Source organism: Dasypus novemcinctus, chromosome 11 (genome assembly GCF_030445035.2).
Source record: "Dasypus novemcinctus isolate mDasNov1 chromosome 11, mDasNov1.1.hap2, whole genome shotgun sequence".
NCBI lineage: Eukaryota > Metazoa > Chordata > Mammalia > Cingulata > Dasypodidae > Dasypus > Dasypus novemcinctus.
Window position 1 is genome coordinate 5,933,659 of NC_080683.1, and position 64,715 is coordinate 5,998,373.

The 64,715-nt window shown below is 52.7% G+C and overlaps 2 protein-coding genes across 4 annotated transcripts; one reads left to right on the forward strand and one right to left on the reverse strand.

Moving 5' to 3' along the window:
- The first annotated feature begins 29,771 nt into the window (after positions 1-29,771).
- On the forward strand, positions 29,772-37,902 carry HMGA1 (high mobility group AT-hook 1). 2 transcript variants are annotated; one of them, XM_058306584.1, is made up of 5 exons: positions 29,772-29,977; positions 33,158-33,336; positions 34,962-35,045; positions 35,660-35,710; positions 36,628-37,902. In XM_058306584.1, exons 1-5 carry the CDS (start codon positions 29,787-29,789, stop codon positions 37,065-37,067), a joined length of 945 nt encoding a protein of 314 aa, XP_058162567.1. In that variant the 5' UTR covers positions 29,772-29,786; the 3' UTR covers positions 37,068-37,902. The 2 variants fall into 2 exon arrangements, with proteins under 2 accessions (XP_058162567.1, XP_058162568.1); XM_058306585.1 differs by lacking the exon at positions 29,772-29,977 and adding an exon at positions 30,752-31,038 and having other exon boundaries at positions 33,158-33,302.
- Positions 37,903-38,052: 150 nt separating this feature from the next.
- SMIM29 (small integral membrane protein 29) lies at positions 38,053-40,530 on the reverse strand. Of its 2 annotated transcripts, none has more exons than XM_058306587.2 (5): positions 40,440-40,530; positions 39,204-39,395; positions 38,982-39,007; positions 38,600-38,666; positions 38,053-38,483 (listed from the first exon to the last, which is right to left on the reverse strand). In XM_058306587.2, exons 2-5 carry the CDS (start codon positions 39,312-39,314, stop codon positions 38,418-38,420), a joined length of 270 nt encoding a protein of 89 aa, XP_058162570.1. In that variant the 5' UTR covers positions 39,315-39,395; positions 40,440-40,530; the 3' UTR covers positions 38,053-38,417. The 2 variants fall into 2 exon arrangements, with proteins under 2 accessions (XP_058162570.1, XP_058162569.1); XM_058306586.2 differs by having other exon boundaries at positions 38,600-38,705.
- Positions 40,531-64,715: the final 24,185 nt, after the last annotated feature.

The following is a 64,715-nucleotide window of genomic DNA, read 5'->3' on the forward strand; positions in this document are numbered from 1 at the left end:
ACACGTTGAGGCCCTGGGTGCCAGGGACCTTGGCAGGTGCAGGAACAGCCGAGAGCGGCAGCACCACCCACAGGGAGCGGACAGTCTAGCGGGAGGAGATACCCCCCACCTCCACGGGCAAGGCAGGGCGCGAGGAGAGGGCCCGGCGGGAGGCGGGGGCAGCCGGCCTGGGCGGGCCTGTCCCAGGAACAGACTACGAGAAACAAGGCGCCGACTAAAAGTCAGTTTGCTTTTTATCACCACCTCGTGCCTGCAATTCCAAACAATGTCTTCCCCCCAGAAGTCTTCTGTTCGTTTAAGTCCTCAACAATTGCTTCAGTGACTGTTGACTTTTTTTTTTAAGGTTTATTTCCTTATTTCTCCCCCACCCCCTGGTTATTTGCGCCCGCTGTCTGTTCGTTGTGTGCTCGGCTTCCTTTTAGGAGGCACTGGGAATCGAACCTGGGACCTCCCATGCGGTGGTGGGCTCAATTGCTCGAGCCACATCCGCTTCCCTGGCCGTTGACTTTTCATGATACAGATGTAAGCTTCCAATTAGCACGTTTTTACTACTTATCCTTTAATAAGCGTTGTAGTCTACTTGGAAGTTCATTCAGAGAATTCACACACGGCACCCACTACCCGTGATGGAGTGGCCTCAGGGTCGTTTGAGCTGTCTTTGGGGGCAGGTTGTGTTTCCAACCCCGTTGTACTATACTGTCCAGCTCTTAAACAGTGGGTGTGAAGTAACCATCGGTAGCATAGTTCTGTGTGACCACTTGCAGTTTTTTATTTATGTTTACAGTTTTTCAACCGAAGAGATATTTGCTAGAATCAATCCCAAAGAAACAAAGACAGGGACAGTACTGAACTTCTGGAATTTATTATCAAATAGAATTTTTCTGAATTTCTACCAAACCTGTCCTTGTATTTAAGACTTTTTCTAACTATTTGTATGGCTATTATTTCATCTGAAAAAAAACTTTTCTAAATAAATATTAATTTAAAATGTTCTTTGATTAACTATGAGTGAAAATAGATTGACAAATGTTTCTTGAACATGAATATGTGAAGATCATGTTTTCTTTTTTGGAGGTATTGGGGATTGAACCCAGGACCTTGTACATGGGAAGCAGGTGCTCAACCACTGAGCCACATCTGCTCCCCTGAAGATCTTTTTTTAATTTGTTTTTATTTATTTCTCTCCCCGTCCCCCCTCCACCCCCCCCCCCCCTGAAGTTGTCTGTTCTCTGTGTCCATTCGCTGTGCGCTCTTCTGTGTCCACTTGTATTCTTGTGAGCGGCACCAGGAATCTGTCTCCTTTTGTTGCGTCATCTTGCTGTGTCAGCTCTCCGTGTGTGCGGTGCCATTCCTGGGCAGGCTGCACTTTCTTCCGCGCTGGGCCGCTCTCCTTATGGGCGCACTCCTTGTGCGTGGGGCTCCCCTACGCGGGGGACACCCCTGCGTGGCAGGGCACTCCTTGCGTGCATCAGCACTGCGCATGGGCCAGCTCCACACGGGTCAGGGAGGCCCGGGGTTTGAACCGCGGACCTCCCATGTGGTAGAAGGACGCCCTATCAGTTCAGTCACATCCGCTTCCCTGAAGATCATCTTTGATGAAGTCATCAACAATTTGCAGAAGGTAAGACTGGAAAACAAAGTGTAATGTTACTATTCATTACTGCAATAGGTATAGATATACTTTTTTCCCACTTTTTTTCAAAAATGCATTACTGTAATTTAAAAATATGAATCCACTACTATTTTCCTTTATGTACTATAACACTTGCTTTAGTTTATTCTTACTGTGATGACTGTATATGCAAAATGTAACGAGAACATTTTTACTGCATTTTTTAGTGGCCATTATTATTATTCATGTCATATTGAAAATCATGTTGGCGAACAAAGGGTGTAAAATAAAACAACAGTCTGCTCTGGGTGTCCAGTGCTCCACGCTGCCGGCAGGCAAGGCTTCCCTGCGGGGCACCCTCCAGACAAGGCTCGAAGCTGGAGATGGCCAGGAGAAGAGGGTGGGGAGGGACTCCCGAGGAGAGAGCCCTGCTCTGTGGCAGAGGGTCAGTGTCATGGTGACCACAGCAGGATGAGCCAGGAGCCGGGCCCCAAGCTGAGAAAGCAGCAAGGGCAAACCCCTCGGGGCCTTTTAAACCGCGTGATTCAGCTGGAATTTGGTTGGATTGTAAGAAAACCCAAGATAACATTGGCTTGAAATAGACCACAGTTTATTTCTGTTTTCCATAACAAAAGCCCAGAGATCAGTAGCCCAAGACTAGTGTGTGTCATAGATCAGCAACCAGGCCAGTTCTCTCCTGTGGCTCCGCCAGCCTCCATGTGGCTTCGCCAGCCTCCATGTGGCTTCATCCTCATGGCCCAAGATGGCTGCTTGAGTGTCAGCCATCATGTCCGCACTCTCCTCATCAGGAAGGAAGGAAGGGCAGAGGGATCCCCACCCCTCTTAAGGAGAGCATACTGCAGACATCTAAGTGGCCAGGTCTTAGATACGTGGTCCCACCTAGCCAGGGAGGGAGGCTGGAAAAGGACCTCTTTATTTAAATGACCTTGTGCCCAGATACAAATAGAGGAGTCTCTACAGAAGGAAAGATGAATGGGTAATACAGGAGTGGCAACTCTCTCTGCCACACCAGGAAAAGAGTTTTGGTCTTTATCCCCAAAGCCATGGTGAGACACTGACGGTTTTAAGAACAAGAGTAGCGTGACTGGGAAGAGCATGTGCCTCAAGCAGCTGGGCGCCCGCCTACCACGTGGGAGGTCCCGGGTTCGGTTCCTGGTGCCTCCTAAAGAGGACGAGCAAGACAGCGAGCTGGTGCAACAAGCTGGCCTGGCGAGCTAACATGACAAGACGACGCAGCAAAACCACACAGCGAGATGACCCAACCAAGAGACAGCGAGGAAACACAAAGAAGACACAGCAGGCAGGGAGTGGAGGTGGCTGGAGTGGCTGGGTGCCTCCAGCCCACATGGGAGGTCCCAGGTTGGGTGTCCAGTGCCTCCTAAAAAAAGAAGACAAACAACGAGGCGGGGAGAAATCAATAAAAAATAAAAGTTTATGAGATTCTCAAAAAAAAAAAAAACCGCGTGATCAGGTGCACCTGAAGATGGGAAGGGATGGACGGGGCGCACAGAGGGGGCTTGCGGGAGGCCCCCGCGACCGGGGCGGGCGGCCTGGGGGCGGGGGCGTGGAGGGGGAGGAGATGTCCACACAGCCCCGACTGCCCCGCGAGGGGGGCCGGCGCCGAGGTCGCACGAGCCAAGGGGAGCCGGGGGTGCCGTCGTGAGTCCAGCTGCGGGCCTGCGGGGTCTGCGGCCCCTGGAAGACCCCCGAGTGGCGGCGTCCGGGGACTCGTGCCCGTCGGGCGCGGGAGGGCGCGCGGCGGGGGGCGGGGACCCACGCGGGGGGGCAGGGGGGCGCCTGGGGGAGGGTCTGCGGGGGCCCACGCCGCCTGTGCCCGCGGGGCAGGGCGCTGACGGGGCTGCAGCCGCCTCTGCGACCCCGGGCCCACCCGGGCGCGCCCTCCCGGGGCTGCGTCGCTCGTCTCCCCCGCGGGGGCGCGGCGGGCGGCGCCCGGGCCCGTGCAGCCCACTCCTCGACGTGGGGGAGCCGGATGTGCTGGGGGAGGGCCCCAGCGCCCCTCGGCCCTCTGTCGACAGGGAGCGCGCACGGCGGGTAGCTGGAGACTACACTTCCCAGCCTGCCTTGCAGCCAGGCACGGTCATGTGACTGCAGGGGCGGCAACCCTGAGCGCAGGGAATCCCCATCTTTTTTCTCTTAAAGATTTAATGTATTTATTTCTCTCCCCTCCCTCGTTGTTTGTGCTCACTCTTCGTTCGTTGTGTGTTCCTCTGCTTTTCAGGAGGCACAGGTAACTGAACCTGGGACCTCCTGTGGGGAGGGGGGTGCACATTTGCAGGCGCCACCTCCATTCCCTGCTCGTTGGGTCTCTCGTGTTTCCTCATTGTGTCTCCTCGTTGAGTCATCTTGTTGTGTCAGCTCGCTGTCTTGCTTGTCTTCTCTAGGAGGTACCAAGAACTGAAACCAGGACCTCCCATGTGGTAGGCGGGTGCCCAACTACTTGAACCATAGCCGCTTCCCCCAAATCTTTTTGTGGGAAGTAAACAAATTTGTTTTTCAATATGGAGGAAAACACTATCTCTGTCTTCTAAGGTTCTTTGCTGTATAAACATCCTTGAAAAGATAGACCGGGACCGAGGTCAGCCTGTGCTGCTGCTGACGCAATGTGCAGAAACGCAGGAGACCCGGAGAGCTTTGCCTCCCAACACTGCAGTAAGACTGGATCACACAGGAGTAGGTGGTGCAATTTGGGCCCCTGAGACATGCGGACAAGTCCCCAGCCTTTGTCATATCTAGCTGCGGTGCTCAGCACCAGGCAGCCTTCTTGCAACCACGAGGGAAAAGATGGCTGGCCCCTTGGCCATGGCAGAGCTCAAGGATGGAAACAACTTAGTCCTTGATGACGCTGTTGAGCCACTCAACCAACCAGCCCCCACCTCTGGCCACCCTGTTATAAGAGAGAATAAATTTCCTCATTGTTGCAGTCACTTGAGCCAGGGTGTTCAGTTACTGGCAGCCTGATCTTACCAGCCCAGTGCCCGCCCTCCCTCCTGGATGTGTTGGGAGACCACTGGGACAAAGGCCTCAAGTGGGAAGTGCTCCCCTGATGTGAGACAGAGCTTAATTATCCCGGGAGTAGGGCGAAATATTCCAGTTAGAGATTTCCTCCTCAAAAACCTGTGGGAGAGGGAAACGGACTTTGGCCCAGTGGTTGGGGCGTCCGTCTACCATATGGGAGGTCCGCGGTTCAAACCCCGGGCCTCCTTGACCCGTGTGGAGCTGGCCATGCGCAGTGCTGATGCGCGCAAGGAGTGCCCTGCCACGCAAGGGTGTCCCCCGCGTGGGGGAGCCCCACGCGCAAGGAATGCGCCCGTGAGGAAAGCCGCCCAGCGTGAAAAGAAAGAGCAGCCTGCCCAGGAATGGCGCCGCCCACACTTCCCGTGCCGCTGACGACAACAGAAGCGGACAAAGAAACAAGACGCAGCAAACAGACACCAAGAACAGACAACCAGGGGAGGGGGGGAGATTAAATAAAAATAAATAAATCTTTAAAAAAAAAAAAAAAAAAAAAAAAAAAACCTGTGGGAGTAGTACCTTGTCTGTCTGACAGCCGGACATGGGACCAATTGATTCTCCTTTTTTGTTAGGTTATTTATTTATTTATTCCCCACCTTGTTGTTTTACCCTCATTGTGTGCTCTGTGTCTGTTCGTTGCGTGCTCTTTGTCCGTTCATCTTCTCTTTAGGAGGCACCAGGAACCGAACGTGGAATCTCCCATGTGGGACAGAGGCTCTCAATTTGCTTGAGCCACCTCCACTCCCAGGTTTGTTGTATCTCTCATTATCTTTCCTCTTTGTGTCTCCTTGTTGCGTCATCTTGTTGCACCAGCTCACTGTTTTGCTCCAGGAGGCACTGGGAACTGAACCTGGGGCCTCCCATGCAGTAGGCGGGAGCTCGATCGCTTGAGCCATGTCCACTTCCCCCAGTTGACTCTTGGGGTTGCTCCCGGCTCTGAGCTCTTTGGCTGTGTCCCCACCTCACTCCCTGGGAGCACAGCTGCTCTCGCATTCCATGAGAGAAGGCTGGGGAAGGGGCCGCTGCATTCCCCCCGGGGGCAGTTTCTTCTGTCCTCCGACCAGGACCCCCCTCTGCCTCCCGTTCACCCATGGGAAGCCCCAGCAGGGTCCTGCGAGCCGGCCTAGAAGATGGCTTGATGAGGGCCCGCGCGGAACGCGAGGCTGAGGGGCAGCCCGGGGGTGGGCCGTGAGGAGAAGCACAGCCTGGTGACTCTTGCAGCGGCTCCGCTGTGGCTGGGGGCTGCGGTGACAGATGGCTCCTCAGATCAGTGCATGGGGACCCGCGGGCCGCTTTGTCGCCTCCCACGGAACATTTGGGCGTGGATTTTCACGGGCGCTTTCTGGAAACCCGGCGTTTGAGCTGAACAGGAGGCTGATGGGGGACTCCAGGCACCGGGGGTAAGCTGGGGGGGGGTATTTCAGGAAGGGCGGGGCCTTCATCACCCCTCCAGTCCTCCAGTCCCCCTCCTCCGGCTTCAATTCCAAAGTCACCGCTGAGCACTTCCAACGCGGAGGTGCAAAGCACAGTTTCCACCCTCTGCCGGCTCGACGGCCTGGCGGGGCAAGGGGGTACAGTTCACCTCGCGTCCCCGGACAGCCTGCCCAAAGCGCGGTCAGCTGCCCCACCCCGCCCCCGCCGCCCACCGCTGCTGGCTTATCCCCCCACCGAAACTGCTGTGTGAGCTCCCCCCCTTCCCGTGCCCCCCACAGTGCCCGGCCAAGGAGGGGACGGCGCCTGGAGACAGCATGGCAGGTGGGGGGAAGGGGCTGCAAGGCGAGGAGGTGGGGGGAAGGCGGGCTGGGGGGGGAGCTGGTGAACTTCAGCTGGGGGGGCTGGGTGAGGAAGGACTTGGGGCTGTGGGTGAATGAAGGCCAGCCCCCAGAGGCTTCTGAGCGGGGAAAGCTCCACAGCTGAGCTTTACCGCAGCCACCACCATGTGCCAGACACCTGTCCTGGCACTCCACAGGTATGTCCTGCTTCACTCCTCAAACTACCCTACAGGAAGCGGATGTGGCTCAAGTGGTTGGGCACCTGCCTACCACACGGGAGGTTCCAGGTTCGGTTCCCAGTGCCTCCTAAATAAGACAAGTGGGAAGTGGATTTGGCTCAACTGATAGAGCATCCACCTACACTCAGGGCTGATGTGTGCAAGGAGTGCCGTGCCACTCAGGTGTCCCCCACATAGGGTAGCCCCAGGCACAAGGAGTGTGCCCTGTAAGGGGAGCCAGCCAGCACAAAAAAAGCGCAGCCTGCCCAGGAGTGGTGCCACACACACGGAGAGCTGACACAGATGACACCCCGGTGCCACTGACAAAGAATGCAAGCAGACAGAGAAGAACACACAGCGAATGGAGATGGAGAGCAGACTATGTGTGTGTGTGGAAGGGAGAGAAATAAATAAAAAATAAATCTTTAAAAAAAAGAGAAAAGACGAGCAAGACAGCAAGTTGACATGACGGGTGCAACGAGATGATGCAACAAAGGGACACAACAAGGAAAACAGTGAGACACAACAAACAGGGAGCAGAGGTGGCTCAAGGGACTAGGCACCTCCCTCCCATGTGGGAGGTCCTGGGTTCAGTTCCCGGTGCCTCCTGAAAAGATGAGCAGACAACGAACAGGCACAGAGAGCAGACAGCAAGTGCAAATAATGGGATGGGGGGAGCAGTGGAGAAAGAAATAAAATAAATGTTTAGGGGGAAAAAATCTACCCTGCAGGATGCGCAGCAGCAGCCCTTTTGCTGGCTGGAGGAGCCTGAGGCACCAGGCGGCCAGGTGGCAAAGCTGGGATTGCACCTCCATCTCTGTGACGCCAAGTCCCCAGAAACTAACGTTCAGCGTGCACTTCCGGGGCGACGGGCCTTAGAGACAGCAGTGCCCCTAACAGCCACAGCCGCCTTGCCGGGGCTCCTCAGGGCCACCCAGGTTTCAGGACCCCCCACGCCTGTCTACCCCACGCCCCACCCCGGAAGCGGCGTCGCTTCGCTCAGCGCAGGTCAGCCGGGTGGGCTCCCGCCACCTCTGCCCTCGGAGCCGCCTCCGGGTGACCCCGAGGGTCCTCCCCCCCGGTACTGACGCCCACGCCGGGGCGCCCGGTGCACGCGTGGGGGGGGCGCTCGCCCTGGAGGAAAGCAGGCGCCACGTCGCGCGGACCCTCGGCTCCACGGGCGCCCACGGAGCCTCCTGAGCAGCAGGGACCCGCCCCGAAGCCTCGAGGGCGCCCCGGCCACGTGTCAACGGCAGGCTGGGGGCGCGGCCTGCCCCCCAGCTCCTCGCCCGCGCTAAGCTCTGCAGGGATGCCACCACCGTGGGGGGAGCGCACCTCTACCCAGCTCGTTCCTCCCCGCTGTCCCCGGGAGCCCCTGTCCCAGCACGTCTGAGTTGCCCAGCTCAGAACTTTCCACAGGATGCAGCTAGCAGCCCCCGGACCCGTGGCATGTCCCAGGAAAAAATGCTCTTAAATCCGTTTCCCACGGCCTCAGGCCCTCGTTGTCTCTCCCTTCCATTACTGCAACAGCTCCTCAGTGGTTTTCCTCCATCTAGTCTTGACCTTGTATAAGGTTGCAAATAACAAAATCCCAAAATTAAAATGGATTACACTAGCAGATATGCATTTCCCTCTCAGATTCAAGAGGTCCAGAGGCAGGTAGCGCAGGACTGGCGATTGGCATAGTGTGACAAAGTGCCAGGAGCCCGGGCTCCTTCTCTCTGGTTGCTCTGCGGAATGCAGCTTTCATTCCCAAGGTTACCACATGGCCCAAAATAGCTGTGGATATACCAGCCATCACATCCACATTCTATTCACTCAAAAGGAGTAACTAGAGAAAAAGAAAGCACCCTTTCCCTTTAAGAACATTTTGCGTATTTTCCACTGACACACCTAGCAAGAGAGGCCAAGAAATGCATTCTAAACTTAACCAAGGACTTAAAGCACTTTTATTCAGAAAACTGCAATGCACTGCTAAAAGAAATCAAAGACCTAAATAAATGGAAGAACATTGTGTGTTCATGGTTTGGAAGACTAAATATCGTTAAGAGGTCAATTCCAGAATTACCGGGGACTGCATTTATGATCTTCCCCTGATATGTCTGTCTCCTTTAAGTAAATGGTGGTTGAAGAGATGGAAATAGAAATAAATTTTTATGTTCAAAGGAAAAAAACTTTTAATAAATAAATATTAAAGAAAAAGAAATGCATTCTGAGGGTCACCATACGTTCAGCTAAAGTATACAGAGTCCCATTACTCAAGAAGAAAAGGATTTCAGGTATGTGGGTGTACCCTAGAAAAACATGTTCTAAATCTTAATCCATTCCTGAGGGTATAAATTCATTGTAAATAGGACCTTTTGAAGATGCTATTTTTTTAGTTAAATTGTGGCCAACTGACTCAGGATGGGTCTTTTTAAAATAAAATAAAAAAGATTTATTTTATTTACTTATTTCTCCCCACCCCTCATTGCTTGCATTTGCTGTGTCTGTTCCCTGTGTGCTTATCTTCCTTTTTAGGAGGTATCAGAAACTGAACCTGGGACCTCCCATGTGGGAGGGAGGTGCCTAATTGCTTGAGCCATCTCTGCTCCTTGCTTTGTTGTGACTCTCATTATGTTTTCCTCCTTGTGTCTCGTTGCATCAGCTCACCATGCCAGCCCATTAGGTCAGCTCACTGTCTTGCTCGTCTTCTTTAGGAGGCATGAGGAACCGAACCTGGGACTTCCCATGTGGTAGGTGGGAGCTCAGTTGCTTGAGCCACATTCACTTCCCAGGATGGGTCTTCATCTTCTTACTGAAGGTCTTAAAAAAGAGAAAGCCCCTGGAGGAGCAGGAAGCCAGAAGTCAGAGGAACCTGGGAGGGAAAGGAGAGGACATGGCCATGTGATGGGAGAGCCCAGGCGCCCACGGGGTGCTGCCCGCCAGATCCCTGTCTCCACGAGACGAGGCAGGCCTTCCAGACCTGAACCTGTGAGCCAGGAGGTGGCCGTTGTTTAAGCCGACGCGTTGTGCGGTGTGTGGCAGCCTGGGAGCTGAGAGGGGCCAGCCCGCCGCCACTCAGCACCTGCCCCTCTGCAGCCAGGTGACGGGGCTGCAGGGCTACTTGTGCTCGTTTTTTCATCATTGTAAAATAATATAGCCGAGGAAGATTAAATATCATCAAGATGTCATTTCCACCCAAATTGATTCACAGATTCATTGTAATCCCAGCCAAAATGCCAGCAGCCCACTTTGCTGAAATGGAAACACCAATTATAAACTGTAATGTGGAAGGGAAAGGGGACCTGAACAGCCAAAAGCACCTTGAAAAAGAAGAACGAGGTTGGCGGACTCGCGCTTCCTGACATTAACGCGTATTACAAAGCTAAAGTGGTTAAAACAGCATGGCGCTTGGGGAAGGAGAGAGGGATTGAGGGGTGACTGCTGGGGGCGTGGAGTTTTTCTTTCTAGAGTAATGAAATTGTTTTAAAAATTTTTGTGGTGATGAATGCACAACACTGTGATTATGCTAAAAGCTGTTGATTGTACATTTTGGATAGATTGTATGGTATGTGAATGTATCTCAATAAACTGCTTAAAAAGCCACTGGAAAAACTAAAAAATAAACAACAAAAAAAGAAAAAACATTAAGGGAGCAGATGTGGCTTGGGCAATTGAGCGCCTGCCTCCCACATGGGAGGTCCTGGGCTTGGTTCCCAGCGCCTCCTAAAGAAGAAACAAACAATGAGCAGACAACAAGCACACAATGAACAAAAGCAGTGAGCGAACAGATGAGGGAGCCATCTCGGGGACATGGGACGAAATTGATTAAAAATATATATATTTTAAAAATCAGCGTGGTCCTGGCATAAAGATAGATATATTGGCCAATGAAGTCACACTGAGAGTTCAGAAATGGATCCTCACATCTATAGCCGATTGATACCTGACAGCCCTGACAAGACCACTCAGCTGGGAAAGAGCAGTCTCTTCAATGAACGGTGCTGGGAGAACTGGGTCTCCATATCCACAAGAATAAAGGGGGACCCCTCTTTCACACCTGATTTAAAAATCATCTCAGAATGGATCCACGGACTAAAATACAAGGCCAGGACCATAACAATCCTAGAAGAAAATGTAGGGAGGCTTCGAGGTCTTGTGGTAGGCAATGGTTTCTTAGACTTTACACCCAAAAAACAAGCAATGACAGAAAAAAATAAAGGGGATCGCCTCAAAATTATGCTTCGAAGGATTCTGTTAAGAAAGTGAAAAGAGAGCCTATTCAATGGAATAAAATATTTGGAAACAACTTATCTGATTAGTGTTTAATATCCAGAATATATGAAGAAATCCTACAACCCACTTTGAATGTAAAATGGGCAAAAGACTTGAATAGACATTTTTGCAAAGAGGAAATACAAATGGCTCAAAAGCGCATGAAAAGATGCTCACCATCGTGAGCTATTAGGGAAATGCAAGTCCAAACCCCGAGGAGGTATCCTTTCACACCTACTAGAACGGCCACTGTTAACAAGCAGGGAACTCCGGGCGTTGGAGAGGACGCGCAGACACAGAGCGGAAGCAGGAGCGCCTTCCCTGCTGGTGGGAGCGGGAAGCGGGGCAGCCGCTGGGGACACTTGGGCAGCTCCTCAGGAGCTGTGTGTAGCAGTGCCCTGTGATGGGGCAGTCCTGCTACTAGGCACAGGCCCAGAAGAAAGGAAAGCAGGGGCGTGAACAGACGTTGACCACCGACGTTCACAGCAGCACTATTCGTAATTGCCAGAAGGTGGAAGCAACCCAAGTCCCCATCAGCTGATGGACGGATGGACAACGTGCAGTACACATGCACGATGCAGTATTAGCCAGCCGTAAGAAAGCACGAAGCCCTGGTGCGCGTGACGACGCGCATGGGCCTTGAGGGCTTGAGGCCGACTCAAATAAGCCAGACACAAAAGGACAAATATTGTACAAGCTCCGTGATGGAACGAGTTATAATAAGCAAACTCATAGAGTTAGAGTCTAGAATATAGGTGACCAGGAAACAGAACGGGGTGGAGAAGGGGGACTGATGCCTAATACGTGCAGAAGCTCTCTTTAGGGTGATGGTAAAGGTTTGGAAATGGATAGATGTGGTGGTAGCTCGCTGTTGCCGCGAGTGTAGTTAAATTGAATTACTCGTGGGATCCTGGCTGGGAGGGGCCGTGTTGGGTTGTGTATGTTACTAGACGGAAAGCGAGAGGATAAAACACGGGTGAGCCCCGTGGCGGACAAAGCCTGTGGCTAATAACACAGCTATTAAGAGTGTTCATTCATGAGCTACGACAAATGTACGTCACTCTGAGAAGGTGTTAGTAATAGGACGGTGTATGGGGTAAGCACACCTGATGCTACCAGTAACGTTTCAGTATTCCTCATCAGTTGAAACAAAGGCGCCCCATCAGTGCAGTGTCAGCAAGAGGGGCCACATGGGAATGTTGCCGTTTTTATACACTTTCAGGTTAACCTACAACTTCTCTAATTTATACCAAAAAAAAAATTACAAAAATTAAAACATTATGCTAAGTGAAAGAAAGCAGCCACAAAGGACTCCGTATGGTATGAGTCCATTCGTATGAGATGTAAATAACAACAAATCTATGGAGACAGGAGTGGGCGGGTGGCTGTGTAGGGCTGGGGGGATAGAGGAGTCGAGAGGTCACTGCTAAGGGCTGTGGGGTTTTTCTTTTCGGAGGCATGAAACTGTTGTAAAATAGGTTGTGGTGATGAATGCACAACTCTGTGATTATACCAAAAGCCGCTGATAAAGAAAGGTGACCCCGTGTTTCACAGAGACAAACTTTTGGTTCAATTCTTGGAATCAGAAAAAATTATTTCACTTCTTTTTCACCATAGGTTCTACGCTGCAAACCTATAGAATAGGGTCCATTTTCCTCCTTGTCGGTAGAAATCATCATCTAACAATATAAGATTTCTATTGACAAGGAAGATTATTGTTAGATGATGCTGGCAACAGGAAACAAAGAAGGGATGTGTTTGAACTGCTTGGTTTTTAAAATATGATGTAATATGAAAGAAATGAACCTAAATTTAAGATTTAGCTTTTAGGATACAAGCAGACTGCTAACAGTGTTGGGGCTGAGTTTACAAGGAACTTCCCCTTTGGAGGTTACATATTTCTGTGTCATTTGAATTATAAGAAGCATGACTCACACACGTAATTGAAAAAAAAAAAAGACACTTATAGTGTGTACGCTCCATAAATAAAATAATATGTGCTCATTATAAAAAATACAGAAAAATACAAAAAAAGAAAGTTTTAGTTACCCACAATTTCACTTTTCAGAGAGCTTACTATTAATGTTTTGATATGCTGCCTTCCACCTTTTCCCACACATACATGCGTAGATAGATTGATTGATTTAGGGGGTACGGGGCTGAACCCAGGGCCTCGTATATATGAAGCAGGCACTCAGCCACTGAGATACACCCACTCCCTTATTTTTTTTTTTGAAGATTATTTATGTTTTTATTGCCCCCCGCCCCCACCCTGCTGCTTCTGCTGTCTGTGTTGTCTTCTCTTCTCATTTTCTCTCCTCTAGGATTCACCAGGATTCAATCCTGGGGACCTCTGATGTGGAGAGGTTCCCTGTCAATTGCAACATCTCACTCAGTTCCTGGTCTCTGCTGCGCTTCACCTTGACCCTCCCCTTGTCTCTCTTTTGATGCGTCATCATCTTGCTGCGTGGCTCACTTGCGTGGCACTTGCGTGGGCACTGGCTCAGCACGCGGGCACTGGCTCACCACACGGGCACTGGCTCACCACACGGGCACTTGCGCTCACCACACGGGCATGCTTTCTCTTCTTTTTCACCAGGAGGCCCCAGGGATCAAACCCGGGTCCTCCCATATGGTAGGCGGAAGCTCTGTCACTTGAGCCACATCTGCTTCCATAGATTGATTTTTTTTAATTTTAAAAAATATATTTTTATTGCAGAAGTTGTGAACTTACAAAACAATCATACACATGTGTAGAATTCCCATACAACTACCCTTCACCAACACACCACACAATTGTGGAACATTTGTTACAGATTATGAGATAATATCATCAGACTATGACCACTAACTATTGTCCATAGCATACATTTGGCAAATTTTTTCTCTGTCCCCCTATTATTAATATATCTTTGGCAATGATGCAAGAATATTACAGTATTGCTGCCAACTACCTTAGACTGATTCCCTCCCTGAGATGGCTCCCTCATTTGTTTGCTTGTTTTTACTTATTGTTTTTGCTTGTTGTCTGCTCATTGTTTTTCACTTGTTCTCTGCTGGCTGTGTTTGTTTTTTCTTTAGCAGGCACTGGGAACCACACCCAGGACCTTCCGTGTGGGAGGCAGGGGCTCAACTTCTGGAGCCACATCTGCGCCCCCCAGACTGATTTTTTTAAAGATTTATTTATTTATTTCTCTCCCCTCCCCTCCCCTCCCCACCCCAGTTGTCTGTTCTCTGTGTCTATTTGCTGCGTCTTCTTTGTCCGCTTCTGTTGTTGTCAGCGGCACGGGAATCTGTGTTTCTTTCTGTTGCGTCATCTTGTTGTGTTAGCTCTCCGTGTGTGCGGCGCCATTCCTGGGCAGGCGGCGCTTTCTTTCGCGCTGGGCGGCTCTCCTTGTTTTGTGCTTGTGATGCACAAAAACTCTTTGCCTAACCCCAGGTCATGAAGATTTTTCTCCTCTGTTTTCTTCCAGAACTTTTACAGTTTTGGGTTTTAAGTTTAGATCTCTGGTTTATTTTGAGTTCGTTTCTGTATAAATAAGGTGTGAGGTTTAGGATGAGGGCATCTTTTTGCCTATGGGTATTCAATTGTTCCAGCACCATGTGCTGAAAGCACTCTCCTTTCTCCATTAAATCGTTTCTGCACCTTTGGCAAAAATCAATGACCAGGTTTGCGGGGCTCTTTTTCCGGGCTCTGTCCTGCTCCTCTGAGTCTGCGTCCGCCCTTCTGACAGTACTACGCTCTTTTGATTACTGTTGCTATAAAATACGTCTTAAAATAAGGAAGCATGATTTTTCCAACCTGATTCTTCTTTTTCAAAAATTGAGCTATTCTAGTTTCTTTGCCTTTCTATATAAATGTTAGAATCAGCTTGTCTATATCTAAAAAAAAAAAAAAAAAATCCTGCTGGAAATTTTATTGTAATTGCAAAATTGCATTCAATCTATAGATAAATTTGGGAGAACCGACATCTTTACCATGATGTATTACTAGGTCTTCTTTGATTTCTTTTATCAACAATTTGTAGTAGTCAACCTAGAGATCCTGTACATGTTTTGTTAGATTTTTGCCCAAATGTTTCCTTTTCCTTTTATTTTTGGAGATATTAAAAAAAATAGTATCTTTTTAAAAAATTTTTTATTTTTTGATTTTTTTAAAGATTTATTTTTATTTATTTAATTCCCCTCCCCTCCCCCGGTTGTCTGTTCTCTGTGTCCATTTGCTGCGTCTTGTTTCTTTGTCCGCTTCTGTTGTCGTCAGCAGCACGGGAAGTGTGGGCGGCGCCATTCCTGGGCAGGCTGCTCCCTCCTTCGCGCTGGGCGGCTCTCCTTACGGGTGCACTCCTTGCGCGTGGGGCTCCCCTACGCGGGGGACACCCCTGCGTGGCAGGGCACTCCTTGCGCGCATCAGCACTGCGCATGGGCCAGCTCCACATGGGTCAAGGAGGCCTGGGGTCTGAACCGCGGACCTCCCATGTGGTAGACGGACACCCTAACCACTGGGCCAAGTCCGTTTCCCTCCTTTTTTTTTTTTTAATTTATTTTATTTTTTTGAAGTACCGGGGCTGGGGACTGAACCTGGGATCTCGTATGTGGGAAGCCGGTGCTTAACCACTAAGTCGATGGCCCCCTTGAGTTGGTTTTTTCGTTTGTTTATTGTTTGTTTGTTTTTGTTTTTAGGAGTCACCAGGACGTCCCATGAGGGAAGCAGGCGCTCAACTGTTTGAGCCACATCTGCTCCCAGTATTGTCTTTAAAAAAAAAAATTTATTTTATTTATTTATCCCTACCCCCACCATTGTTTACACTCACTGTCTGCTCTCTATCTGTGCGTTGTGTGCTCATCTTCTTTTTAGGAGGCACTGGGGACCAAACCCGGGACCTCCCATGTGGGAGGGAGGCGCCCAATCACTTGAGCCCCCTCCACTCCCAGTGCTGTCTTTTAATTTTGATTTCCAGTTGCTCATTGCTAGCATACAGAAATATGATTGATTTTTATGTGCAATCATGCTAAAATCTCTTCTTAGTTTTAGGAGTGCTAAGCCTTTAACATTTCCTATAGCATTTACTCTTCTTTGAAAGTTATGTTAATTGCTAAAAAACATTCCACCATAATTTGCTCTTAATCTATTTTGCCAATTCCCTCCTGTTGGACATTTATGTAGTTTCCTTTTATTAGTAGTAGTATTACTATTACTGTTATAAAAAATGATGGGATGAATTTCAGACTCCGGGACTTAAATATCTGACCCGTTTTCTAATTCGTCCAGAGGAGAGATTCCTAGAAATGAGAGTAGCAAGTCAAAGGGTTGAGCCCTCCTTAGCACCACACATGGCCCAGCTGCTTTCCAGAAAGGTCAAACCGACATTCCCATCAGCAAGACGGGAAACCTCGCCGCAGGGAGAGTTACTGTTTAAAGCCCTCTGTCCGTTTCTTGGGGAAACGGCATCGCCCTTGCCGTCTGTGTAGTCCTTGCTAAAATGCCGCTGTCCCAGCCCTACTGCAGCCCTCCACGGCTCCCCTCACCTCCAGAACAAAGCCATGCCCCCCGCTGACAGCCGGCTGCCCCAACATCCAGCTCCCCTTTACGCCCTTCACTGGAAAGTCCTGCCATTTCCTTGCCTACCCTGTAGAAGTGGCTGGTTATTTCTGAAACACATTGGGCAAGCATTTCCCCTCCCAGCCTGCGCCCTGGCGCTGCACTCTACCTGGAATGCAGGTGTGCTGATCCTGCTCGCCCCTCCCACTGCAGCCCAACTCCTACCTATTCATAACCGGGGGGGGGGTCCCTAGGAGAGGCTGAGTGTCAGACTGGAGCAAGACAGGCTGCGTGCCAGTTAGCTTGGCTGTGTGGCCTCGGGAAAGTTGTCTAACCTCTCTGTGCCTCAGTTATATCAAACTTTAAAATGGCAGTAAGGAAAGCAGCTACCTCACAGGGTTGTTGTAAGGATAAAATGAATTAGAGTAAATCAGGGAAGCAGATGTGGCGCAAGAGGTTGAGCTCCCATCTCCCACAGGGAAGGTCCGGGGTTCAGTTTCCTGTGCCTTCTGAAAAAAAACAAACAAGCAAAAGTCCAGCTCACGGAAGCCAATGTGGCTAAGTGGTTGAGTGCTGGCTTCCCACATTCGAGGTCCCAAGGTCTGGGGTTTAATTACGGGCTCCCCCGCCCCACCCCCAACCATATCTAAAAAAAAAAAAGTAAATCAGGGGAGCGAGTGCAGCTCAGTGATTTGAGCACCTGCTTCCCCTGTATGAGGTCCTGGGTTCAATTTGTGTACTTCCTAAAGGAAAAAAAAGTAAATCAGAACTCTGGGACTTGGGAAGTATCAGCACAGCTTAGCTGCTATGTTACTGTGACTCACAGTCCCTCCACCCCGCCAAGCCCACTGCCCATAGGGAACAGTCTGCTCTGCCAAGTGCGTGAAGCCTCGTGTTTCTCATCTAAATAAAGTTAGTAACCGCACACCTGCTTCCCAGCCTCCCTGTGATGATTTATAGAGCTAATAGGCGGGGAAGCAATTTGGCCCAAAGGATAGAGCGTCCACCTACCACATGGGAGGTCCGCGGTTCAAACCCCGGGCCTCCTTGACCCGTGTGGAGCTGGCCCATGTGCAGTGCTGATGCGCGCAAGGAGTGCCCTGCCACGCAGGGATGTCCCCCACGTAGGGGAGCCCCACGCGCAAGGAGTGCGCCCTGTAAGGAGAGCCACCCAGCGCAAAAGAAAGTGCAGCCTGCCCAGGAATGGCGCCGCACACACAGAGAGCTGACACAGCAAGATGATGCAACAAAAGGAAACACAGATTCCCGTGCCGCTGATAAGGATGGAAGCAGTCACAGAAGAATACACAGCGAATGGACACAGAGAGCAGGCAACTGGGGGAGAGAAATAAATAAAATAAATCTTTAAAAAAAAAAAAAGCCAATAGGTGTCCCAGTGCTTTTGCAGGTTGAGCGTCACTCGGCCAAGGGCCATCAGAGCGGCCCACCCTGTCCCCTTGGGAGGCAGGAGCAGGACACTAGTAGGACCTGGGGTTCCTTGGTGAGCCCCCACTGGCCGCCGAGCACTGGCCACCTCCCTGTCCTGGCCTCGCGGGCCCCTGCAGGAGAGGAAAGGCAGCCGAGGCGCCGAGAGGCTTTAACGGAGGGGTTCTTTACAGGAGTGCTGCCCGGTGACGGGGTTAACCAGGGGCTGCACCGACCCCAACGGCGGGCGGGAAATCCGGACGGCCCTGAGTGCGGGAGCTGCGGGCGGGCAGGGCCTCGGCCTCGGCCTCGGCAGGTGGCGGCCAAAGCGGGGCGCGCGCGGGCGGGGGAGGCGCCCAGCCTCTCCCTCTCCTGCCCTCGGGTCTCAGGCAGGTGGGTGCTGCCCCAGAGAACGTCGCTGACACGGCGGGCGGGGGCGCGGGCCCGGGTGGGAGGGCGCCCTGCCCCCGCCGCCCCCTCGCCCGGCCCTCCCCTCCCGCGGCGCCAAGGCCCGCGCGCCCCTTTCTCCGCCCGCGCCCCCTTTCGACCTGCTGCACCTCCGCGAGGGCTGCGGCCTCCCCCCAGTCTTTGGGCCTCCCTTGGCGACAGCAGCCGCTCTCGGGCTCTCGTCGCCCCGCCCTCCCCGCCCGCGCGCCCCCGCCCGCGCGCGCCCCCGCCCGGCCTGGCCTCCCCGCGGTCCGCGGCGGCGGGGCCGGGGGCGGGGAGCGCGCGGGCGCGGCGCGGCCTGAGTCACCCGCATGAGGCAGCGTGAGTCAGCCGCGGAGGGAAGTCCCTGCGGAAGGGGCTTTCGGCGCCGCAGTCGCAGGCGCAGAGAAGGTCCTGGGCAGGCTGCTGGGACGCCGCGACCTCTTGTGCGCCCCGCGGGCACCGCCGCCCCCCGCGGGCACCGCCGCCCCCGGGCCTCCGCCCTGCCCGCGCCCGCAGGTGGGCGCCGCGGCGGCGCGCGGGCGCGGGGCGCGTGGGGCGCGGGGCGCACGCTGCGCGGCGGGGAGCGCCCGGGGCCCGGAAGCACAAGCTCCCTGCCCTCGGGGAGCTGACACTCTGGGCGGGCAGGGGGAGATGGTGAATAAGTAAATTATCCAGGCCCGAGCCAAAAAAATATAATGCAAACCGCTTACGGATAGCTAACATTTTCTAGTAACGTTATTAAAATGGTAAAAAGAAACGGGCGAAAATTACCTTAATACATTTTAGTTAGCGCAATATATCCTAATATTAAATTTCGATGTGTAATCAGTATAGGGAAATTACGAATGAGATCTTTAAAACCTTTTTTTCAGTACCTAAGCCTTGGAAACCCAGCTGGTCCTTACTTTACACTTCCAGCGCATCTCAATTCAGGTGCGCCGCGTTTCAGGTACTCAGTGGCCACATGAGGCTAGTGGCTACCGTATCAGATCATAAATGTTACGGAATAAAAGAAAGCTACGTCAGGGTTTGCGGGTGGGGAGAGCTGGATGGGCACGGGGCAGGTGGCCTTGCTGATCGGGGTGATCAGGGCAAGGAGGGGAGACCCACACTTTTTTCTAGGCGGTACTAAGGACTGCACCCTGGACCTCGAGCATGGAAAGCAGGCACACACCCACTGAGCTGCACCCACTCCTGAGACCACAGATATTCTGAATTCCGGCTGTGCCACTGGCCTTGGTGAGGCACTTGATCTCTTTGAGCCTCAGTTTTCTCATCTATAAAGTGGGCCCTGAGGGAAGCAGATGTGGCTCAGGCAACTGGGCTCCCGCCTACAACATGGGAGGTCACTGGTTTGGCTCCCGATACCTCCCGAAGAAGACACTGAGCTGACGTGATGGGCAGGCGCAGCGAGCTGACACAAGAAGAAAAATATAATGAGAAACAACAAAGCAGGGAGTAGAGGTTCCTGGTGCCTCTTAAAGAAGACAGTGAGCTGACGCTTGGACAGGTGTGGCGAGCTGATGCAACAAGATGATGCAATGAGAGGAACAACAGAATGAAACACACAACAAAGCAGGGAGCCGAGGTGGCTTACGCGATTTTACACCTTCCTTCCACATCGGAGGTCCTGGGTTCTACTCCTGGTGCCTTCTAAAAGAAGAAAGACAAACTGACACAGCAAGTGAAAGCAAGGGGGTGGGGAGAAATAAATAAATCTAAAAAAAAAAGGGTGGGGGCCTGACTCCTCCTGTGTGAACTGCAGCAACACACTTGAAGCACAGACTGTTGGAGGCATTCATCGGATGATAAGTGACGGGTCCCTGCCCTATTGTCTGCAGCAGCAGGCAGGGCCCTGCCTCCCGGGTGCAGGGTCCCATCCTACCCAATCCCAACATGCCGTGGCCTCCAGAGGCAGCCGAGACCCCATTATCCCCTCCAACGCTCTACCTTCTAGCCGTTCCCACCCCTGGCTGCAGCAAGATGCATCTCCTCCTGGGGCCTGCTTCACTGAGCTCTTGGAGAAGAGCCTTGCACACTTCCAGGGGACCAAGTCACTGTTTTCTTTTTTTAAGACATATTTACTTTATTTTTCTTTATTTATCCCCCGCCTCCTCCAGATGGTTCTCTTGTCTGTCTGCTCATTGTTTGCTTCCTCGCCTTCTCCAGGAGGCACCGGGAACTGAACCCAGGACCTCCCACATGAGAGGGGAGTGCCCGACAGCCTGAGCCACATCGGCTCCCCGAGGCCCGCAGCATCTGCTGGCGTGTGGCATCTGCTCACTGCGGCAGGAGGCAGCGTCTAGCTCATCTTCTTTTAGGAGGTACTGGTCCGAACCCGGGACCTGCCATGTGGTAGGCAGGTGCCCAACTGCTTGAGCCACATCCACTTCCCCCCAAGTCACTCTCTTGAGCGGGACTTAGGCTAACAATAACGTGGGTAGGGGCACCAGGGTAGAGAACAGAGACCATCACAACTGCTCGAGCCTTGTCCCTCTTCTGCCCAGGACAGCCATACGGTTCCCAAAGCCCCCTCCCAAGGACAAAGCTGCTGGGAAAGGTACGCATCGGAATAGGGGCGCAACTTGGGAGCAGGGGTGGGCCCGGGAGGGCCCCAGGCCTAGGGGTCCCCATAGGAGAGTCCCTGGGTCGCCATCTCACCCTCTGCTCTGGACTGGGAGGCTGGCAGGCTCACCGGCCCGGAGGGAAGTAACGATCAAGAGGCAGCCACTTCCGGGGGACCCCGGGGCTGCGGTGCAGCACGGCGGGAACTGGGGGGGAAGGCAGCCGGCTCGGGAGCGCCCAGACACGGGGGGAGGCCGGCAGACCTGCCTCGCCCTTCGCGCCTCCCCTCTGGGGCTCGCAAACTGGGTGGTGACCCAGAAACCTGGCAGTGGGCGGCTCCGGAGCCCGGTCCGCGCGGCCGCCGCGGCAAATCCCTGAATTTCCTCGGCTGCCCCTGGAGACCCCTCCCCAGACTCTCCCTGGCGTTTCCGGCCGCCCGGCCCTCAGATGGGGGGGGGGCTCGCAGGCAGGGCCTGCTCCCCGGGCTCACGCGGCCCTCGGCCACTCAGGTACCCCAGCCTCCGGTGGCCGCAGACGGCCGTGGGGGGCTGGGTCCCCGGGAAGCAAGAAAACAAAGAGGCCGCCCACCAGTGTCAGTGTCCAGTGAGGACGGGGCCTCGGGGGACACGCGCCCCGAGGGCGCACGAGCGGGAGCAAGGGCCGCCCCAGGCTGCGCGGAGGGGAGCCGTCGACGAGGTGCGGGCCAGGGCGGCGGGGGTCGGGGCCCTCCCGCAAGGACTCCCCACCCGCAGGCGGGCCGCCCCTCCCCCCCTCCCCCCTTCCCCTCTCCCGCCACTGCTCCCGCCCCTCCCCCGCCGCCCCTCCCCTCCCGCCTCGCCCCCTCCCCGCCCCCACTTCCTGCGCCCCGCCCCCGGCCCCTGGCGCTCCCATTCATCCGTCCATTCACGGGACCTCTGCTGCGAGCCAAGGCCCCCTCCTCAGGCCCCGGTGCAGGGCTGGGGGTGTGGAGAGCAAAACAAAGCCACGGAGAGTCCAGCGAGTCCCCGCTGCTGCACCCCCGCCCCCCGCCCAGGGCCGCTCCCGCCCCCCGGCCTCTCACCCTGCTTTCCTCTCCACCCCGGCCGGCCGGGGAGAGGGCCCGCGTGCTTCTGGGGTCACATGGCCGCACCCCTCTGGGTGCTCTGGGCCCTAAGGAAGGTTCGGGGCGAGGGTTCGTGGGGACCTGGAGGGGCAGGGCCCAGAGCCCTGGTCTCGGCCGAGTGGGGGGCGTAGGCCACATCTCCCCAGGCCGCGCAGCGTCCCCCGGCTGTGGGCTCGCCTGCAGCCCCCCGGGGAAGAGGGCAGGCCTCCGAACTGCTGCCCGAGCCCACCGCCCCTCGGGAGGCCCGAGAGGCGTTGTGGGGCACGGCCGCTCCGCGAGGGCCTGCGCAGGCAGCCCGGAGGTGACGTCCCCGTCCCTCCACCAGGACGCGCTTCCACGCGGCTTGGGGAGCAGAGGAGCAATGCAAACGGGAGAAGCAGGCTGGGGACCGCGGGAGGCTCCCGGAGACCGTGGGGCTTGTCAGCAGACTGGCGGGAAGCGGGCGGGAGCAGGCGGCCTAAGGGGCTAGGGCCCAGGCTGGCCAGGGAGCCGCCTTCCACCCCGGCGGGTGGCCTGGGGAGGGGGGGACGGGGCGCTGGGCTTCCCACAGGCTCCAGGAAACCCCCCCACCCAGAGAACAGGCGCCCAGGGGCCTGTATCTGCAGAGCCAGTTGCTCCGATCCTTGCCAGATAGTGACTTAGACTAAAGGGAGAACTTTTGCCCCACGTAAAGCTAAAGTCTTAGACTTGCCCAGCTTGAGCCTGGGGAGCAGCCACCCCTGCCCAGGCACCAGCAAGCGGCCCAGCCAGCCTGTCCCGGTGCAGGGTTCCAGGTGATCGTCAGGCGGCTGCCAGCTCCCGGTGACTAAGCCTCAGCCGCCATCGTCGAGGCCTTGATAAATAACAGAGACCAAGTGAAAAAAATTCCCCATGGTTGGTGGCAAACTATAAAATTGTAATGTAGCACCTTCTAGAAATGGGTCTGAACAGGAAAGGATGGGTCAGTGCAGAGGTTTTGACCTGGCGACACCAAAAATAGGTCTCAGGGAAGCAGATGTGTCTCGCCCAGTTGGGTGCCTGCCTATCACACGGGAGGTCCTGGTTTGGGTCCTGGTGCCTCCTAAAAAAGACAAGCAAGACAACAAGCTGACGCAACAAGCAGACATCTAAACGAGAAGATGCCACAAGCCAGCAGACACTGCAGCCTGCATGTGGCTCGGGTCGTTGGGCACTCGCCTCCCATGTGGGAGATCCCGGGTTTGGTTTCTGGTTCCTCCTGGAGAAGGAACAATAAGCAGAGAGATGTGGGAACCATCCAGGGGAGGGAGGGATTTTTTTTTTTAAAAAGTAAATAAATAAAATAAAATAAAACAGTAGGTCTATGGAAGGTGCAGAAGCCTTTGTGCCCCCCTCCCCCCCCCCTCTCTCATCTGGTTTCCCGCCTTTTTCCCTGCCTGGAGGTTTAGGGAAACATGTCCCCCAACCCAGTGCCCAGGGCTGTGCCTTTGCAGATAACAGAACTGCCTTCGTTGACAAGCATCTCAGGAAAAATTCAGCAGGGTACGGTGGCTGCGGGATGCCGGGGAGAGGTCACGTTTAAATACCGTAGACGGGAAGGCCTGAGGGCTGGAGAGTGAGGAGCGGGCTGGAGGAGGGGGCGCTGAGCGGAGGTCTGGAGCAGGGCCGCCAGCAGCAGCCCCGCTACCCAAAGGCCCTGCGGCGGCAGGGTGGCGGGCTGGGGACCCTGGGGGGGCTGCGGGGGGCGAGCAGCAGGTGGGAGCTGCTTGGAGAGGGGCGGGGCAGAGCGGGAGGGCCCTGGTTTCCGCCTTCTGTGGGACGGAGCCCTGCGGGGTTTCCAGCAGAGGAGGGATGGGCCTTAGGTTTTCGCTAGAAAGAGATTTAATACCGGGAATTAAGCGCTTACAAAACCCAACTGGAGGAGCCGGCTCCACGGACCCGCCTCTGCCCGGGGCAGGAGCAGCGCCACCGCCCAGCTACCGCCCAGCTGCCGTCCACGGCCGGAGGCCCTGTTGCCACGCATCTGCCTCGACTCCCACGAAGCAGGTGGCTGGACCGTGGGAGTGCGGAGAAAACCCTGTCTCCACGGCCCCCTCAGCGGCGGCTCCCCCCACTTCCTCCTTCCACGTCCCCGCTCTTCCCTGGGACCTGACTCGCACCCAAAAGTCTCGCTCTCAAGGAGTGCAGTGCCCACCCAGCCCGGCCAGCCAGGCCCCGCCGCCCCCGCCCTGGCCCGCTCCACGCTGGCCGCGCCGCCCTCGCACGTGCCTGTCCCCCCGCCGCACGGCGTACGCCCCCTGAAAAGGGAACCTGTCTTCCCAGGTCGCAGCTACCGCACCAGGACCTTTCCCGGGAGCAGAAGCGGGGGGGTGGGGGTGGAAGCAGTGTTTCCAGCCTTTTAAGCAAGCCGCAGTGTGAGCACCCCTAAACTGGGGGTGACGCATTACCGCCCCGAGCTGAGGGATTTGGGGAACACAGGCATTTAGTACGTGCTTACAACCCAGGTTTCCTCACAGGCTGGAGAGGAACCGTGCTTTCCAGCCCGAGGAGGGGAGCAGATGCAGCCGTGGCGTCCCGGCGCCCCGGTGACGGGGTCACTGGCTGATGGCAGGGGGCAGAGACCTGCCTCCCGGGCCCTCCTTTTCACTTGAGAGCTTTTCCCTCGAAAGTGGGAACCAGAGAAGGCCCTCCTCCCTCTCCAAGCCTGCCAGGCTTCCTGGCAAAAGGGCTTGTGGTCAGCAGCGCAGAGGCTCCTCCTGCCAGATGGCTAGATGCACTGGTAGCTGGACAGCTCTCCAGAGGAGGGGCCGGGGGCTGCACGGGGTGCCTCGGGCCAGGGTGACCAGCCCAGCAGGGGCCAAGGTGGCTTTATGCTGTCGTCTCACCGGGATTATTGGCAGTGATGTTATCACGATCACTCGTCAGTGTCCTCCTTGTCTACTGGAGCTGAGCAGACATACTCTGTGACTCAGCATTTCCTCTAGGTGTGATCTCAACAGAAATGTGTGCCTCTGCTCACCAAGGCAGCAGCACTGTCCCCAGCAGCTCAGCCCAGAAACTGCCCAAATGTCCTTCAGCAGGATGGATGAACTCATCGTGGTACCTTCACACCACACAACTACACAACGAGAGCGAGCAGGAGTGAGCAACCGCGTCATAGCAAGGTGGACGAATCTCAGAACTAACGTTGAGCAAAAGAAACCAACCCAGGAGAGCACGCGTCCATTCATATGATGTTCATTAATGGGCAAAACTAAATGTTGCTGTGAGAAGTTGGGGTGGTGGTTCCTCAGGGCGGTGGGGCACAACGTTCTGTTTCTTGATCTGGGTGCTGGTGATAACTGTGTTCGTTTTGTGAAGTTTCACTAAGCCTGATATGTATGATTTGTGCATTTTCTGTAGGTATGTTATTTGCCGGTAAAAAGTTTACTTTTAAAAGAATCCTGGTTTGGTTAATGGGTTATAGGGTCACCTGATGCTCGACATCCCCCACCGTCTTACCCCACTCCTATCCACCTTCCACGTTGTGCTATTCACGAGTCACATCTTCCTACGACAACCACCTTCAGAAAGCATCAAGGGAAGCAGATGTGGCTCAAGTGATTGAGCTCCCGCCTACCCCACGGGAGGGCCATGATTTGGTTCCCAGTGCCTTCTAAAGAAGACAGTGAGCTGGCACAGTGGGCAGGTTTGGCAAGCTGACACAGCAAGATGACACAAGACACACAAAAAAAATATATAATGAGAGACACAACAAAGCAGGGAGCAGAAGGTCCTGGTGCCTCCTAAAGAGGGTGAGCGGAACGTAGAACTGATGGAACAAGGTGATTCAACAAGAGCACAAGAGGAAAAACATAATGAGAGACACAACAAAGCAGGGAAAAGAAGTGGCTTAAGCAATCAGGTGCCTGCCTCCCACACTGGAGGTCCTGGGTTCTACTCTGATGCCACCTAAAAGAAACTGAGGGAAACGGACTTGGCCCAGTGGTTAGGGCGTCCGTCTACCACATGGGAGGTCTGCGGTTCAAACCCCGGGCCTCCTTGACCCGTGTGGAGCTGGCCCATGCGCAGTGCTGATGCGCGCAAGGAGTGCCCTGCCACGCAGGGGTGTCCCCCGCGTAGGGGAGCCCCACGCACAAGGAGTGCACCTGTAAGGAGAGCGCCCAGTACGAAAGAAAGTGCAGCCTGCCCAGGAATTGCGCCGCACACACGGAGAGATGACAGATGATGCAGCAAGGTGACGTGCAACAATTCCCGTGCTGCTGACAACAACAGAAGCAGACAAAGAAACAAAACGCAGCAAATAGACACAGCAAATAGACACAGAGAACAGACAACGGGGGTTGGGGGGGGGGGAGGAGAGAAATAAATAAATATTTTTTAAAAAATAAAAGAAACAGAGAAGATGAGCAGACACAGCAAGTGAAAACAATAAGGGGGTGGGGAGAGATGAAAAAGAAAGAAAGAAAGAGAGAGAAAGAGGGAGGGAGGGAGGGAGGAAGGAAGGAAACACCAAATAACCCAACTACTAAATGGAACCATCCATGCCAATCTTTTAAAAGTGCAGTTAACCCAGAAGCAAGAGGTAAAATGATAAGCAAACATGCTGCCCGGAGTGACAGGGGGAGGAAAGAAAACATCACTCTCCAGGGAAAGCTAACCCCCAAACTACTGCAACCGCTGCATTTCCAAACCAGGACTGCACCACGTGCCAGGCTTCTGCTATTCCTTCATCGAGGTAAAGAAAGAACTAAGGCACATTGGGAAGCTCTTCCATACTCAGGTGGACATGAGCTTATACCTTCAGCTGTCCTGAAAAATAAAGGTGGCCGCACGCCCCATTCCCTGGACATACGTGTTGGGTTCTCTGAAGTTTCCTGGGCTGCCCTCAAGGAAATGGTATAATCTGTCTGATTGGAAAATGCTTCCTGTGGTTCTGACACCCACAAACTCCTCTAGGCCCTCTCAGCCCTTGGCCAGCCTGACTGATGCCTAGAACAGCTCCCTCTCCAGACCTCCTCCCCAGAGGCCCCACTGATCCAATCCCATCAAGGCCTTCAAGAGACCTCCCTGGCCACCCTGGGCTGCAAACCTTTCTGACCTCTTGTTGCACCCACTAAATTTCTCTTTAAGCACCCCACTCCCCTATCCAAGGTTCAAGAGTGAGGTTACTTTGATCTGCTCGCTGACAGTAAGGCAAGTGTTTGAATTACTTCCTGGCAATAACCATCGAATCAATGAGTGAATGAATGAATGAGTTTTGCCTTCCCCATTTCCCAGATTGTTATTCGGCGTTCTCTGGTGCCATTCTGGTTGAGATTCCCCTAGACATGAAATCCACTGCGGAAGAGACAGCGTCTCACTATCTTTTTATTCCTTCCACTCACCCCTCTGCTTAATAAATACTTAGGGAAAGAAGGAAGTGAATTGAGGGCATGTGCACTCCAGAAAGCACGGAGGCCGCCAGGGCGCCGTTATTTGTCTCTCAAGGGTGTGGAGGGGAACAAGCTACTATATTTATTTGCCTATGTATTCATTTCTACCTGCCTCGTTCCAGAGCGAGCTTGAGTTGGCTTACAAAAATACACACAATCCAAAGTAAAAAAAAAAAAAAGCCGGCGAGGAAATCAGGACGAAGGAGAAACCAAGAGCAGGAAAAAGCAGCTCAACTCGGCTTGCTAGAAGTGGGCCAAAAAGTTGGCTGAGTTTTCCCACGGCCCACTCGAGACGGAAGTCCCTCTCCTTGCCCCGTTTCCCTGTCCGGGAAGGCCGCACGCGGCGCAGAGACCTCTCTCCGCGTCCCCCCAGACCCCAGCCCGAGCCCGGGCCCGGGCCTAGCAGCCTAGGCGACGCTGGCGAGCGCCGCGTGGCTCCGGGGGACATGGGGGTCCCAGGTTGCCGGCAGGGGACTGTGACCTGGAGTTCCTGGGGGGGCGGGCCCAAGGGAATGGAGTGGCTGAAAGCACGCTGCTCCCCTCTCCGCCGCAAAGCCTCCCGAGCACGCAGCGGCCCGCAGGCAACTCTGCCCGCGGCCTACGCGGGGGCACCAAGATGGAGGGAGCAGCGCGCTCCCACCCCCCAACGGCTCCAGACAAAGGGGCCGGCGCCCCTCCCCCTCCCCCGCCTCCCGCCCTCCCCTCCCCTCGGGCCGCCCTCGGTGACTTCCTCTCCCCTCCAGGGGTGGCCCCGGGACTGCTGGGGAACGGCGGTTGACCTGGGCGCGGGGCCGGCGGCCAGCGCGCGGGGGCGCGGCCTCCCCCCCCCCCAGCCCGGGCAGGCCCCGCGCCCTCCGCCCCGCCCCCAGCCGCCCGAGCACGTGCTGTCCCCGGCCGGGAGCGCCCCCGCGCCGGCCCGAGTGGGGGCTGGGCCCGCGCCCGCCGCGCTCCCCGCCCCCACCGGAAACCTTCCTGCCACATTCCAGCAGCCGGGAGGCGGCCCCGCGGGCTCCGCAGCCCGCCCCCACGCGGGCCCCGGGCCGGCCCCGCGCCCCCGCCGCCGCCGCCTGCTGGGGAGGGGGCTGGGCCGGGGCCGCGGCGGGCCCGGAGGCCGGGGAGCCGTGAGTCACCGCCGTGTGTCACCGGGCCGCATTGCAATTCCCTGCATCACCGGGAGGTGTGGAAGGCCGCCTCGGGGACCGCGCCGGGAGGTGCGCCCGAGGCGCCCCGGGCCGGCCTGCGGGGCGCGCCCCTTCGCCCCGGCCATCTTCCCGCCCGGGCCGCCTCCTGCCCGCGCAACAGGTCTTTGTGGCGCCGGCGCGAGGGGCACGGCGCGCGCCCGGGCAGACCCTGCCCTCGAGGAGCTTCCAGGCGGCCCCGTGCCCACGCTGCCCTTTTTTTTTTTTTTCTTTTCCCCTTCAGGTCCCCGCCAAGGGGGTCAGGGCACCGATGGGGGCCGCGTTGCCTGAACGCACCCTCGGGGCCACCGCGGGTGAGGGATCTCCGCGTTCACGTGCAAACGAGCCGGTCGTCTGGGTGGCCTGAAGGTTGCACCTCGATGACGGCTTCCCGGGGGCCATTAACAAAGGAGAACTCGGGGTTTCACTAGTCTGATTGTCACAAGATTTGCATTTCACCCGGCGGACTCGCGCGGGTTGACAGTGCCGTGCACACGCTGGCACCCGGCCGCCCGGGGCACGTCTACGCGCGGCGCGTCCTGGCGTGGAGGGCGCCGGGTAGGCCGCGCAATTCTCCAGCCGGCTCGGCCCTCTGGACCCCCGCACGCCCGCTCGGACCCCCGCAGGCACCAGCGGCCGCCCACGCCCACCCGCCCCCAGGGCCCCTGGGGGTGTGTGGCCCCGGGACGCAGGTCAGGGGCGGGCAGGCTGCCCTCCCCCCGCAGGGAGCTCCCTCGGGACGCGCTGCACCCCTCCCCTCTGCCCCGGCCCGCGACGCTGAGGTGCGGGCCCCGGCCTCGTGGTGGCCAGGCCGGCCTCCCGCGCGCCCGCCCCTGCGCTGGGGCAGCCGCGCGGCCCCGGCCCCCGTGAGCACCCACCCGCGCGGCGGCGGCTGGCGGGCGGCCGCCCTTTTAAATCCCCGGGCTCATTTGCATGGCCCCGCCCCCTCGGTGACACGGCTGGCGCGGGCGGGCCCGTCCCCCCTGCCCCTGGGTCGCTCTTTTTAAGCTCCCCTGAGCCGGGGCTGCGCTCCTCTAATTGGGACTCCGAGCCGGGGCTATTTCTGGCGCTGGCGCGGCTCCAAGAAGGCGTGAGTTCGCGGCCGCTCGGGTGGCTGCTTTTTGGTAATTTATCTATAATTTAATTACATTATTTATTTATGGAGGCCGCGCGGGCCGTGCCCAGCTTCCTGCCCCTCGCCATCCTCCGGGGGAGGGGGACTCCTCTTACCCCCGCTTGGAGATGACATATAAATACCCCGCGGGGCCCGGCGGCGAGCACGCGGCGGCGGCCTCCGAGCGCTCTGCTCTCTCCCGGTTTCAGATCCGCTTCGCTGCCGGCGGCGGCGGCCGAGCCAGGCCGGTCCCCAGCGCCCAGCACCGTCGCTCCCGGCAGCCCGGAGCGCGCACCGCAGGCCGCCGGCCGAGCTCGCGGTGAGTCGTCCCCGGGGGCCGCGGCGGCGGCGGAGGGGGGCGCCCGCACGCCGCCCGCCCGCACGCCGCCCCTCCCGCACGCCGCCCGGGGCTGCAGCGCGCGCCTCCGGCTTTATTCCCAGGCCGGGCACCGCGAGCGGCCGGAGGGGGAGGGCGGCGCGGCGGCGGCGCGGGGAGGGCGCCCGCACCCCTTCTCCCGCGCCGCGGGCGCCTCGCGGGAGGCGGGGACCGGGAGCGGCGCGCGGTGGGGGAGGGGGCGCGCGGCTGCGGCGAGCGCGGGTCGGGTCCCCGGCGGAGCTCCTGCACCTCGCGCGGCGGCCGCTCCCGCCCGGGCCCGGGCCGGGGGTGGGAGGCGGGGAGAGCCGCGGGCTGCGGCGCGGGCGAGCGAGTCGGGGTCGGGCGCCCCCCGCAGCCTGGGGAAGTTCTGGAAGTGAGGGGGATGGGCTGGACCCCGCCATTTGTCCCGATCCCGCCCGGGCCGGCTCGCGGCTCTGGGTTTGGGGCTTCCCCCCGACCCCACCTCCGGCCCGGCCCGCGCCTCTCCAGCCCCCAGGGCCGGGCCTGCCCTCCGCCCCCACAAACTGGTTTCTCAGCTTTGCTGGGCTCTGTTGGAACTAGTCCCTTCGACTCCCCGTTTCTATTCTTTTCTGGGGTTTTCTTTTGCGGGGAGGGCGCGGAGGGAGGCGGCTTTCTTCCTCTTACCCGCGCGCGCCAGGTTTCCTGCCCCAAGTCGGGCTTGGGTGCCCCCTCTGGCAGGAAGTGGGGCCGGGTGCACCCGCGTGGCGTCGCATGCGGTCGGGGTGCACCGGTTTCCCGCGCCCGCAGGAGCGGCCTGCGCCCCTCCCCCCGCGCGCCCTGGCCCCGCGGCCCCGCTGGCGGGCCTGCAACGGCCCGCTGCGCGCACTTGCAGCGTCACCCCCGGCCCGGGCCTGGGGTGGGGGGGCTCCAGGGGCTTACCCAGTCTCCTGGCGGTTGTGTGTGAGCGTGGGGGACCGGCTGTGGGACTCGGAACCCACCGCGTGCTGTTCACCCCCTCGCTGTGTGACCGTGGGCACGCCATCGTGAGTCTCTGGACCACTCTTTCTTTACGGGACCCCCCCTAAGATGAGTCCTGCGGCCTTTCCTAAGTACTTGCGAGCGCACGCGGCCTGCCGGCGTGTCCAGGGAACAAACTTGGGCCCGAGCGCTGGGAAAGTGTTGGTCACCAGCCGAGGGCTCGGGGTGGGCCCTGAATGGCTTCTCCAGGCGAGGCGAGGCCTCCGTGATGATCAGAGACAGGTGGAAGAGACACGCGGTTCCTGGCCTCGCTGCAGAGGGCCTCGGGCCTCCATTCGGGGCTCGGGGCTTGGCTGGGGAGGAAGATGGTGGCTTCAACGGTCCCGGCGGGGAGGGGCGGGGGAGCGCGTCCTCGGAGACCTGCCGGGCCGGGCCCCCCCCAGCCCCCCGCCGGCTCCCACCGCCCGGAACCCCCCGTGAGGGGGACCTGGCCGGACCTCGTGCGAGTTCAGCTCGCATTTAGCTGATTAATTTTGATGTTTAGTTTTTAAGGGAGACCTGTGGTGTAATATAAGATTCTAATCACTGCCTGTAATTACAGAGCAGGCCCAGCCGCTAATGAGGGAGCAGGATAAATCACCAACCGCCTGGTTTAAAAGGGTCTCCAAGTCTCAAGTATTATAAAATAGAATAATCACCAGACAAAATCCCGCCGTCTGGAGGACCTCTTCGTGCTGCAGGATGGAGGCCTGGTGGGGGGGGGGTATCCAAAAATCATGTTTATAAAAGCCTTTTTTCCTCTCATTGGGTTCAAGTTGGAAATTGCCCAAAAATCTGAAAGGAGGAAGAAAAATTGTTTTCAAATGTCCTGGTTCTCCTTTTGAAAGAATGAAGACTTCCCCCATTGTTTTTTTTTTTTAATTATTTTTCATTTTTATTAGTTTTTAGGAGGTCGTGGGCATGGAACCCAGGACCTCATACTTGGGAAGCAGGAGCTCAACCCCTAGCTACATCTGCTCCCCCATTGTTTTTAGAAAACGCAGGTAGAGCATACCTTGTAGCACCCTTTAAAGTATTGGCTCAGCTCTTCTCTAATGTGATTTCTTGCAGCAATCCAGAGAGTTAGGCAGTTACTACCCCATTTTATAGGAGAGATTTTCGAAGCACAGCCATCTTTGCCCAGGACAGACAGGCTTCCCTTACTTGGAGGGAAGTGTGGAGCTGTAGGTTGCCCAGGCCATGCCTGTCCCCATCTGCAACTTGGGGATGATAACTCAGGGAGCAGGGGTGGAGATGCGGGGACCTTCATTTAAGCCCTAGAAGAGCTTCCTCACGGCAAAGGTTCAGACTCCTCGCAGTGAGAGGTTTTAGGTAAACTCCAAATCACAGGGGGGCTGATTTAACGCGGACAGGCCTCTAAGAAGGAAGGGCCAGAAATGACTTCAGAAAGTTTTAGGATCAGCCCTGCTGGGGCCCATCTCATTTGGAGAAATCCCTGCCCGTCCCATAAAGAGGCACCTGATCTGACTCCAGGTTGGGGGGCCCACCCCCCAGCTTTGGTCTCCTTGCCCACACCCCGTTCCCTGGCCTTCCAGCCATGCCTCCCTCTTCCTCTTCTCTCCCCACCTTGAGTCCCCAAGGATTCACCCTAGGAGAAAGCAGAGAGGGAGAACTGGCCGGGGGCACCTGGCCGTGCGAGGGCTGTGGAGTGTTGGTAGCATTTGAGCCTGGGGCTTGGGCCTGGTGAGGTGGAGCAGGGGGTTGCTGTAGGTGCGGGGTGGGGGCTGGTTTCAGGGTGCCAGGCCCAAGGTGTCCTTCCTTCCCCCTGGTCTCAACTGAACTCTCCAGGACCTTGGTGTTCTCTTAAGGGGAAGGGACAGCTGCTTTGTCCAGGGGAAAGGGGCCCTGGCATTGCCCGCACCTTTGCCCCAGCGTGGCCTAGCTCCTGCAGCAGGTCTGCGGGCTGGGGTGGCAGCCGTGCGGCAGGACAAAGCCTTCTGAGAGGGAGATAAGGAGCTGATGAAGCGCCGGCGGCCCTGCCTGCCCCCTGCAGCATGCCGAGCCGGGCAGGGTGGGAGTCCCGGGCGCCCGAGGGAGCGGGCACTCCTGCAGGGTGCCTTGGGCGCCAGGGCCTGGGGAGCGGGCGGAGGGAGATGCCGTGCTTACACCTTTTCCATCCCCCAGCATCCCGCTGTCGCACCTCCACCTGCCCGGCACGGAAGGGAAGATGAGTGACTCGAGCTCCAAGTCCAGCCAGCCCCTGGCCTCCAAGCAGGAAAAGGACGGCACTGAGAAGCGAGGGCGGGGCCGGCCACGCAAGCAGCCTCCGGTGAGTCCCCGGGCCAGCGCTAGGAGGGAGTCAGGTGGGTGTCTTGAACCTTTGCCTCAGTTTACCCCTTTGGGCTAGGGAGATGCAAGTCCCCTCAGAAGAGGTGAAAACAGGAATGGAGGGCTTTCTGCGTCCCCCCCCACACACACATGTGCCCCTTTTGTACACATCCTACGCATGGGTGGGCCCTGGGCAGATTCTTCCGGAAAGCCCAAGCCAGAGAGGGAAGCCAGAAATTAAAGTACCACCCCCCCTTTTTTGTTTCCAGTTCATCATAGACCAAATACTTTTATGAAATACAACAAAAGTGAGTTAATAGAGAAATGAGTATATACACGTATATACAAGCCCTGGGCTTTTTTCTTTGCCATTCGATTCAGTGCACGTAGCACTTCCTGTCGGTTTGCTATGGGCATTTCTAAGTACCCGCGCCTGAGTGGGGGCTTGCTGGTCTCGGCGCAGTACGAGAACTCCCAGGTCAGCGGGCCACACTGTATGAGCCCTGGTCCGCGCCTCGGCCCTTGGCTCGGCCACAAGTCGGTGGCAGAGGGGCCCTCAGCACCCCAGTACTGCCCCGTGAGGGTCTGCTGGTGGGGCTGAGAAGGCCCGCTGGCGCTGCGGGCACCCCGGGGACCTGAGCGGTGGGGCCCCCGGGGATGGTGGTGGAAGGTACGCCCATCTCCACTGCCAGTTTGCCCCTGAACTGGGAAGGAGGAGAGGTGGAGAAGAACTGCGGTCCCAGTGGGCCCCCTGCACAGCCCGCAGGCCCGCCTGCCCTGAGCTGGAGCGGGTGGCCGGGCTGACCAGCCGCTGCCTCTTCCACGGCCATGAGCTCCGAGGGCTCTGCCGCGTGCGGGAGGATTCGGCGCTGCCTGCGAAGCCCCCCGCCCGTCTTCCCCTCCCACCACAGAGGGCTTACAGGGTTGGGGGGAGTGTGGGTGCAGGGGAGGGGTGCTGGGTTACCAGGCCAGGGCTGGAAGCAGCCCGTGGGAACCCTGAGGAAACAGGAGCTGCGTGCCTTCACTGCGCGGCTGCCATGCATTATGCAGAAGCTTTTTATTCGGTCTCAGGCTTATGAAAATTTCAGTGGCGACAGCGGCAGGGATCGCCAGGGTCCTGGGCACAGTTCCTTTCCCCGGGAGACCGCCTGGAGGGGGTCCAGGTTTGCAGGTGGAGGCCGGAGTTTCCCCAAGGCAGGGGGAGAGCCCTCCCTCTTCTGCACCGCCCCCCCCCCGCCGGCAGTCTCCAGCATGCGCTGTCAGGAGGGGTGGGCACGGAGGAGAGGCCGGTGACAGGCCGCCAGCACGGCCCCTCTGCTTTTCACCAGGCCTTGTAACATAAGGCCATTTCACAGAGCAGGAAACTGAGGCTCAGGCACGGATCTTCTGTCCGGTCGGTGGCAGAGTTGCCACAGAGCCTTTCTGTCCCCCGCACCTTTCCTTAGGGGGCGTCTGGCCGCCGCCTTGTGGCCACAGAAGCAGGAGGGGCTAGCGTCCTTCTGCAGAGACGGGGAAGCAGACCCTGGCTGCCTGCGCCTGCTGCCCTGGCCTCCGGGTTCCGGCTCGGGAGGAGGCTCCTGGCGTAACCCCGAGGGCCGGGCAGGGGGCTCCGCCTTCCCTGGGGTGTCCCTCCGCCACTCAGCCCCCGCTGTCTTTGCAGAAGGAGCCCAGCGAAGTGCCCACACCGAAGAGACCCCGGGGCCGGCCAAAGGGGAGCAAAAACAAGGGAGCTGCCAAGATCAGGGTGAGCCTCGGGGAGCAGAGGGCGGGGGCGGCCCCCCCTTCCTGCAGGGCTGGGGAGGGGCTGCCAGAGCCCCCCGGCCCGGGGGCGCTGTGGCTGGCACAGAGGTGGGACTTCGGTGACGGGGGGGGATCGCGCCGCAGCTTCCGTGCGCTTGGGGTCCTCTCCAGGACTTGGGGGAGATGAAGTCTGGGGAAGGGCGAGGCGGGGAGAGCACGGGGGCGGCCCTGCCGGCCTGTGGGAACGTCCCCGTCTCCCCGGGGTCCCCTGGCGCCCGGGGCGGTGCTGCGGAACAGCAGGGAAGGCTGGATGCGTGGTGGCATCGGGCCGTGCAGAAGAGTTGTTTTGTTTTTTTATTTTATCTTTTTTAAAGACACGACTCATATCCTCTGAGTCATGGGTGGAGGAGGGAGTGGGGGGGGCGTGTGTGTGTCGGGTGGGGGGCCATGCGGCCTCCCAGTCATCGGCAGCTGGACCTGCTGGGGTGAGCGTCCTGGCTGCCGGGTGCAGAGGTGGGGGCTCCACCTCTGCCCCTCCCTGCCCTCCCCCACTCCCCGGGGCACGGGTCATCGGGTGGGCACCATTTCTGACCTCCTGGATCTTCTCTCTGATTCTAGAAAACCACCTCAACTCCAGGGAGGAAACCGAGGGGCAGACCCAAAAAACTGGTAGGTGACGGAAGTGGCTGCTGCCCGGCCCTGGAGGGGGTCGTTAGGAACGGGGGGTACCTGCTCCCCCTGCTCCCAAAACGGCTAGGTGCTCCGCCGGGGGCTTCGAAGCTGGGGAGACTGAGGGGTCCTGGGTGTAAGTCTCGCCACTCTGTCCTGCCCTGGGGGTGCCCTGCACCTCCCCTCTGCTCCCGGGGTGGACGCAGAACCACCTGGCGAGCGGGGCCTGCCTCGGGGGTGCCAGCCTCCCTCCTGCCCTCTCCTCGCCCCGTGCTGCCCCCTCAGCTCCCCAGGGCCCTCGTTCCTCGAGCTGAGCCACCACTCAGGGTGGGGGCAGTTAGGGGGCGCTGGCCGGGCCCCAGGAGTGAGTAACAGGAAACGGGCTGTTTGGGAGTTTGTGCCCGGCCTGGGGGCCCGCAGGCCCGTGCGGTGTCCCCCGCATTCCCGCCCAGTGAGTGAGCCGGGCGCACACCTCACTTCCCCTTCCTCCCGGCCGGGAGGGTCAGGCGGCGGCCACCTGCGGCGGCACCTGCTCCCGAGCCGCGTCCCCCGGCGCGCCCCGCCTGCCGCCTCCTGCCCGGCGCGCCCGCCGAGCCCCCGTGGGCCCGGGGTGCCCGCTGAGCCCCGGTGGGCCCGGGGCTGCGCGGGGCCTGGCTCTCCCAGCAGCATGTGTGCGGTTTGTTGTTTTCTTTTTTTTTTTTTTCCCCTCCCTTTAAATTCCTCCTTTTTTATGAATGAAACCGGGCCGTGGAGGCTGCTGAGTCACCCACACACTCAGCCCTGACTCATCCCCCTTCTGGAGAGCCGGGGAGCACAGGGTGGGGTGGGGGCGAGCCTGGCCCGCGGCCCCTCCCCCTCAGCCCCTGGGCTCCGCGCTGGGGGGCCTGGCCGCGCTCACGCTGCCCCCCCATCCGCAGGAGAAGGAGGAGGAAGAGGGCATCTCGCAGGAGTCCTCGGAGGAGGAGCAGTGACGCGGCCGCCGGCGCCGGGACTCGCCAGCCTGCGCTCCCACCGCCCGCCCCCTCCCCAGGCGCACGCCTCAGCCACCCCCTGGGCCCCCCAGGCCCCCCTCGCCCTCGTCACACTACACAGCACACCAGCCACTGTGGGCCCCCCGAGGCCCGAGGGGCGGTCCTCCTTCGGTTTGGTTCCCAGCCGCCCTGCCCGCCCCCACCCCACCCACTTGCCCTCCTGGACAAGGCTAGTGTCCCACTTGGCCGCACCCTGCGCCTGCGCGTCCCCACTCCCTCGGGGTGGGGGCACTTGTTTGGGCTCCTGGTTCGGGGCCCCTTTTCTGTTTCTCCATTCTTCCCTCGGGCTCCCTGTCAGGGAGCTTGGGGGGCTCCCCTGGCCTTAAAAGGGGCCCGAGCCCCATCTGTCTCATCCTGACATGCCCCGCCCCGGCAGCAGCAGGTATGGCCAATGGCGGGGGTGCTCAGGCTCCGAGGACGTCCCTGCCCGTGCCCTGGCCACCAGGTGGGGCTCACACCCTCCTCCCCCACCTCACCTGGGCCCTGCAGGTCAGACGGCGCCCCTCCCTGGTGTGCGAGAGGGCAGGGGGGTTTGAGTCTCCGAGCCCTCCCCTCTGGGGCCCCAGCCCCCCTGCCCTGGATCTGCGCGCCCTCTGGGCGGTGGGGTTGAGGAGCCCAGCTTCCGAGGCCACCCCCAGGGGGCCGGGCCCCCTGCGTCCACTCTAGACCCCATTGCCTCTGCTCAGGTGGGGCACGAACACCAAGAGCCAGCCTCGCCCACTCCCGCCCCTCCCCGCCCCCCACGGTTCTGGTTTCATCTTTTCCTCTGTTCACAAACTACCTCTGGACAGTTGTGTTGGTTTTGTTCAATGTTTCATTCTTAAAGTGTCCATCATCGCTGCTGCTGCTGCTACCAGCGCCAAATGCTCACCCTCATCGCCTCCCCCTCTTCTGCCCTGTTCCCCTCCCCCAGATACTTGGCGGGGAAGAGGAGCCGGGCCGGCAGGCTGGGTGACTGACCACCCCAGCCCCAGGGCAGGTGGGGCGCTGCCCCGGGATGCTGCAGCCGAGGGAGGAGGGGAGGCGGGTGGTGACCGAGGGTGTAGGCCAGCTCCCCCCTGGTCCCTCAGGGGAGGGGGGTGGGCAGTATTTGTCCCAGCCTGGGGCCCTCCTGGTTTCCTATTTGCAGTTACTTGAATAAAAAAATTATCCTTTTCTGGACTGGAGGCTTTTCCTGTGATGGGCACTCCCAGAGCCTGGAGGAAGTGGGAATGAATCTGGTGCTTGGGGTGGTACCCTGGGAAAGTTGGGTGGAATGGGGGTCACCTGCAGGGAAGGGAAAGTGTTCCCCTCAAATCAATCACACCCCTAGTCACAAAACATTTGGTTTTATTTACAAAATATATACATGTTCTGTACATCAGGCCCTGCCACCTGAAAACGACTCCCAACCCCCCCCCCCCAGGGCCCTGAGCTAATACCAAAGCTAAGGCAGGGTGGGCTCGAGGGGTGGTGCCCAAGGAAAGGGCGAGGGTCTCCCGGCCACCCCTCCCCTGAGAAGGAAAGCTGTCCTCTAGCGCCTGGGTGGGTGGTGGGCTCAGCCCACGGAAGGCCCGGGGGCAGCGGTGGGGTGACCGCTGTGGGGGCGCGGGGAGCGGGCGCAGCTGGGGTAGCTGAGGGCGGGGTGGGAGGGGGAAGCAGCTGGAGGCCTGCTCTGAAGATGGGCTGGCGTCCGGTCACGTCTTGACGTCCAGCAGGGGCACCCGCTTGTGCTGGTAGCCGCTCTGCCAGCCCTGGACCACCTGCGGGGGAGGACACTGCACCGCGGGGCCGCGGCCGGCCCAGAACCAAGCCCCGGCTGCAGGGGTGAGTAGGGGGGAGAACAGCCCCGCCCGCCCTCTGCCCTGAAAGCGCTCACCTTGGGGTCTCCCACGTCAGACAAGAGCTCCTGCTCTGCCTCGTGCAGCTCCTCAGCCGGGTCGTAGCTGTACATGGGGAGCAAGTGGTGGCGGAGCCGGTCCACCCTGGGGGCAGGGGGGCGGCTCAGCCAGGAGGCACCCACTCCGCAGGCCGGGGCGCTTTGCAGTCCGCACGTCCCTCCAGGGCATGCTGGGACTCTTAAAGAATGTGTGCCCGTCTCCGCCCAGGGGCTTCTCCCCCCTGGGTAAGGTGGGGCTGGGGCAGCCTGCACAGACGCAGAGAGCTCTCTCTCTGGCCTTACGGGGAGAAACTTAAGGGGCACTGGGGTGGCTGGAGGCCAGGGCAGGAGGGAGAAGTGGGGCGACCCAGAGGATACGCACCGCTTTTTCTTCTGCACGTACATTACCTGTAAGAGAGAGAGCAGGGGAAGGCTGCAGGGCTGGAAGGTGCCACAAGCCAGAGGGGACCCACGGCCACCCCTTCGCCCCTATCACCAGGACGGCTGAGACAAGCTGTGTGCAGCCCGGCCTGGACCCAGCCAACCCTGGCCTTGGCAGACGGGTGGGGGTGGGGGTGGGGGTGGGGGGACGGGGGCTCCTTACCACAGCCACGACCACCCCGACCAGGGTGATGAGGAAGAAGGGCCCCAGCACGTAGCCCACCATGGAGTCGCTGCTGGCCTGGGGGGCGCTGGGCACCGTGCTGTTACTCATGGCCGCGGCGGCGGCCCGGGCCAGGGGGCTGGGTGGTCAGCATGGGCGGTGCTGTGCGGGAGGGCGCCTCCGCTGGGCTCCCTGGCGAGGGGGAAGGGAGGTCACGTCACCGAGGCTGACGTCCAGACTTGGGGCGCTGGCCCCGGGGCTGGGGCTGCGTGAAGACGGGTCGGACGGACCGGGCTGGGGGTGCTCCAGGTAGGACGGGGGTGGAAGCCCCCTGAGAGCTCCGCCGATCCTCGTGCAGGGGCGCCGGGCGCAGGCCCAGACCCGGGCACTCGGCTGGAGCCCTGCCCGGTGTGGGGTCCAGCTCAGGTGCTGGCCGGGCGGCAGCTGCCACCTCCTCCTGGGGAATGGTGGGCTTCGCGTCCCTGGCTGGGCTCTGCACCTCCGGGGACGCCGTCCAGGGAGCAAAGGGGGGACGAGAGGAACAGAGGAGGCTCTTGGGCTGCAGCCCAGGGCGGGGTGGGGGCAGGAGGAGCCTGCCTGTCCTGGTCCCAGCCCCCCTGGAGGCTTTGGGGCCCCTGGCTGGGCTCCATGCCTTCCTCTGTCTCCGGTGTCACTAGACACCTGGTCTGGATACCCATCGATCGCAGGTGCCAGAGTGAGCAGGGAGTGCTGTGGCTGGACTGTTTGAGTCAGGTGAGGTCGCCTCCCCTCGGGTCCCCCCCGCGGGCTCCGCCCGCGTCCCTCTCTCCTGGTGTGACAGGGCAGATGTGGAGAGGGTCAGCCCCGTCGGCAGATGCGAGGAGATCGCCCTGGGCGGCAGCGCGCGGGGGCCCCAAAGCCCCCGGCCCCAGCTGGCCTGGGTCTCCATCAGTGGCCAAGGCATGCACGGGCTACCTGCCCCCGTGTGTGCGGGCCGCGGGCTTGCCCGCACGCAGGCGCGTGCTCACCACGGTCGTGGGGACACGCCTGGGTGAGGAGGGTGACAGGCCGCTCCCAGGATGCGGGCGAGCGGCGGCGGGGCTGGGTGAGGGGGGGTGCTTCCCACGGCGCTGGGAGGCTCGGGCCGCGGGAGGCGGGGGTTGGGGACACACGGAGGAGCCGCCTGGCCCGGGGCATCCCGACGCCCCGAGGCGCGGGCCCGAGCCCCGCAGCCCGGCCGGGGCGGCCTTGCCTTACCTCCCGCCGCTGCAGCCCCGACAGGACGCCCGCGGTCGGCTCCCGAGCCCCGGAAGAGCCGGCGGGCGCGTGATCAAAGGACCCGGGGAAGGGGGCGGGGCCTCGGCCAGGGGCGCAGCCAATCCCACGGCGGAAGGCGGCGGGCGCCGGGGCCTCGGGAGCCGCCGATCCGGAGGCGGGGCCGTCCCGGCCTGCGGGTTGCCCCCCGCGACGGCAGGGGGCAGCCGAGCGCTGCGCTGCGAGGGGCGGAGGGGCGGGAGCGCGCGGGCTCCCGGCGTGCCCCGCGGCGGCCCTGGGCGCCCCGAGGCGCGGGCGGGAGCGGGTGCGCGTCGCGCGGCGCTCGGCTGGAGCCCGCGGAGAGGACGAGCCGCGCGCCGACGTGGTGCCCGGGCGGGGGGCGCCTGGGCCCTGCCGCGGGCCCGCGACGTCTCCGGCAGAGTCTGTGGAGCCGTCCCGGCCTCGTGGGGCGTGGACTGCGCTCTGGGCCGTGCGCAGCGGATGGAGGCGGGCGGGCTGGGGTCCTGCTCAGTCACCCTCGCGCTCACCCGCGTACCCACCCGCTCGGCGCTTCCGTCTTAACACTGAAAAAGCTGTTAGGATGAAATGATGACGAGGGTGAAGAACCTGGCACGTAGCAGGTCCTAAACGCGAAGACCCTCGGGTTCACCTCCTCCTCTTGGGGGAGGCAGGGGCCGCAGAACAGACGGAGCTTAGAGCTTTTTGTGTTCTGATCACTTAAATATTGCACGCTTGCTGGGGAAATCTGGGTAAGACTGCCGGGTTATATCAATGTCAGTAGTTTAGTTGTGATATTAAACTATAGTTTTGCAAATGTTGCCTGGAGGAAGCTAGGCAGCGTGTACAACTGAATTATTTCTCACAACTGCATGTAAATCTATAATTATCTTTTTTTTTTTTTAAGTTTGAGTCCGTATATGTGTGTAGTTTTATACCGGGCCCTCAAAAAAATCACAGGCTGGCCTTGCTGCTTTTTGAAAATGTGACCTTTGAAAGAGCCAGCACCTGGGTTACCTGATTTTCACCTCAGACGCCCCCAGGTAAACATTCCACCATAGCTTGGCAGACTGGCAGGTGGTAGGAGCCACCCATGAGCACAGAGGTGGTTGCAGCAGAGCCGGGCTGATAGGCCTTCCTGGGCCTGTGGGTGGTAAAGGAGATTAGGATGACCTGGCGGGCTCTGTGTCCCTGAAGAGGCTTTGGGGCACGTGTGAGGAGCCGTGAGCCAGGCCTTGCTCACCAGAGGAGCCAGTGGTGAGACCTGGGGTGAGCCCCTTGGCCTGGTCTGCCTGTTTCCTCGGGCTCTCTCGGAGAAGGCTGGGTGAAGGCATTCTGGTGCAGAGGTAGGGGCACCTGGAGAGCAGAAGGGAGACAGGACCTCTGGCCTTTCACCTCTGGACTCTGCCATCTGACTCGGGTGGGGGAGTCGGGAATGGAGGGAAGGAGATGCCTGAATCTGGAGGCTCCAGGTGGTCTGGTGCGCTCAGGCCTGTAAGAACGGCTAGTAGAGAGACCACCCGCCGTGGGCTGCTGTCAGAGCTGCGGGCAGAGTGGAGGCCCCCTGCCCAGGCAGGACCTGCCTCGCCTCGTGCAGCAGTGGGCGGTGATGCGCTTTGGAACCCAGGCTCCTGCGGCCTCCCACACCCCAGCCTTATTTCCCGTTTGCAGGGCTTCCAGCCACATATCTTGAGCTCTTCTAGAAGCAGCCCCAGTGGTCACGCGGCCTAGGCTGATGTGTGGAAAGGACTCAGGGACTCGGCATGCTTTCACTTCCCTCACTCCTAGGACAGAACACCCTTGTGAGTTAGGCAGAGCAGATGGGGCGGCCTCAATTTGCAAACCAACCGAGGCCCTGAGTCGTGCGGCCCTCGGCCTGGTCCTCAAGGGCAGCACAGAACAGGAGGCCAGGAGGCCTTTTGTCCTGGACAGCTCCATCCTGGCAGCAGCGGAGGCCTGGTGTCTTCCTGAGTTGAGGCTTGGGGTCCCATGAGGAGCCCCCCCCCAAGCCAGCTGGGGAACGCTCCAGCCTTTTCATGTGGCCACCGCCTCAGGAGGGGGAGGGCTAGGGCAGGCTGAGGCTGCACTGTGACCCCACCTCAAGTTCTGACTGTCCCCGTATCCAGGCTACTGTGGTTAGGGCCTAGGCTCGTGTATCCACTTCCACACTTCCACTCAATGCCTTGCTCATCCCCATCTCCTGCTCCAGACTCACCTGAGAAGTCATAAAAGCAAGACCTGAAAAGAGCAAATTGTCAAGTAACTGCATTCCAGAACAAAGCTGATAAAGATTTACACTCGGCATTGTTTTTCTGCTTTTTTGTTTTTGTTTTTTAGGTCCTAGGGCCAGGGGTTGAACCTGGGGCCTCATATGTGGGAAACCGGCACTCAACCACTGAGCCACATCGGCTCCCCTGTAAGAAGATTTATAGGAACACACCCCATTGAGATAAAAATTATAATGCCTAGCATCCAATAAAAAATACTCAGGCATACCAAGAAGCAGAAAACCATACGGTAAGGAGAATAAGCAATCAGTTGAAACTATCACAGATAGTAGAACTATCAGAGAAGGATATGAAAACAGTCATTATATATAAATGTATTCCATGGGGAGCAGATGTGGTGGAAGCAGTTGAGCACGTGCTTCCCACATGGGAGGTTCCAGGTTCTGTTCCTGGTGCCTTCTAAAAACAAAAACAAACAACAAGCAAACAAACAAAAAAAACCAACTCAGATGAGCTGATGTGGCTCAGTGGTTGAGTGCTGGCTTCCCATTTACAGGGTCCTGGGTTCAATCCCCAGTCCCTAGTACTTAAAAAAAAGATGTATTCCATATGTTCAAAAAGCTAAGTAGATGTGGAAGATATTTTTTAAAACCCCAAGTTGAACTTCTAGAGATGAAAATTATAATGTCTGAGATGAAAAATATACTGGATGGGATTAATGACAAATTAGATATTATAGAAGGAAAAATAAAGTGAACTTGAAAGCATAACTTTCACAATGAAACTATCCACAATGAAACAGAAAAAAGAAATGAGAAAAGAAAAAATAAAAGAACTTCAGTGAGCTGTAGGACAAATTGAGGCAGCCTTAAACATGGGTAAAAGTTCAGTAGGTGAAGAGAGAAGGAAGGGGACAGAAAAAATATTTGAAATAATGGCCAAGCTTTCCAAACTTAATGAACATTATGAAAACACATAGCTCCAGGAATCACAGCAAACCCCAAGCACAAGATTCATTCAAAACAAAACAAAACAAATTATACTAAGACACACCAGGATCAAACTGCTCAAAATCAGTGATTAAGAAAAATCTTAAAGAAAAGATGTTACATAGAGAAAAACAAAGGTAAGGACATCCGATTTCTTATGAGAAACTATCTAAGTGATGAAGACAGGTGAGCAACACCTTTAAAGCACTGAAGAAAAACAACAAGGCCAATCTATATATCTGGCAAAAACATCTTTCAAAAACCAAGGTTTTGTTTTTTTTATTATGCATTTCAATACCCTTCTCTCAAGAATTGATAAAACAAGTAGGCAGAAAATCAGCTAGGCTATAGGAGACTTGAACAACACTCTTAACCAACTTGACCTGATTGACATTTACAAACATGCCATCTAATGACAGCGTTCTTCTCAAATGCACACAGGACATTTAACAAGAGAGATCATATGATGGGCCATAAAACATGTCTCAATAAATTCAAAAGGACTCAAGTCATATTAAGTATGTTCCTGACCACAATGGAATTAAATTAAATATCAATAATAGATCCTTAGAAACACTCCAAATATTTGGAAACTGAGGAGCACACTTTTAGATCAAAGAAGAAATCAAAGCATAATTAGAAAATATTTTTAACAGAATGAGAGTGAAAAACACAACATATCAAAATTTGTGGGATGCCTCTAAAATAGTACTGAAAAGTTTTTACCACTAAATACCTCTATTTTTTTTAAAGGTCTCAAATCCATAACCCCAGCTTCTACTTAAGAATTTAGTAAAAGAAGAGCAAATTAAAATCCAAGTAAGGGAAGTGCATGTGGCTCAAGTGATTGAGTTCCTGCCTACCATATGGGAGGTCCCTGGTCCGGTTCCCAGTGCTTCCTAAAGAAAACAGCAAGCTGGCACGATGGGCAGGCATGACAAGCTGATGCAACAAGAGACACAAGAAGAAAAACATAATGAAACACAACAAAGCAGGGAGTGGAAGTTCTTGGTGCCTCCTAAAGAGGAAGAGCAAGACAGCGAGGTGATGTGACAGGCAGATACAGCAAGCTGACTCAACAAGATGATGCAACAAGAGACACAAGAAAAACACAATAAGAGACACAACAAAGCAGGGAATGGAGGTGGCTCAAGCAATTAGGTACCTGCCTCCCAAATCAGAGGTTCAGGATTAGCTTCCTGGTGCCTCCTAAAGAAACAAGGAAGACGAATGGACAGAGCAAGTGCAAACAACGAGGGGGTGGGGAGAAAGAAAAAAAAACAAAGCAAGCAGGGGAGTGGATGTAGCTCAGGAGTAGAGCATCTGCTTACTACATGTGAATGCCCAGTACCTCCTAAAAATAAATAAAACCAAAGTAAGCAGAAGAAAGAACAAAAATCAATACAGAAACCAATGAAATAGAAAACAGAAAAACAGGTAAAATCACTGAAACCAAAAGCTGTTTCTTAAGATAAACAAAACTGATAAACCTTAAGCTAGGCTGATCAAGTTAAAAAAAAAAAGACAAGACACGAAATCACCAGTTTCAGAAAAAAGAGAGATAACGACTGCAGATTCTACAGATTATAAAAGAATAAGGGCACAACTTCATGACAATAAACTTGACAACTTAGATGAAATGGAGAAATATACTGAAAGACAAAAATACCTAAGTACGCTTAAGTGAATGTTCCTATGTTTATTAAATAAATGAAAGTGTAGTTAAAAATCTTCCCACAGACCAGGCTTTTCTTTTTAAGATTTATTTATTTCCACTCCCCCCCTACCTCCCTGTTGTTTGCTGTCACTGTCTGCTCTGTATCCATTTGCTGTGTGCTCTCTGTGTCTGCTTGTCTTCTTTTTAGGAGGCACCGGGAACTGAACATGGGACCTCCCACGTAGAAGAGAGGTGCTCAATCACCTGAGCCACCCCCGCTCCCTGGTTTGGCGTGTCTCTCATTGAGTTTCCTCTTTGTGTCTCTTTTGTGGTATCCTGTTGTTGCATCAGCAAACTAAAAAGGAAAAACCTGTGATCATCTCATTAGACAGAAAAAGCATCTGATAAAATCCAACATGCTCTTCTGATAAATTCTCCTGGCAAACAAAATAGAACATCCTCAACTTGATAGAGCATCTATGACAATATCGTACTTAATGAGAAAGGACTAAATGCTTTCCCCCTAAGATCAGGAAAGGATAGGGTGGCTGAGTGAGCTTGCCTTGCCGTCTCTCCTGGGAAGAGGCAGCTGGGCGCCGTTGGAGGTTCTCCGGGACCAGGCTTTTTTGGGATTTTGGCAGGGCAGGAAGTGTCTGGACATTGATTTGGTGGGAAGGTAACGGAGAGGATTGGTCGATAAGATATAATTTGGGTTCTATTGCCCGGAGGTGAGACCTGCACACGGGCTGCTCCCTCCTTGGGGGTGGGCGGAGCTGTGGAACCCGCACTTCGGCCGCGCTTTTTGGTGGCTCTGCGGTGCAGGGGAATTTGAGAGTCCTGGGCGGGCTGTTGGGGGGTTGACGGGGCGGGACGCCTTTGCGGATCGATTTGGGGAGACAGACGGTGTTTTGTTGTGAAGCGGGGGAATTTTTTATTGTGGACACAAATAATAGCGCTTCCGCCTGGAGCCCCGCCCCCACAGGCCCGGCTGCCGATCTGCAACGGAATTAGATAGCTGAATTGATGAAATATCCACATAAATAAACCCTAGTGAGTAAGTGAATTCCAGGGTTCAGACATAATATAGAGTTTGCAGATCTGACTTCCCCCATAGGGCTGGCACCCAGCTGCGGGGATCCCTGAGGGCTGTGCTACACTGCGGGGCTCCCAGGCTTCCTGTTGACCAGATCAGAGGTTGCCAGGTCTGAGTCCCCTAAACTCTGGTGGCCCACACCCCAGAGACTCACACCTCTTGAGCCTTCAATATCTCAGACTTTCCACCCCTGAATCCATCACACCCTGAGGTCCATCTGAGGTCCTTGAATGCCCTAGCCTACAACGTCTGCATTTTTTCTTAACCGTTTCATTTTGTTTTGTTTCTATTTTCATTTTATCTTATTTTTTTACTTTTATAAATGTCCTGAGTGCTAATATTGCATTATTCCCTAGTCTTTTCTCCCAGAGTATTCCCCAAAGTCTTTTTTTTTTTATTCAGTTATTTAGGTTTTTTTTTGTTGTTGTTGTTGTTGTTGTAGTTGGTGTTGCAATTGTGGTTCACGTATATCTGTTTTTTTCTTTCCCCTCTCTGTTCCCCACCCTTTTCCCACCCCCCTTTTTCTTTTTTCCTTTCTTCTCTTCTTTCTTCTTTTTTTTTTCTCTTCATTTTTTGTTTTTTTTCTTTTTCTGTTTTCGCTCTCCCTCTTGTCCCTCATTTTCTACTTATTTTATTTTAACTCAATTATACAATAGGTGCTGCAGGAAACACCTCACATTTGCTGGGTTTTCTCATCCTCCACTGCCTCATTTCTATGTGAACTGATTTAGGCTACCTACACCATCCCCTTTCCCCTACATCTTGATATCGGCCATCATCTACTGTCTCTCCTATATTCCACCTCCCATCTCCCTTTTTTTGATCCACAAAGTATCTAACTCTTAATTCCTAATACCCTTGCTTTGTTTTCTGTCTGTTATCCACTCTTGAAACTATTACCTTTCTTTTCTCTTTTCCTCTCTCACAAAAGGAATAGCTTTTTAGCTCATACCATATTCCTCCCATATTCAGTCAGCTACCTCATAATAGGTACTCTACCTACTGCTATAACTCTACACAATTTTACATGAATCTAACCTCCATCCTCCCAGATCTCATAGTCTTGCTTTGTTAACATATATCACCAATACTACTTTACACTTTTTCCTTGCTTACACAATTACCTTTCCCCAGCACTAATACTTTCCTTTAAACTTAACCAGCAACAAGAAATTAGAATAAGAACAAAGTGACAAAGAGAAGATATAACACTTATGCAAAAACAACAGCTAATTAATCTCCAAGAGTAGACAAAGAAGCTAAGGAACTGATTAGGCCCATCAAGATAAAATGATGACCAGACAGCAACAAAAATCTACAAACTAAACCAGCAATCAGGAAAACATGGCTGAATCCAATCAACAAACTAAAAATCAGGAAGGGGAGCAGAACTTCGCTCAAGCAATCAAAGATTTCAGAACATTTATCACTGACAAATTTGATGAAGTAATGAAAGAGGTTAACAACATGAAGACAACACTCGGAGGGGAAATTGCAGACATATGCAAAAAGATAACAGATATGATGGGAATGAACACCACAGTTCAAGAAATCAAAAATACACTTGCAGCAAATATCAGCAGACTAGAAGAGGCAGAGCAGAGAATTAGTGATGTGGAAGACAGTACATCAGAAATCAAACAGATAGTAGAAGGGGTCGATAAAAAGATAGAAAAAATCCAGCTAGGACTTGGGGACCTGAATGACAATGCAAAATGCTCAAACATACATATTATAGGCATTCCAGAAGGAGAAGAGTAGGGAAAGGGGTCAGAAGGAGTGTTGCAGGAAATAATGGCTGAAAATTTCCCAAATCTACTGAAAGAGACAGATGTACATATCCAAGAAGCACAGCGCACTCCACTGGTCATAAACCCCAACAGGCCCACCCCAAGACACATACTTGTCAAATTATCCAATGCCCAAGACAAAGAGAAAATCCTAAAAGCAGCAAGAGAAAAGAAAACCATCACATACAAGGGAAGCTCCATAAGATTAAGTGCTGATTTCTCATCTGAAACCATGGAGGCAAGAAGGCAGTGGTATGATATAATCAAAGTACTAAAGGGAAAAAATTTCCAACCAAGAATACTCTATCCAGCTAAACTAGCATTCAAACATGATGGAGAGTTCAAAATATTCACAGATAAACAGAAACTGAAAGAGTATACCAACAAGAAACCTCCCCTTCAAGAAATTCTAAAGGGAGTTCTGCAGGAAGAAAGGAAAAAACAGGACAGGCAGAGTTGGAAGAGAGTATAAGAGCAACAAAAAAAGACAAAAATAGAAGAAAAAAATACAAACAAAATATGACAAACACAAATCCAATCAAAATATGGCTAACACAAATAATTCTTTGAAAGTAATAACACTGAATGTCAACGGATTAAACTCACCTATCAAAAGATTCAGACTGGGTCATTGGATAAAGAAATATGACCCATCCGTATGCTGTCTACAAGAGACACATCTTAGATCCAGAGACGCATGGAGATTGAAAGTGAATGGCTGGAAAACAATCATACAAGCAAACAGTAACCAAAAAAAGGCAGAAGTAGCTATATTAATATCAGACAAAATAGACTTTAAATGTGAAACAATTGTGAGAGACAAAGAAGGGCACTACATTTTAGTGAAAGGGAAAATCTGTCAAGAAGATTGAACAATCATAAATATTTATGCTCCTAACAAGGGTGCCTCTAAATACATGAGGCAAACGCTGGAAAAACTAAGTGAAACAATAGATGCATCTACAATTATAGTGGGGGATTTTAATACACCACTATCTGCCTTGGACAGAACATCACGAAAGAGAATCACTAAAGAAACAAAACATTTGAACAGTATATTAGAGAAGCTGGATCTAATAGACATATATAGATCATTACACCCAAACACAGCAGGATATACATTTTTCTCAAGCGCACATGGATCATTCTCCAAGATAGACCATATGCTAGGCCACAAAGAAAAGCTTAATGAATTCAGAAAGATTGAAATCATACAAAACAATATCTCTGACCACAGTGGAGTCAAGCTGGAAATTTGCGAGGGACAGAGGCCCAGGTTTCACACCAAGATGTGGAAATTAAACAGCACAGTCTTAGAAAAACAGTGGGTCAAAGAGGAAATCTCAAAAGAAATCAATGACTACCTTGAAACAAATGATAATGATAACACAACATACCAAAATTTATGGGATGCAGCAAAAGCAGTACTGAGGGGGAAATTGATAGCCATAAATTCATATATCAAAAAAGAAGAAAGAGCAAAAATTGAAGAACTAACTGCACATTTGAAGGAATTAGAAAAACAACAACAAAGTAACCCAACAGGAAGAAGAAGGAAGGAAATAACAAAGATAAGAGCAGAACTACATGAAATAGAAAATAAGAAAGCACTTGAAAAGATAAACAAGATCAAGAGCTGGTTTTTTGAGAAGATCAACAAAATTGACAAACCTTTAGTGAGACTAACAAAGAAAAAAAGAGAGAAGATGCAAATACACAAAATAAGAAATGAGAAAGGCGATATCACCACTGACCCCACAGAAATAAAGACTATCATAAGAGGATACTTTGAAAAACTATATTCCAACAAAAATGACAATTTAGAGGAAATGGACAAATTCCTAGAAACACGTAAGCAACCCATATTGACGAAAGAAGAAATTGATGATCTTAACAAACCAATCACAAGCAGAGAGATAGAATCAGTCATTAAAAATCTCCCAACTAAGAAGAGCCCAGGGCCAGACAGCTTCACAGGTGAATTCTACAAAACATTCCAGAAAGAAGTAACACCAATCCTGCTGAAACTACTCCAAAAAATCGAAACAGAAGGAACATTGCCGAACTCCTTCTATGATGCCAACATTACCCTAGTACCAAAGCCAAACAAAGACACCACAAGAAAGGAAAATTACAGACCAATTTCTCTAATGAACCTAGACGCAAAAATACTTAACAAAATACTTGCTAATCATATCCAACAACACATTAAACGAATTATACACCACGACCAAGTGGGATTCATCCCAGGTATGCAAGGATGGTTCAACATAAGAAAATCAATTAACGTAATACACCATATAAACAGATTGAAGGAAAAAAATCACATAATTATATCTATAGATGCAGAAAAAGCATTTGACAAAATACAGCACCCTTTCTGGATAAAAACACTCCAAAAGATTGGAATACAAGGAAATTTTTTGAACATGATAAAGAGTATATACGAAAAACCTAAAGCCAACATTGTTTACAATGGAGAAATCCTAAAATCCTTCCCTCTAAACTCAGGAACAAGACAAGGATGCCTATTGTCTCCGCTCCTATTTATCATTGTCTTAGAAGGACTTGCTCGAGCACTGAGGCAAGAACCAGATATAAAAGGCATTCAAATTGGAAAGGAAGAAGCCAAAATTTCACTACTTGCAGATGACATGATCCTATACATAGAAAACCCTGAGAGATCTATAACAAAGCTTCTAGAACTCATAAATGAGTTTAGTAAAGTTACAGGTTATAAGATCAATGCGCAAAAATCAGTAGCATTTCTGTACACCAATAATGAGCAAGATCAGGAGGAAATCAAGAAACAAATACCATTCACAATAGTAAATAAAAAAATCAAATACTTAAGAATAAATTTAACTAAAGAGGTAAAAAACTTATACACCGAGAACTATATAAGACTGTTCAAGGAAATCAAAGAAGACCTAAATAAATGGAAGACTATTACTTGTTCATGGATAGGAAGACTGAATATTATTAAGATGTCTATCCTACCAAAACTGATCTACACATTCAATGCAATCCCAATAAAAATCAACACAGCCTTCTTTAAGGAACTAGAAAAACTAACTATGAAATTTATTTGGAAAGGAAAGAGACCCCGAATAGCCAAAGACATACTGAAAAAGAAAAACGAAATTGGAGGAATCACACTACCTGACTTCAAAACATACTACAAAGCTACAGTAGTGAAAACAGCATGGTATTGGCATAAGGAGAGACACACAGACCAATGGAATCGAATTGAAAGCTCAGATATAGAACCTCACATATATAGCCATATAATATTCGATAAAGCCATCAAACCCTCTCAACTGGGAGAGAGTGGCCTATTCAACAAATGGTGCCTGGAGAACTGGATAGCCATATGTAGAAGAATGAAAGAGGATTACCATCTCACACCTTATACAAAGATCAACTCAAGATGGATCAAAGACCTAAATATAAGAGCCAAGACCATAAAAACCTTGGAAAGCAGTGTAGGGAAACATCTACAGGACCTTGTAATAGGAAATGGATTCATGAATATCACACCAAAAGCACGAGCAGCAAAAGAACTAATAGATAAATGGGACTTCCTCAAAATTAAATCCTTCTGCACCTCAAAGGAGTTTGTCAAGAAAGTAAAAAGGGAGCCAACACAGTGGGAGAAAATAATTGGCAACCATATATCTGATAAGAAACTTATAACTTGCATATATAAAGAACTCCTATATCTTGAAAATAAAAAGATAAACAACCCATTTAAAAAATGGGAAAAAGATTTAAACAGACACTTCTCCAAAGAAGAAATACAAATGGCTAAAAAGCACATGAAAAAATGCTCCAAATCTCTAGCTATCAGGGAAATGCAAATCAAAACTACAATGAGATACCATCTTACTCCCATAAGATTGGCAGCTATGAAAAAAACAGAAGAATACAAATGCTGGAGAGGATGTGAAGAAAGAGGAACACTCATCCACTGCTGGTGGGAATGCAGAAGGATCCAACCATTCTGGAGGACAGTTTGGCGGTTTCTCAAAAAACTAACCATAGATTTGCCATATGACCCAGCAATACCACTGCTGGGTATATACCCAGCAGAACTGAAAACAAGGACACAAACCGATATATGTACACCAATGTTCATAGCAGCATTGTTCACTATCGCCAAAAGTTGGAATCAACCCAAATGCCCATCAACAGATGAGTGGATCAGTAAAATGTGGTATATACACACAATGGAATACTACTCGGCTGTAAGAACAAATACACTACAAACACACGTGATAACATGGATGAATCTTGAGAACCTTATGTTGAGTGAAGCAACCCAGGCATTGAAGGACAAATACTACATGACCTCAATGATATGAAATAAGAAAGCTGCCTCAGAGAGCTAGAGACTGAATGATAGGCTTACAGGAAATCGGGGGGTGGAGGAAGGATGTGAGCCGACGTCTGCAGGGATGGAATTTATGATGAGCTGGCGGTAAGTATGAACACAAAGAAGAGATAAAATGGGGGCAAGGGGTTGCCTTTGGATGGGGCTTTGCGGGTTTGAGGGGGGCTGGGGATGGGCGGATGGGTAATATTGCCCAAAAAGTGGGGGGAGGGAAGGGTAGCATACGAACATAGGAGAGTGTCAGGTGTTGGTCGAGAGTAAAATGCTGAGAAAATCATATCAAAATATAATTAAGAGGGTTACCTGTTTAGGATGCTCGGAGGAGATGGTCAGATGCGGGATGGGCTCCTGGGGAATGTCTGAATGCTCATTTTACCATTGGGTAGAGACCCAAGTAGTGAGAGTGGGGGTGGACCCACATCCTGGGGAAGACTAATGCCATCAGATAGAGGGAACTGTATCTCTCGAGAGAAAGGGTGGCTCCCAGGGCATTAGGGTATTTGAGCAAGTTAGGCCCTGAACAATGTTGCAAGTGTCTCTGGACGGGGCTCCTTGGGAAACGGAGGCTGGCTGTCACTGTGGGCACCAAGGGGATGGGAAAATGGATGTTAAATGTGTGGAACCAAATTAAATGTGGGGTAAGAGAGGACTTTCATGAGAGTACACAAGGATGGATATAAAACATGTAATATTACACCATAAACATATAGGGGACGACAGACTAATAAAGTAAACCATAATGTAAAACATAGGATAACTAAAAATTTAGAAAACTGTATATCCTAAAGATTGGAACACAATGTAAGCACAAATGTCACCTTGTTTGAAAGCTATTGTCTCAGAGCCTGTACATCACTTTAAGTAAATATGATATGAATAAGTTATAAGAATATCGCTGTGGAAGGGAAAAGGTTTAATGGTAGATGTGGGGGAGTACTGTATATTGTATATATGAATTACTGTGGTCTAGGGCTCTTGTGAAGAGAAGTTCAATAAATAGGGGAAAAAAAAAAAGATAGGATGTAGAATTTTTCCAAGTCAACACGTATTCTATATCTAACCTTTAAACCCATCGCTATATGCCATTTTACTAGTAAGGGACCCTGACATTACACTGGACTTCAATTTTCAGGAAGTTTTGGATCACAGAGTGGTTCAACAATGGCAGCGGAGGAATACTGGTATAGGATACTATTGACAGGTGAGCTATATGGCTGACAGCGAGCTGTACAGGGCATATGCCCAGGGTGCATGGTAATGTTTGGATATACTCATAGTGGCAACAATTAAAAACTACAGCTGGGGGGGGTACTGAGTTCCTGGCCGGGGGTGCTCTGTCGTGGTCCCTAGGGGAACAGCGGCAGTCCCCCAGGTGCAACGGTAAGGACCAGGAAGGAATGAGGTTCCAACAGTGAGAGCATGATACTAATGTCTATGCTTTTGAGCCTATATGCCTGAAATAAGAACAAGGCCTAGAGCAGCACTGTGCCTGGGAATTTCCTCCTGACAGCCTTCATGTTACTCAAATGTGGCCAGTCTCGAAGCCAAACTCAGCATGTAGATGCAGTGCATTCCCCCCAGTGTGGGACATGACACCCAGGGATGAGCCTCCCTGGCACCGAGGGATCACTACCAAATACCAGCTGAAGATGGAACTAGAAAATGACCTTGAATTAAAGGTTCAATACGGATCAGCAGAATATCCCTGTCTACATATAATAACATGACTTTAAAATGCTGTTTGACCTAATGTAAGGGGGAAATGGAAAGCAGAAATGAGTTTATATGGCTACAAGTCTCTAAAAAAGAGTCTGGAGGCTGTCAGAAGGATTGCCCTTATGCACAACTGAGCAGAGTCTAAGAGACAGATAAAGTAGATACAATCCCCAGGTACTGGTTCCTTTGAGGGCTAAAGAGACCCACAGGTTCTATGGTCATGGCAGACGGGGTTCACTGCCATGTCAGATGGCCCTTCTTTGGAGGTGGTGTTTCTGCGTGATGGAACTGGACTCAGATGGGATCTCTTTTCATAAGACTTTCATCCTACTTTACTGAATTGTAGTTGGTGTTGGGGTTTAAGAGATATTTAGGGGAGTTGAATCTCTGGACTGACAATATGATAGCCAGGCCCTGAGCGTCAACAGACTCCAGCTCCTAAAATCTGATTTATTGGACTCACCTCACTCAGCTAAGATGGAGTTGAAGAAGGACAACCACCACACCATGGAGCCTAGAGTGCCTACAACTGAAAGCAGGAGGATTGCATCCAGTATCCATGTAGAATCTGAGTCTCCTCCTGACATAGAGGTGCAACAGACACAACCAATCCAAGGCCCACAGAGAATAGGTGGCATTGGAGTGGGAAAAGTGGACATGGTGGCTGATGGATATGGGGAGTGGCAGGAAGAGATGAGATGTGTAGGTGCCTTTGGGATTTGGAGTTGCCCTGGATGGTGCTTCAGGGGCAATCACTGGACATTGTAAATCCTCCCAGGGCCCACAGGATGGAATGTGGGAGAGTGTGGGCCATGATGTGGACCATTGACCATGAGGTGCAGAGATGCCCAGAGATGTACTTGCCGGGTGCAATGGATGTGTCATGATGAGGGGAGTGAGTGTTGCTGGGGCGGGGAGTGGTGGGGTGGGGGTGGTGGGGCTGAATGGAACCTCGTGTGTATATATATATATATATATATATATATATATATATATATATATATATATTTTTTTTTTAAGGTAACATTTTTACAAAATCAATTAAAAAAATAAAAATAAAAATAATAAAAAAAAAGAAGAAGAAATGTGAACTCAGGCATGCAAAAAAAAAAAAAAAAAAAGAAAGGATAAAGATGTCTGCACTGTTCAAAATTGTAACGGAGATTCTAGCCACTGCAATCAGGCAAAAATAAAATAAAAGGCACACAGATTGGAAAGGAAGAAGTAAAACTGTCATTTGCAGATGACATGATGTCTACAGAAAATCCAATGGAATCTCCAAAAATGTGAGTTTCTCAAGGTTACAGGATACAAGATTAACATACAAGGAAGCAGATTTGACCCAACAAATAGACCATCTGCCTACCACATGCGAGGTCCAGGGTTCAAACCCAGGGCCTCCTGACTGGTGTGACGAGCTGGCCCACACACAGTGATGATGCATGCAAGGAATGCCGTGCCACACAGGGGTGTAGGGGAGCCCCACGTGCAAGGAGTGTGCCCTGTAAGGAGAGCCGCCCAGCACAAAGGAAAGTGCAGCCTGCCCAGGAGTGGCACTGCACACACGGAGGGCTGATGTAGCAAGATGACACAACAAAAAAAGACACAGATTCCTGGGCCACTGACAAGAGTGGACAGACACGGAGGAACACGCAGCGAATGGACACAGAGGGCAGACAACTCGGGGGGTGGGGGGAAAGGGAGAGAAAAAAATAAAAAATAAATCTCAAAAAAAAAAATCAACATACAAAAATCAGTTATTTCTATATACTACCAACAATCAAGATAAGCATCATATATAATAGTATCAACAATATAAAATACTTAGGGATTGCATTAATTTCCTATTGCTGCTATAACAAATTGCCACAGATTTAGTGGCTTAAAATAATGCAAATTATTATCTTACAGTTCTGGAGGTCAGAAGTCCAATGAAGGTCTAACTGGGCTCAAAGGTGTTCCTTCGGGAGGCTGTCGGGGAGACAGTCCATTCCCCGCCTCTTCCAGCACGTAGACTGCCTGCTTACCTGGGCTCACAGCCCCTCTCCATCTCCAAAGCCAGCAACGGCAGGCTGAGTCCTGACATCTCACCACCACCACTTTGTTTGTCACTGCATCCCTTCTGACTTTTCTGCCTCCCTCTTCCACATTTGAAGGGCTCTTATGATTACATTGGGCCCATAAAGATAATCCAGGGTAATCTTCTTACTTTAAGGTCAGCTGATCAGCAACCTTAATTCCATCCGCCACATTAATCCCCCTTTGCCATGACCTAACATATTCACAGGCTCTAGGCTAGGCTGTGGGTGTCGTGGGGGAGGGGGGAGGGCATTATTCTATCTACCACAGGGATAAATCTGACAAAAAATGTGAAAGGCCTGCATGCCGAAAACTACTAACTATAGCTGAGAGAAATTCAAGAGGACTTCTTATATGGAGTGCTATACCTTGCTCATGGATCAAAGATCCAATACTGATAACATGTCAATTCTCCCAAACTCATCTGTAATTTCAATACAATCTCAGTCAAAATCTCAGGAGCCTTTTTTTCCCTTTGGTAGAAATTGGCAAGCTGATTCTAAAATTCCCATGGCAATGCAAAGAACCTAAAATAGCCAAAGAATTCTGAAAAATAAGAACAAAGTTGGGAAGCAGACTTGGCCCAGTGGTTAGGGCATCCGCGGTTCAAACCCCGGGCCTCCTTGACCCGTGTGGAGCTGGCCCATGCGCAGTGCTGATGTGCGCAAGGAGTGCCCTGCCACGCAGGGGTGTCCCCCGTGTAGGGGAGCCCCACATGCAAGGAGTGCACCCCGTAAGGAGAGCCACCCAGCGCAAAAGAAAGTGCAGCCTGCCCAGGAATGGCGCCACACACACGGAGAGCTGACACAAGATGATGCAACAAAAAGAGACAAAGATTCCCGTGCTGCTGACAACAACAGAAGTGGACAAAGAAGAAGATATAGCAAATAGACACAGAGAACAGACAACTGGGGGCAGGGGGAAGGGGAGAGAAATAAATAAATAAATAAATCTTAAAAAAAAAAAAAAGAACAAAGTTGAAGGGCTAACATGACCTGACTTCAAGAAATGTTATAAAGTTCCAGTAATCCAAACAGCTTGGTACTGGCATAAAGACAAAGAAATAGATGAATGGAACAGAATAGAGAATCCTGATATAAACCTAAATATATATGGACAACTTATTTCCACAAAGACACAAAAGCAATTTTGTGGAGAAAGGCTAGCCTTTTTGACAAATGGTACAGGAACAACTGGATATTCATATGCAAAAAAAAATGAACTTGGATCCATACCTCACAACATATACAAAAATTAACTCAAAACAGTTCATAGACCTAAACTTAAAACCCAAAACTATAAAACTCTTATAGAAGAAAATATAAGGAGAAAATTGCTGTGACCTAGATACGACACCCTAAGCACACTCCATAAAAGAACAAATTGATCACTTGGACATCATCAAAATTAAAAACTTCTGTTCTTGAAAAGATACTGTTAAGAGAATGAAAAAACAAGCCACAGACTGGGAGAAAATCTTTGCAAAGCATATAACTGGTAAAGAACTTGTATATAGAATATGTTAAGAACTCTTAAATTCAATAATAAAAAATGGACAAAAGATTTGAACAGACACTTCACCAAAGATATATGGATAGCAAATAAGCAGAAGAAAAGATGCTAACATCATCAGTTATAAGCAAAATGCAAATTAAAACAATAATGAGATATCGCTACACAATCATAAGAATGGCTAAAATTAAAAATACTGGAGGGGAGGGGCAAGATGGGGGCTGAGTATGGAGCTCCAGGAGTCAGCTCATTGTACTGGGCAGTTAGTAATCACCAGAGCTATCTAAAGCATATGTTTGGGGGCCCAGGAGACCAGAAGAGCAACCTGCAACATACTTAAAGAATGGAAGGAGGAGACTGTCATCTGCGGTGAAGTTACTTGAGTAGAGCACTCCATACTGTGGAGGCTGGTGTCCCTCCTCCACTGGTGGCACAAATAGCATTGGGAAATATTCCGTGGCTGGAGTTCATCCCTAAAAATGGGGATGAAGAGACAGTTGGCCACCAACTTCAGCTACTGATTAGTAAATTTGGCTGGCTGAAGTATAATCCTAAGAACAGCTGAAGTTTGAACCTGTCCAAGCTGGAAAGAGGCCAGCTGCCATTTTAGCTCTGCCCCTGGCATGAGGGGAAGCGGGGCTGATTGGAAATCACAGTGATGGTAGGGTCTGGCTTCCTTCCACCCAGATTGGATTGCATACCCAGCCTAGGCTCCAGCCCCACCTCTGGCAGAAAGGAAGCAGGTGGGATTTGCACCAGCCTCTCTGGGTAACTGCAGGTACTTTCTGCCAGCACAGACTAAATAGTCAGATACCTGGGGTCTCATCCCTTCACCCCAACAGGATAGGAGAGGAGCTGTGTTTCCTCGGCCTCTCTGGGCAAATGCAGGCGCTTTTGGTCTACACAAACTCACTTGTTGAGTGCCTTCAATTCCATCTCCACCCGTCCAATCCCATAGGAGAGGAGGGGACTGGTGTTTCTTCAGTCTACCTGGGCAAATGCAGGCACTTTTGGCCCACACAGACTGGATACTTGGACACCTGTAGCTCCATCCTTGCCCCCAATAGGATAGGATGGGGCTGGTGTTTCCTCAGCCTTTCTGGGCAATGGCAGGCACTTTTGGCCTGCACAGACTAGACTATTAGGCACTTTTGGCCTGCACAGACTGGACTATTTGGCACCTGTGGATCCTTCCCACATGGGAGGTCCTGGATTCGGTTCCTAGTGCCTCCTAAAAGGATAATAAGCACACAATAAATGGACACGGAGAGCAGACAGCAAGTGCAAACAACGGCTGGGGTTGCGGGGAGGTGGGGATAAATAAAATAAATCTTTAAGAAAAGGAAACAGAGAGCTTGAAGCTTGAATAATATAATAAATGGACTAAATCTAATAAACATATACAGAACATGGCACCCAAAACAGCAGGATATACATTCTACTCAAGTGCTCATGGATCTCTCTCCAGGATGGATCATATGTGTGGTCACAAAGCAGATCTCAATAAATGCAACAAGATTGAAATTATACAAAGCACATTCTCTGATCAAAATGGAATAAAGCTGTAAGTCAACGAGAGGCAGAAAAAGGGAAAATTCACAAGTAAATGGAGATTAAACAACACACTCAATGAGTGGCTCAAAGAAGAAAGTTTGAGAGAAATCAATAAATACCTCAAGATGAATGAAAATGAGAACACAACAGATCAGAACCTAGGGGATGCAGTGAAGGTGGTGCTGAGAGGGAAACTCACAGCCTCAATGCTTCCACAAAAAAGGAAGAAATAGCTAAAATCAATGACCTACCTACACCACTGAAGGAACTAGAAAGAGAACAGCAAGCTATTCTCAAAGAAAGAAGGAATGAAATAACAAAGATCAGGGCAGAAATAAATGAAATTGAGAACAACAGGGAAGCGGACTTGGCCCAGTGGTTAGCGCGTCCGTCTACCACATGGGAGGTCCGCAGTTCAAACCCCGGGCCTCTTTGACCCATGTGGAGCTGGCCCATGGACAGTGCTGATGTGTGCAAGGAGTGCTGTGCCACGCAGGGGTGTCCCCCCGCGTAGGGGAGCCCCACGCGCAAGGAGTGTGCCCCGTAAGGAGAGCTGCCCAGCGCCAAAGAAAGTTCAGCCTGCCCAGGAATGGTGCCACACACAAGGAGAGCTGACACAACAAGATGATGCAACAACAAGAAACAGAGATTCCTGTGCCACTGACAACAACAGAAGCGGACAAAGAAGATGCAGCAAATAGACACAGAGAACAGACAACTGGCGGGGGGGGGAGGGGAATAAATCTTGAAAAAAAATTTTAAAAAAAGAACAACAAAAAAAAAGAGAAAATTAACAAAACCAAAAATTGGTTCTTCAAGAAGATTAACAAAATTGATAAACCCTTAGCCTGACTGACCAAAAAAGAGAAAATAAAATCAGAAATGATATCAGGGACATTACCACTGACCCCACAGAAATAAAGAGATCATAAGAGGATACTATGAACAAGTATATGCCAACAAACCAGAAAATGTAGATGAAATGGAAAAATTCCTAGGAATATATGAACAACTCACACTGATCCTGGAGAAATGGAACAGTCAACAAACCAGTCACAAGCAAAGAGACTAAAACTTCATCACACAGCTCCCCAAAACGAAGAGCCCAGGATCAGACGGTGTCACAGGCGAGTTCTACCAAGCATTCAAAGAAGATTTAATACCAATCTTACTCAAACTCTTCTAAAAAAATTGAACAAGAAGTAATGCTACCAAACTCATTCTATGAAGCCAATATCACCCTAGAACCAGAGCCAGGTAAAGATACTATGAAAAAAGAAAATTACAGACTCATTTCCCTACTGCATATAGATGCAAAAATCCACAAAATGTTTACTGGTTGAATCCAGCAGCACATTCAAAGAATTACTCATCATGATCAAGTGGGTTTATACCAGGCATACAAGAATGGTTCAACATAAGAAAATCAATCAATGTAACATACCACATTAATAATAAATCAAAGTAGGAAAATCACATAATCCCATCAATTGATGCAGAAAAGGCATTTGACAAAATACAGCATCCTTTCTTGATAAAAATACTACAAAAGGTAGAAATTGAAGGAAATTTTCTCAATCTGATAAAGGCCATAGATGTAAAACCCACAGTTAACATTGTACTCAATGGGAAAGACCAAAAGCTTTCCTGCTGAGATCAGGGACAATACAAGGATGCCCACTGTCACCACTGTTGTTCAATATAGTACTAGAGGGTCTAGCTAGAGCAATCAGGCAAGAAAAAGAAATAAAAGGCACTGAAATCAGAAAGGAAGAAATGAAACTGTCACTCTTCACAGATGATATGATCCTATACCTAGAAAGCCCTGAAAAATGTAAAACAAAGCTGCTAGAGCTAATAAACTATTTCAGTAGAGTGTCAGGATACAAGATCAATATGTAAAAATCAGTGGTGTTTCTATACACTAGTAATGGGCAATCTGAGGAGAAGTCAGGAAAAAATTCCATTTAGAATAGCGACTAAAAGAATCATATATTTCGGAATAAACTTAACCAAAGATGTAAAGCAATTGTATTCATTCAGAAAACAACAATGCATTGATAAAGGAAATTTTAAAAGACCTAAATAACTGGAAGAATATTCCATGCTCATGGATTGGAAGATTAAATATCACTAAGATGTTAATTTTACCCAAATTGATATACAGATTCAATGCGATCCTGATAAAAGTCCACCAGTATTTTTTAAACGAAGGAAAACACAATTATCAAATTTATTTGGAAGGTTAAGGGGCCCTGAATAGCCAGAAACATCTTAAAAAGGAAAAGCAAAGTTGGAGGACTTTCACTTCCAGAGTTTAAATCTTATTACCTAGGGGGACGTGTTTGTGGTTCAACTGATAGAGCGTCCGCCTACCATATGGAGGGTCCAGGGTTCAAACCCAGGGCCTCCTGACCGTGTGGTGAGCTGGCCCACGTGCAGTGCTGCTGCAAGTAAGGAGTGTTATGCCCCATGTGCAAGGAGTGCGCCCCGTAAAGAGAGCCACCCCATGTGATAAAAGTGCAGCCTGCCCAGGAGTGACGCCGCACACACAGAGAGCTGATGCAGCAAGATGACACAACAAAAAAGAGATGCAGTTTTCCAGTGCCCCTGGATAATGCAAGTGGATGCAGATGAACACACAGCAAATAGACAGAGAGAGCAGACAACGGGGGGTGGGATAGGGGAGGGGAGAGAAATAAATAAAATAAATCTTTAGAAAAAAATCTTATTACTAGGGAAGCAGATGTGACTCAGGTGGTTGAGCTCCTGCCTCCCTCACAGAGGTCCCGGGTTCAGTTCCTGGTGCCTCCTAAACAGCAAAAGAAACAAACAACAAGGAAAACAAGCAAGCAAACAAACAAAACTCAGGGAAGCTGATGTAGCTCAGTGGTTGAGCACCAGCTTCCCACATACAAGGTCCTCGGTTCAATCCCTGGCGCCGGTACCTCAATAAAAACAAAACAAAAAAACAAAAAATGAAGTTACTAGCTACAGTGGTAAAGACAGCATGGTACTGGCATAAAGACAGACACATAGACCAATGTAACCAATTGCTGGTCAGAAACAGACCCTCACATCTCTGGTCAAACATGGTACTGGGTTATTAGTAGGGGATATGGAAAGAATATGCCAGATATTCGCTATAGACCATAGTTAGTGGAAATAGTCTGATGATATTATCTCATGATCTATAGTAAATGTTTTCAATGGTGTGGTGTGTTGGTGAAGCATGCTGGATGGGAATTCTACACATGTACATGATTGTTTTGTAAGTTCACAACTTCTGGAATAAAAATACACTTTAAAACATTTCAGCCACAAAGCAAAAAAAAACCAAAAATTAAAAATACTGTCTTCATACCAAGTATTGATGAAGCTGTGGAAGAATCCCAACTCTCATACACTGTCGGTAGATATGTAAAGTGGTAGCCACTTTGGAAAAGAGTTTCGCAGTTTCTTAAAGAATTAAAGACATCTATACTTGTAAGTGGTTAAAACGGAAAATTTCATGTTGTACATATGTTACCACAATAAAAAAGAAAGAGAAAAAAAAAATTAGACATTTACCTGCCATTTGATCTAGCCATTCTACTAAATATCTGCCCAAAAGAAAAGGAAATACATGTCCATACTAGGACTTGTACATCAATGTTCACAGCAGCTTTATCTGTAATATTAATAGCTTCAAATTGAAAACAACCCCCAAATGTCCATCAGCAGGTGAATGGATGAACAAATGGTGATATATGAAATCAATGTAATACTACTCAGCAGTAAAGAGCAACTATTGATACACTTAACATGAACCAATCTTAAAATATGCTGTGTGCAAGAAGCCAGGTTTAAAAAAATCATACTGTATGGTTCTATTACTGTAAAACTCTAGTAAATGCAAGCTAATCTATAGTGACAGAAAGTGGATCAATGTTTGCTTGGAGATGGGAGTGGGGTAAGGGTTGGGAGAGAAGGATCACAAAGAAACTTTTGGGGTAATGGATATGTTTATCATCTTGATTGTGGTGGTTTCCTAAGTGTATACATATGTCAAAACTTAAACGAATGCTTTAAATACGTACAGCTTATGTTAATTATATCTCAATAAAGCTTTAAAAATTGTGATAAAAAGAATGCCTTAAAAAAAAAAAAAAAAAAAGGAACGGGGCACCCAGTGAGAGATCAGTGTGCATTTCTTTTGTAAATGAGTTAATGACGGAAGAGTCCACGGCCTATCCCCCGGGGACTGGGAAGAGGGCGATTCACCGAGAAAGAGGAACGAAGGCTGCGGTAGAAACACGAGACCACCACCAGGACGCCAGCTCCACCTCGCCGGGCACCAGGGCGCTCTCACCCCGCGGCTCACCACCTGTGTGGCCTCAGGTGAGTCCCTCAGTACCTTGGCATCTCAGACTAACTCCAAAACGGAAAGAAATAACATACACGGGATAAATGTGAAATAACGAAATGCTCTGTAGGTGTAAGGGACGATTATTCCCGTTCTTAGTGCAAGAACATGTTACTGTTCTTGGAAAATACACAGAAGCACAAGGAAGAAAATAAAATGACCATAATTCCGACTTCAGAGAGTGCTTTCTTCCAGGTCCTTCCCCCCTCGCTGCCTCCTTTCTTTCTCTCTTTTAGTAAGGGATGACTTTTTTGCGCGTGTGCTCCAGCTGAAGTGAAGCTCCTGGGTGTTGCGTGCAGGCTCTGTGCGTTCTCGCCTCGACGCCTGTGCTCCAGCTGCACTTCCACCACCTCTTCCAGTCTGCAGCCCGTGCTCTCCATGTGAGGCGAGAGCAGCAGCCAGCTCCAGGGGTGGACCTGGGGAAGTTTCTGGAGAAGACGCTGGCCAGTATGGCTGGTGCAGCCCAGGCCCCCACCTTATTCTGGGGCAAGAGGGACAGTGGATCCTGGCAGAGATCCTGCTCCCCACTTTTGTGATGCCACAGTGCCCTGAGGAGGTGGGGCGTGGGGCTCTGGAGTGCGGCTGTCACCTCTGCTGTTTTGGGGTTCCTGCTCTTGAGGGTCCTGCAGGTTCTTGTTAAGGTGGAGTTGCAGGAGCCGGGACCCTCCCTCCCAGGCCCTTGGCCACCAGCCTCTGGCCAGCCCAGACCTTGCCCTGACTCTTTGCCCGGGTTCCTGGATGGCGGTTCCTCCCCAGGCCACCTTCTGACCAGGGCATCGCTCTCTAACCAACAGGGGGGACCGGCCATTCCAAAGCCCGGCAGGACCGAGGCTGGCGAGGGGGAG

What these genes read in the sequence shown, in the direction of transcription:
- HMGA1 (XM_058306584.1), top strand. Translation starts at nt 29,787, where the DNA reads ATGACATATAAATACCCCGCGGGGCCCGGCGGCGAGCACGCGGCGGCG. An exon ending in CAGCGCTAGGAGGGAGTCAG is followed by an intron (nt 33,337 to 34,961) that starts GTGGGTGTCTTG and finishes CTGTCTTTGCAG; the next exon opens with AAGGAGCCCAGCGAAGTGCC. An exon ending in GGGGCAGACCCAAAAAACTG is followed by an intron (nt 35,711 to 36,627) that starts GTAGGTGACGGA and finishes CCCCATCCGCAG; the next exon opens with GAGAAGGAGGAGGAAGAGGG.
- SMIM29 (XM_058306586.2), bottom strand. Translation starts at nt 39,314, where the DNA reads ATGAGTAACAGCACGGTGCCCAGCGCCCCCCAGGCCAGCAGCGACTCC. An exon ending in TCGGGGTGGTCGTGGCTGTG is followed by an intron (nt 39,008 to 39,203) that starts GTAAGGAGCCCC and finishes TCTCTCTTACAG; the next exon opens with GTAATGTACGTGCAGAAGAA. An exon ending in TACGTGCAGAAGAAAAAGCG is followed by an intron (nt 38,706 to 38,981) that starts GTGCGTATCCTC and finishes CCCTGCCCCCAG; the next exon opens with GGTGGACCGGCTCCGCCACC.